The 72,089-nt window shown below is 39.9% G+C and overlaps 2 protein-coding genes and 1 pseudogene across 2 annotated transcripts; all 3 read right to left on the reverse strand.

The window, feature by feature from the left end:
- Window positions 1-5,487: 5,487 nt before the first annotated feature.
- Window positions 5,488-39,938, reverse strand: LOC115412026 (olfactory receptor 11A1-like; annotated as a pseudogene).
- Window positions 39,939-52,596: 12,658 nt separating this feature from the next.
- Window positions 52,597-58,574, reverse strand: LOC115412027 (olfactory receptor 2AT4-like). Its single transcript, XM_030124325.1, has 3 exons — window positions 57,657-58,574; window positions 54,729-54,922; window positions 52,597-52,717 (listed from the first exon to the last, which is right to left on the reverse strand). Exons 1-3 carry the CDS (start codon window positions 58,572-58,574, stop codon window positions 52,597-52,599), a joined length of 1,233 nt encoding a protein of 410 aa, XP_029980185.1.
- Window positions 58,575-67,842: 9,268 nt separating this feature from the next.
- On the reverse strand, window positions 67,843-68,781 carry LOC115412638 (olfactory receptor 6N2-like). The gene has a single exon (XM_030125238.1). The coding sequence runs from the start codon at window positions 68,767-68,769 to the stop codon at window positions 67,843-67,845; it is 927 nt and encodes a 308-aa protein (XP_029981098.1). The 5' UTR covers window positions 68,770-68,781.
- Between the last annotated feature and the right edge of the window lie 3,308 nt (window positions 68,782-72,089).

Below are 72,089 nucleotides of genomic sequence, written 5' to 3' on the forward strand. Positions count from 1 at the left end.
TCAGGGCCATCATCATATGTCACACCAGTGTGATGTAAAAATGCGGCAAACAGCATGAAAAATCTGCATCTAAATTTCTCCTGTGACAAATATACACACCAGTCTAGTGGAAGTCATCCATGTTGCAGTGTTCAATTCTTGTCAAAAAAAGTTGCTTCTGGCAATATTTTTGGATGACCTTGGTTAGTTTGAGGCCCTACTGAAGATGATCCCTCTGCACATACAGAGAGAAAACAACACTTTCTGCAAACCAAACAACCATGAGCATCAGCCTTATTTGTTTGAGCAACAGGGTAAGGACCTTGGAGCTAAAATGAAAATAATGAGGAAATATAAAGTGTAGTACAGTGAATGGGCACTGGATGCTCGTTTCCAAAAGTCTGAAAATATTAAATCCATTTTTTGGCCTCATTTGTTTTATGTGGACCCTCTAAGAAGTGTGTTGGTGGTCCATCTTTAAAGTATTCTTCTATTATTAAGGATTTCACCCATAAAGACCCAAATGTCCACTGGTGACTAAAACCATCTATTCTAAAATAGTTAATACCTGTTGATCTATTAATCCTATCAATACATGTAAATAATTGGTGTAAAATACAGTTTGTCATCTTTTCATGGTCATCAGATATGGCCCATTTGGACGTTCAGAAACACTGTCATTGATTCACCAGTAAAACCCATCGAGTTTGATCAATGACAGTGGATGGAAACACTTGTTTTTATATTCAGTTATTCATATCATTACTGTAAAAGTCACTTTTTCTTCAGTTTTCTGTTTCTGATATAATAACCCTCAACTATAATCTGTGCTTTTATGAACATCTACATGATCAGTGAATTAAATATAAGATAATATTAGATTTTCACTGAAAAAAATGCATAATACAGAGGATTATATTATAACACTGGAAAGTCTCAGAGTGAGCGTGTGTGTGTGTGTGTGTGTGTGTGTGTGTGTGTGTGTGTGTGTGTGTGTGCATGGTTCTGAGAAATTGAGACATTTTTTAACTGGCCAGTTTGGTACCTACAGTTGAGGAATAGTTCTATCTACACATTAAATATCTTTTTTCTTTAAAATTCCCTTTTTTAAAGTCCGGAGGGACTGATTTAGTTAACATTGCTAAGCAGTTGCCAGGTAAATGTAAGACTTTCTAAGACCTTTGTAAGACTGCTTAGAACAGAACTGAATGCCTATTTCATAGAATTTAGGGCAGTGTTTTTCAACCTTGGGGTCAGGATCCCACGTGGAATTCAAATGGGGTCGCCTGAAATTTCTTGTAACTGATAAAAATAAAAATGATAATATAAAAAATGATTAAAATATATATATATATATGGTGAGTTGAGAGAGACAATCCCAATCCATAAAAGACATGATAAACTGTGAAGCTGAAACTGAAGCACTGTGGTACTGTTTATCTTTCAAATGTTCATTGTGGTCGGTTTCAGATGCTGCAGCTCTGTTATAAAATGTCTGAGCCAGCAGTGGAAGCAGTGAGCCCCTCTGTAGTTTTCACAGTGTGTTGAAAACGGAAACGATATCATGATTTACCAAACAATTTTTATGTCATTACTTCTAAAATGTAGACTAAAATCTTTTCCCAAATGTCAGTTCTCCTCAGCATAAAAACTACCACATCTAGAACCTGTGGTTCCCCACAGGTCAACGGGCTAGTAGACATTAACCGCCAAATGTGACTATGGGAAGAACGCTATCAGCACTCGGATCAAGTTTGTCTTTTGGATGTCCCTGTTCATCATTTATTTTAAGCTTTTGCAGATTCCTAGAGCAGGACAATGATCTGATTATCTCTGCATTCCAACTTGGTGCAGTTCCTTGATGTAGCATTGTTAGGGACCAAGCAGTAAGACAACCAGGAGACAGGTCTATAGTTTCATGTGTGGGTTTTTATTTACCCAAAATCATTCAATAAATGATTACAAATGATAGTTTTAACAAGTACGTCTAAAAAAGAGGTCAACATAACAGAACTGTGCTCAAAAATAATAGCAACTAAGGCTGAGAACACAAGCTGAGGTATCAAACAAACTGACAACAACTGACCAATCAAAATGAGACAAAGGGGGAACATATATAGTGGCTTGGCCAAACCATTAAACAAACAAGGGGAAAACAAAATGGACACCAACTACATCTAAATACAACTGAAGCTCCGGTAACATTAAATCCCCCCCATGCCAACACAGCTCACAGTTCCTTCTGATGAGGTGGCTGCAGTTTATAATGCTGCTCCACCCTTAGCCACACCTTTTCCCCACATCAGGATGGTGCCAGCAGACTCCACACGGTAACTCAAACAAAAGAACCAAGGATTGATATAACAAAACAAATAATTTAATCATCACCCTACACTGTTAATATATGTGCACCTATATTACAATGTAAGATTAAAATAAAAAAAATACAAAATAAACTAAGCTGTGTATGTTAAATGACTGGCTGCAACTAAAGACCATGTGCTGCTAACCAAACTTATAGAAATAATAAAAACTAAGAGGTGATGGTGTGTTTGTTGAGATGATAGCCTCTGTGGCTGTGTCTATCACAAGCATGCTAACACACAAGGAGGCAGCACAGATCTCCTGCTCCTGCTTCATCCTTCCCCCACTTTCACAAAGTCTCTTTACAATTTAAACAAAATATTACAAAAGCAGTTGATGAGATGTTAACCAGGTTTGTTCTGTGTACTCAGTGGTTATCAGAGTTTTCATCACATGGTGGGATCATGTGCAATCGAATCATTGGTCCATTTTTCGTCAACAAGAGATCAATTACCGCAAATGTTTACCTTGACCTAGTTTAATTTTAATAATGAATGGTGATAAATCACTTAAGAAAGGTTAAATAAAGAGAAAAATGCATTTGGTAACTGCTTCAAAAGTAGCACTGGGTCTTTATGGGTTAAGGCTAATAGAGGGATTCGATACCTGTGTGATTGGAGCAAGTTTTTATTAAAGAAAACAAACTTTCGTACAGACAGCATGACTCTAGTTGTGTCTAATAGAACAATCAAATAACTTTGTTGAACAAATGTCTAATCTTCCACTTTCAGGAAGCTATTATTTAGTTTTAACTCATCGATTACCCCTCAGCTCCACCCTCATATCTAGATATGGTCACCTTAGGCTCCAAAGAACGAAAACATGGCAACAACCAAGATGCAAACAGCAGGCTTCGAACAGCAGTGAATAAAACAATAGGTAATACGCAAGCACAGTAGTTCCATCCATCCATATTGTGTACAGTTTATGGTTTAAACTGCCCTATGCTAATGCAAGGATATTATTATGCTTGGAGCGTTCAAGTAATATTATGCCTTGGAGATGCGTGACTCCAGGTCAAACTCAGACGTGATAGCACATGAGAGCCTTTTCATGTTTCCCAGAGATATCTTATTTCTGAAGGGTAGGTATAATAATAATAATAATACCAATTGGAATTAAGTATTCTATTCGTCAAACATATTTTTGTACATGTGAAAACCTGCTGCAGTTGATCTCCCCCTCTTCCACCTCCTCCTGCTGCTTAAAAATTAAGACAAAATCCTGTGATCAACGGAACTCCCATCAGTATCATTTAGAAATGTATCTAAAAAGACCAACATTTAAAGGTGGGGTCTGAGATGTTTTTCTGGAGCATTTTTTATTATATTCCTTAAAATCCCCTTCACATCCAGATTACAACTAATTAATTAAATGCTCTAACACAAAAATTAAAAAAAAAAGCTGTCACCTGTGGAATGGACAGGACTGAAAAAACACCATCCAATCATTTTGAGCGCCCACTCGAAATGATTGAACGGTGATATGTCTATCAAACTCAACTGTCATTCACCCCTCCCCCCTCTGCGTGTACCCCTCTTTGAGCATGAATCGTGCGTTCCCAGATGGAAGCGCTTGTACAGGAAACGAAGCCAGAACCTGGCTATATTAGTTATATTAGGATGGAAAGTTCACCGGCAAACTGTTTTGTCACTAAATAAATCAGTAGGAAATGTAACATTAGTCACATAGGTCTGAACTGCGACTGTTCTGGAAGAGCCGGGGGGTTAGAAGAAACTGAATGAGGTATGCATGGATAAGCGACACAGAGGCTCAGCCGGGGCCATAGTTGGGGTAGGAGCCCGAGGTGTACAGGACCGGAGCAGGGGACGGAGCCTCAGCCGGTGTCGGAGACGGTTCGGCCGGGCTGGACTGTAGATGGCGTCAGAGCCCAAGCCGGGGACGGAGCCAGAGCCTCAGCCGGCGAATTGTTGCTGTGCAGTGCTTGTGAACCCTCAGGAACAAGCATTGTGCGTACCAGTACTCTGGAGGCGTGGCTTCGGAGGGACGTCTGAAGAAAGGGGTTTGGACTTTTGAATTAAGTATTTTCAAAATCTAGCTTGCTCGAACCATTTTCCTAAGATCTCAGGGGCCGTTTACACGGAGTAGGATTCAGTCGACTCTGGGAAGATTTCATCGCGGATTAGCCTTCTGTTAACATGGAAACGGTGCCTAGAGTGCCTGAATCCGGAAACTTTTGATACCAGGGTCCAGGGTGGAACGTTATCGATACGCTCCGCATTTCAGCTCCGTGTTAACGCGAATCGGAGCGTTCCGGGGTAAAATATGACGTCACCGCATGCGCGCGCAGCCAAGAACCACCAGTTAACCCACCCCAGGCCAGTTGGTGGCGGTAATGCGCCTCCAAGCTGGTTTGCCAGCCTCTATGACACAATAAAGCTGCAGAAAAAGAAGGAACAACCACAACAACAATGGCCGGTTTCAGAACAACATACGTGCTGCTAACTGTGCTCAGTTTGCTGTCGCTTCTCCACCAAAAGTTAGACTTACTGCATCTACACTCTTACCAGTGGAGACACATTTCTTATATTCGCCAATGCCTGAGTCAATCCCTAACGTACCATCGAAGGAGGACAGTTAGGAGATCGCCAGCTACTGGTCTGGCATGGCCACTACAGCGTATTCAGCCGTCCTCGCGGACTCATGTTAACGCAGATCGTTATCATAGCGGCTTCGTCTTAACGCGGAATGATTTTATAACGCAAAGGAGAAACCTTTGCGGAATTAGATCCTAGTGTGGCCGTGTAAACGTACCCTCAGACCCCACCTTTAACACTGGGAGACATTCATTAGATGTGTACTTTGAGGTTTTGGCTTGTTTTCATTTTCTTAGTCCAAAAGAAGTCGTTTTTATGAATTCTGAGTTGAAACAGCATTTAATGAAAGCCAGTGGGCAGATGCACCACTGGCCAAAATGTGTGTGAATGCAAATTTTGTTCTTTTTTACCACTTATTTTGTTACCTCAGATAAAGTTTAGCAACAGTTTGATTCATACAGATTATCTCCCGGCGCATGCTTTCTAAGTCACAAATGAAATTTCTTGAAGCTAAATCAATTTCTGTCACTCTGCTGCCATTCAGCTGTCATTTCGTGACCCTACTCCACACTTTGACCACTTCAACTCAGACATCTGGCCGACTTGTGAAGGCGTACCGACCTTGAGCCTCATCCGTCATCGTCACCGCCACCGCCACCGCCACCGGTATCTAAGCCCCAGGGGAGTCACCCTTATAAATGAACCACTTAGGACTGTCAAGTTTATAGAATTGAAGTTGATGGTTTATTTTTATACAAATAATTTGTTTAACAATGTATTTCTTTTCTTTTCATATCACATCATGCAACTAGTGGAGTATAAGCCTAGCATCAGTTTACTTATGTACATACAGCACATCTAATAAAGAACAGTCATTTAGTGGCATTGAACAATGAAACAGTCACAAAGAAAAGGCTCTTTCTTTGCCCCTTAGGCTTTATGAACAAAAAATGCACTCTAAAATGGACTGAAAAAAAAAAGACTGGTAATGAGAAGTAATGATACAGGTACCACGTTAACCCTTTATTGGGCAAGTGACTATTTTTGGCAGTTTCCACATGCAATACAAGACAGTGACATGAACAGTTCCAGTGAGGACAGTGAGTCAACAGTCTCAGGTCCAATGTGGTCTACAGCACAGGTGTCAAACATGCAGCCCGGGGGCCAAAACCAGCCGGTCAAATCTGGCCCGTGGGATGAATTTGTGAAATGAAAATACACTGAAGATATTAACAAACAATGGTGTTAAAATCATTTTAGGTCAGATCAATTTAAAATGGGTCAGACCAGTAAAACACTATCATAATAACCTACAAATGAAGAAAACTGCACATTTCTCTTTGTTTTGGTGTAAAAAAGGTAAAATTACACAAAAAATGTTTACATTTACAGACTAGCCTTTTACAAAAAAAATGTCAATAACCTGAAATGTCTTAAGAGAAATAAATAGAATTTTACCAATATTCTGCCTGTTACTAAATGTTTTGTGTTTCTGTAGATCCACTGTGATCTGTAAGCTGTGATGCACATGTATAAATCATAAACTAAGGTGTAATATTGTTAAAATTGCACTTATTTTTCTTAAGAATTTTTGGGTTGTTCATATTTGTTCATGTTATGTTCAAGTACAGTTTGTAGATGTAAACATTTTCATTACAGAATTTGACTTTTTTCACTCAAAAACAGACAAAACTTTTGAGTTGGCATTATTTATAAGTTCTTATCCTATTATTTATATTATTTTAGTGGTCCGGCCCACTTTATAAAACATTAGTCTGTATGTGGCCCCTGAACTAAAATGAGTTTGACACCCCTGGTCTACAGGGTCTGCGTGAACAGTGAGTGTACCTGCTTTGTTAGGTACTATGAAGTAATGGTACTAATATAAGGAATGATGTTCAAAGGGATAATGTGGATGTGGACAAGGGTCTGGATCAGCACTGATGTTGGTCTAATGTTCTAAAAGTGATGTTCTACTATTATAAAAATATAAGTTTTTATTGTATTTTTTTTATATTTACTTCCTGGCTTTGCCACTTATGAGTAAGGAACTCATAACTTCACTGACCTTGATTTTTACCATGACAATAAACATTTTTGAAAAGCTTCACAAAAGCAATAGTCTTGTTATGTCCTCCAGTAATACAGTAAGGCTTAAAATTTGAATTTCAGAGTATTTATATGAGTGCCTTATAAAGATGCTGCTAAAACAACACTGGGCGATTCTCACACAGTGGAGAATAATGTGGAAATACAACTGAGATATGACATTTTTATTACTCTTTTCATACAAGTGAATGGAGATGATTATCATGATCATGCAAAAAATGAGGCAAGTCAAATAACTGTGATTATCTAATAACTGTGACAGGCTCAACAATTGCTTCCCATGATGATCAACTTGCTGCCAGGGTCTAAGCGCCAAAGTCAATTCTATCCAGTCAGCAAAATTTTTCCTTCTCTTTTATTCCACTTTAGGTTGCAGTAGTTTTGTCCTCTTTAGATTTTTTCCCCTTATCTGTGCACCTTGCTAGTAGGTGAAGTTGTACCAGAAACCCCTTGTCTACTTCCACAGTTAAACTTTTTCGCACATGCATGTTTTCTGCCTCTTCCTTTAGGTTCGTTTTTCTCCATTCTGCTTTCATGCCTCATCCTGGGGCAGTTAGAGCTTGTTATAAAGGATGTAAGTCTCCCAAACGTGGAGGTACATAAGCTGCTCGAGCTAAAGTTTCTCAACTTCTCTCAGCAACTTCCCATTCAGCGCAGAGTATCTGGATCTGTTCGGGAACCTTTTGACAGACCCCTTGGGCTCTTTTGGGACTGTCTAGGGTCTGAAGTTTTGAAAAGAGAAAAACATAAATTCCTATGGCCAGCGGAGCTTTCTTTCATTATCCTCCAAAGTTCACAGAGGCTGGAACTGAGTCTGAAGCAGCTCTTTCCTGGGGAATGGCTTCCCTTTGGACTTGGACCCCCTCACAGAGCTTGTCTTGGCTTGCACATACCTTGCTGCCCTGGAAACGGGAGCTTTTGACAACCTGGACTGTCATGTGAAGAAAGAATAAAGTGCCCATGTCATTGAGGCTGTCAAGTCCAGAGCTCTTAGCAGCATGGTTTACCCCAGAGGGGCCTGAGAGGATGGAGGCTCACTGTGATAATTAGAAGCTGGTCATTTGTATGACTGTATAATAACGGACTTGTCATTGTTAATCAGCACTTCTAATTTTTAAGTCTGTGACTCCTTCTGGAATATTTTTGGTCTATGTATATTATTATGAAAAGCAGACCTCTGTTTTGGGGAGCTTTCATTAATGGATTGCTATTATTTTTAATGAACAGCAGTTTGAGTTTTCTTTTCATAATGACATCATTACTGCAATCAACATAACTCTCAGGTCAACAAGTGCAGCTGCAGGACTATAAAATATTTCACAGCACAGGTTTGTTTTAATTAATGAGTGCAGAACAGTTTGGTGTGGTTTCCCAAAGGCTTTACATCCTTGCCTCGCTTTAGAGATGCCAGACAAAGGTCTTGATGATGCAAAGACAGGAGGAGGCAGCAGGTCACAAGGCACAGGTCCAATAGATGCCGACTATTTAATCAATCTGTTCCAAGGATTTTGGGAACACTGCACCAACACTCATCTCTAAAGGCCAAATTGCTTCATCAGCGGCACATCGGCACTAGAATTAAATCCTTGTTATTTCTTTTGGTGTCTCTGTCGGAGCTCTGGTCTTTTAATTACCTGAGAAAGATCAATATGCTTTTCTCAGACAATGCGCTTTCGAGGGATTTTAATGTGATTATTAGTGGAGTGTCAGGAGACACGGTCATCCCTTTATTGTCTGTGCAGGTCTTTTCCAGTGGTGTTGATATGTAACCCTGATTTTCATCATCAAGATATTTGAGACACAATAAACACAACATAAAAATCTGCCTGAAATTCAATAAATTAGAAACATTGTTTAATTTACATGTGCCATGTGAGTATTTGTCCAATCAACAGCCCAAGCTCACTATTTGCAACAGTTACAGATGCTGGAGATTTAACCCTTTATCAGGCAAGTGACTATTTTTGGTAATTTCTGAATACATTACAAGACAGTGACAGCCGCAGTTCCAGTGAGGACAGTGAGTCAACAATCTCAGGTCCAATGTGGTCTACAGGGTCTGTAAGGTCCACCTCTGCATGAACAGTGAGTGTACTCGTGTATTTTTTATATTTACTTCTTACATTTTTTTGTCTTTAAATTTTATTTGCCACTTATGGGTAAGGAACCAAATATGGTAACTTCATTGACCTTGATTTTCTACATAATAAAAAAAGTTTACAAATTGCACAAAAGTAATAAAGTCTTGTTAGGTCCACCAATAACACACTGAGGTTAAAATTTTGTACTTGACAGTATTTCTAGGAGTGCCCTTTAAAGGGTTCATGTCTTTATTCTGTGCATGAAGGATATTCAGTGTTGTGGCCTATGTTCATGTGTAACTATTAAATAAGGGTGTCACAGTACACAGACATCATGGTTTACATACTTCTGGTTTTGAGTTACATAAAGATGGTAGTTGTATAGAATGCCACCACTGAAGGCACTTTTCAAGTTAACCAAGGACAGTAAATAACAGGACCCAGATGGACACACACTGGAGACCTACAGCAGACACAACACACTGAACAACTGGAGGTGTGTGTAGTCTCTGACAGAGAGGACACACACTGAACCACCAGGTCAGACACTACAGAACACACTGAACCACGCCAAATAGCGGTCACTGGGGCATTAAAAGCAGCCCCTCCTTTGCAAATGCATTTAGCTAGGCCTATATATATATATATATATATATATATATATATATATATATATATATATATATATATAAAAGCCACAGAGTGTGGAATAAAAGTATAAAAGTTCCCACTTACCTGGTCCTTTCACGGCCTCCCTGAATATAGTCCAGTTTCTCCTTGACCTCCAATCTCCACGTTGCTGTCAACAACATGCAGCCTCAGACAAAAACACAGGCTCATTTCCAAGATTTATGTGGACAAGTGTTGCTTTTGTCAGCCTGTTTTAATTTCATTTTTAGTCTAGTCTTTGCGCCAAATTCTCTTTTCAGTCTTTATTAGTTTTAGTCACGTTCATAGTTTTTTCGTCTAGTCAAGTTTTAGTCGACTAAAACTCTGATCATTTTAGTCACATCTTAGACAGAATAATACATGACTATTTTCGTCTAGTTTTAGTCGAAAACTGATGACATTTTAGCTTGTTTTAGTCAATAAAAATTGTATTTTAGTCTCTTTTTAGTAATGCAATTCTATTTAATCTGGTCAATATAGTCTTGAAAAAAAAACAACATTTTCTTTTAGTTAAACCCATTTTAGTTCAAACACGGTCATCTTATCTTTCTTATGGACTCAGAAATATATTATATTCTGTCAGTTACCTTATCTGTATGAATATTCATGAGGGCAAGTCTGAGTCTTTGGTCCGCCACTGTATTGCACAAATAGCCTACGTCTTGAGAAGCTTTAATGGGGGGTGGGGGTATCTGTGTGGTAAAGCCCAGCTCGGACCGCATATTTCTGTCCAAACCCGAACCGCGCCTGACACAGTTGTGTCCAAACCCAGCCCAACCCGTCAGGTCCCATCTGGCTCGGTTAGGGTTGCAGTACTCTACCATGTGGATCCAGACTGGGAGCAGGTCTTTATGGACCCTGGACCTTTGGAGCATGAGACGGAAGCCAAACCATCCAGATTTCAGGTGCGAACCGAAGGAGGCGAACCACCTGGGTCCAAAATGTCTGGTAACCTGCGGACCTCCCAGTTTCAGACACACCTGCAGTAATGCAACTAAGATTATAGCGTCAATTAGTCTTGTTTCATTAATGAAAATGAAGAGACATCACAGATTTTGTTTTGTAAACTACATTTAGTCTTGTTTTTATTCGTCAACAATATTGCATTACACATTAATTGTAGTTATTGTCACATGACCACCATTTTCTTTACGTCTCGTCTTGTTTTTGTCACGTGATAAAGGTTCGTTGACAAAGATATTTTGTTATAATTTTCGTTGACAAAAACAAAACAAAATACAACACACTGTGGTGGATTATCATTATCTACGGGGCTGTTTATTGTCAGATACCAGGATTACTTTCATCATTAGGTGTTTGTTTTTGTAAATCAGTAACTTCAGTTAACTAAAGCGGGCTACACACATAAAGATAATCGGGCTGTTTTTGTCCTGATTTTCCCCGTTGGCTTGGTCTGACTTGGAGGAGTAGATTCTAGATTGGTGGTGGAACAGAATCATAATGTATATAGTGTGCTGTGTTGAGATTATCGGAGCACACCACACAGTACGATCAAAACTGTTTTTTTTATCTTCATATGTGGGGTGTGTAACAGATAACAAATCTCTTCAGATTTAAAAAAATCCTTGTGTGTGTACCCCGAGTTAGAGATGTTAGAATACTAGCTACATCCAGTGTACTTTTACCAGAATGTTTCCACTCTTATCTGTACTTACCTGATGTAGAGTGGTAATTACTTTTTTCGAATATCAAAAGAAAAAAAGAAAAATGAAAAACAGCAAGGGAAAAAAAGACATTTGAAAAGGAGAAGGATGAAGTCAACCTTTATAGCCCCCCATCCCTTTCTTTTTCTACTGATCACAAAGTCCCATGTCAGTTCCTCAAAGTACCTTAACAAATCTTACACATGTCAAAATAAATTCTAAACAATCCTGCACAAAATACAAAAAATATTATATGTATCAAAATAAACTCTGTTCATTTATAGCTGTGTTATGCATATAGATTATATATAGACTTCTGCAGCAGTGATGATTTACTGCTACTGCTAGACTGGAGTGATGTTCCACTTGTCTGAACGGCTGCCGTGTGACTGTGTCTGTCTGAATGAATGTATTTATTGCATTCATCATGGGACAAATACAAGTACAATTAACACCCCAACTATTAAAGCACAAAGGAACCAAGGCAGATCCCTTATTTCACACACTCCAAAAGTTCCAAAATTCTTATGTTAACTTTTTTTTTTTTTTTCACTTAAAAGTAAAAGAAAAATTTCTTTTAAGTCTGAAGCTGCCAAGAATGTTTGTCTTTAAATCCTTTTCCTTTTTATTTTTGTCATGAAGAGTGTTATTTGAACTGAAGTGTTTCATCCACAGACATTTGCCTCCAGCTCACCTTGAGATGATGTTTTGCTGTTATTTTCAATAGAACCCACTGAAGTTTGACAAAGCCCAGACTTTTACCAGTTAAATTAAAAACCACTTAAAGCGATACTGTACGATCTGGGATTTTTACACTTTTCTTTTGTACTTTTAAGCGTGTGTCAAACTAAAATGTAAAAGAAATCCAACAAAAATGTTTAATTCTCATATATTTCTGATAAAAGTCGGAGCAATGATTTTATTTGGACCGAATAAAATGATTGGCCGAGACTCCTGTCTGTCATCCATTACTGTGTCCTGCATCAGTTACCACTGTCTTTGAATCTGACTCTGTTGACCCATTTCACTCCAGCTCCTCCTACTGTCGAGGTGTGTGAATGGATAGGACACAAATGCACAGTGCTGAAGGGCAAAAAAAGGATTTATTAACAGAAACAACAACCAAAGAGAACAAACAGAAAAACCCAACTGCAGCAGTCAGACTCTGAATGAAGGATGGAGATAAAGTCTGGGTTATTGTAGGGGATGAGGCAGAAGCACCTCCAGAGTGAAATTGTGAGGTATGGACGGATAGGGGGGGGTTGTTGAATAATTCATTAGACCATTGCAGTGAAGACAATGGTCCAGCGCTGCAGCCACAGACCAGGGGTCTCATGTATAAAGCATGCATACACACAAAAACCTGGCGTACGCCTTTTTCCACGCTCATGTTCAGATGTATAAAGAGTGAAATGACTGTGGAAATGTGCGGTCCTCCAAGCCAACTCCATAGCTGGTGTATGCACGTTTCTAGTGCTTTGGAATCACTGGCAACACTTAGAGGTGATACTGGGAAACTGTTAATAATGTGAAAAAGGTCATTCCTCTGATTGCTAGGCACATCGGAGACACACAGATGAACAATGAACACACCGGCACGTCATCCTACTGTCAGAGCAGCACATCCACCACCAGAACCAGACCCTGGACCCATTAATGCCAATCCTGCCGTCCAAATAGGGTGTGATTCCAACCGTATGAAGAGACAAGGACATAGAATTCACTTGTTGATAAATGCATTTAATGTAATATTAATATCTGTTGGAACATTTAAATCGGTCCAGGCGCTCATTGATGCCACCGATTGCCCTCACGATGTCCTCTGGTGACTCGGGTGAGGACACGGCCGAGGACATCAGCAGCTGGCTGTTGGACCGGGTTAGGGTTAGGGATCCTACAGTCTGTGACAGGCTGAGACTGCATCTCACCGTCTTCTGTCTCAGTGTCTTTTGGGATAAAACTCAAGTCGAAGTCTTTGATGTCCTCTTTGATATCCTGACATGATTACACATGAACCTGTTAATACTGATTTTAATGCTTAATGATGACCATAAGTTTTCTTTTCCTGGCTCCTCACAACTGTTAGCTTGTCAGACACCTGTGTCCTTCAAAACATGAATGTTTCTCTCAGTCAGCTTCTCAATTCTGCATATTGTAAGCTACTTTATCTCTAAAAATAGCACAACTTACAGTTTGACCTTTTAGCCCATAGCAGAGCATGAGCTCTCTCAGTTCTGGAATTCAACAAAGAGTTACTTTCCCTAACTTCCCAGAATGACTCCAAGGTCTTACATTCTGTCCTGTGTCCATCTGACATTCTTTCTTTTACTTAGCAACAGCATCATACGTCATATTTTATATTAACCAATTCCATGTAAGCTTAGCACAGCCTCTATAAATTAGACTGATTTTCTGTATTAGGTAGAACTGACTTCTGACAGAGGGCGAAGCTTCGTTTATCAGTTTCTCACTTGTGCACAATAAAGGAAGGCCTGACTGACAACCAATCCATTCTCCACGAATTTCTTTGTCGTTTACGCCTCCACGACAATTTGGTGTCAGAAGTCAACAACCAAAAAAAAAAAAAAAAAAAAGAAAACTTATGGTCATCATTAAGCATTAAAATCAGTATTAACAAACCTTTATCTAGTTTGGCTGTGATCAGACTGTTGTATGACCCGTAAAATGCACTAATGTGTGACTTACACATATACTAAATGTATTTATTTACCTTGGGGGTGATCTGCGTCAGCCCTGTGAGAAAAGTGTCACCCACAATATCGTCGACTCTGCTCAAACGGGCTGAGTTCGTCTCTTTTCTTCTTCCGCCTGTTTTGGCCTCCACTTTGTGTCCATCTTGACGTCATCGTCTGATCATGCAGAGAGGGGAATCCCAGAGGGAATCCCACCTGCAGACCATGTTTATGCTGATTTGCATATTTAAATATGGGCGTGGAGAGGGAGGAATCAGGTACTCCAACATATGCGCTCAATTCCATGCTGATTGGGATGTACAAATGTATTTGGATTTGGGCGTACACAGTTTTATTCATCTGGATTTTTTTGTGCGTACAGATTTTTCTGGATTTGGGCGTACGCCAGGTTTCAATATGAAATCCACGCAAGTCTTTATACATGAGGCCCCAGACCCTTAAAGACAGGGTCTCCTAATGAAACAGGAGTGATGTCTGTGCAGCAGGTGGATGCTGGTGTGTCTGATTGCTGAGGTTGGGGTCTGCGGCCACACCGGAGCGGACCGTTACACCTCCACCTCTACCTCCACTTCCCACCGTGTGCGTCAGGGTCATGCAGGGGGAAGTGGGCAGGACTTTTCATGTTCGCATTTTTACTAAGTGCTGTGCGACATGCCAGATCAGTAGGTAAAGCTTTAATCTAATATTTTGTCTGACTAAACCATCACCGCTCCCACATTCATCAGAGAGCATCCTGTTGCAGAAGACCCCTGCCTTCCCTCCTGGCAGAGCCCACTCCAGTGACCTGAGGATTCCAGACTGACCGTGGCCTTGTTGGCTCATACTGACATCCTCTGGGAATCAAGAAGCAGTGCAGATGAACACGAATGGCTCCAGAACAGAACCACAGAATAGAAACATGACCAGCAGTGCTAACCCAGAGGCTCTGAAGAAGGCCGTTAATCCAATGGTGCAACTGGGTCAAATACCCTCTGACTATTGTGATTCATTGGAGGGATTTTGGATCAAATGTAACCAAACTGTTCACAATTCTACCTTGAAAAACTCAATCATAATGCATCGTATTTTATACCAATTTATTTTAATACCAAAGTCACTGTTGCTCTGTTATCATTTCCAAATGCGTAAGTCATCTAAATCAGTGGTTCTCAACTGGTCTGGCCTCTGGACCCACTATCACCCCTCAATAACAAGCCACGACCCAAACTGCAAAAAGCCAAATTTGTTCAATTTATTTAACAAAAACATGGTGTGTTTTGAACCTGAGATAATACAGAATATCACAGTATAAAAACACAGAAGACAAGTTTAATGATGAACCAAACTGACCAGCAGGTGGTGATGATAAATACTGAATATTTTCTTTAACACTAAATTGGGTACCTTTGAACCAAAACCAAAACATGTACTCAGTTTAAAATTAAAAGTGCATTCGGTCACTTATTCAAGAATTAAACACACTGAGGTTTTTGTCGTCAGTGTAGGTAAACCATATCTGATGGAGTCGTTGTCATAGCTGAGTTTTGCCGTAATCTGAATTGAATTTTTTTTTTTTTTTTTCCTATGCTGTGAAATGTCTGGTGTTAATTATCATTACAGCACATTACCGCCACCTATTGTTGGGGAGTGTGAATGGGCAGCACTCCATAAAGAGCACAAGATTGGTTTCTTAATACAGGGTGACACAAAAAAACGGGAACTTTTTAACAATCCAATAAAACCAAGAGTGATGGAAGAAAAATATTTTATTCATAGTAGTTGAAACCTTAAAACATGCCATTTAAAAAACAATGATGGAATTTTCATTTTTTAAAAATTACTTCCTGTAGATGGCGTCCTCCTGTACGAATGCATTCTTGAAATCTGCTGTTGAGATTCCTCATTGACCGCTGCAACATCTCAGCTGGGATACTGTGAATTTCATCCTGAATTCTCTGTTTTAACTCATCCAGAGTTCTTGGTCGAGTCGTGTACACTTTACTCTTGAGATAGCCCCACAAGAAAAAATCACAAACGGACAAATCTGGCGATCTAGGGGGCCAGGGAACATTACCGAATCTTGAGATCACACGGTTATCGAACAATTCTCGCACAGCCGCCAATGGTTACTAAAATGGGGGTGTGTTTACTTGCTCAAGGTCACTGTCTCGCAGTGCTGCCACTTGCTCGTCTGCCAATACACACTTCAAAAATTCACGTTTTTTTCGGTCACCCTGTATTATTTTTTGCCCAGACAAAAGGCCCATGACCCACTGAAAAGGGGTTTGCAACCCACCAGGTGAGAATCACTGATCTAAAACACCATGAATTTAATCACTTTATTTCCTGATATTATCAATGCAATCTCCGTTAATACATGCTTTTACACATTTGTTAACAGCTCATATTAATGCCATATTTTATAAATTTCATTCATTAAGTACCACAGATTTTGCGTTACATTTCTGTTGTGACCCGAATCTAAGAACACTGTATCAGAATCCACCGCCTCAGTTGTAAGACTCATTAATTTAATGACTTTATTTTAGGGAATTATGGATTTAGTTACCTCCGCCAAGGAAAGGCGGAGGTTATGTTTTCATTGGGGTTTGTGTGTTTGTCTGTTAGCAAGATAACTCAAAAAATTATGGGAGGATTTTGATGAAATTTTTAGGAAATGTTGATACTGGCAGTGATTAAATTTTGGTGGTGATCGGGGGGGGGTTGATCTGCCTTGGTGGAGGTCTGCGCTCTCTGAATGCTTTTCTAGTGTTACGGGTCCCAGGTATGGTACCACAATAACAAAATACAAATCTGTGAAATAAAGATATAGTTGAGCAGCAATCAAGACACGGAGCATTCAGTTCTTCATCCAGGTTGAGTCTGTATTCAAACATCAAAATAAAATATGCAATTCAAAATATGACTTTTAGTATCTCTGTCTCAGTTCTTAATAACTGTGAAATAAGTGCGATAAATGTCCATAAGTCCTTTCAGTCCATTTTCTTTTCACAGAACACATTCACATTAATAACATCACATTTTCACTATACTATACATGGTATTACATTTTATATAAATGAATCAGAGCTACTATAATGATATAGTGCAAATCACAGTAGTACTCGACTGTATTTAGAGCAGCAACATCTTATCTGCGATGATTCTGGACATACACACTTAACATAAATTGTTCACTAACAGAGAAATACAAAACCCTTTTAATATAGAACCATTTGCTATACCTAAATCTTAAAGAAAATAAATTTACTCCTTTTGACTTCATATTTCACACTAACACTCCTCAAAAATGAGCTAAACTTACCATTTTATTATCTATAACACACTTAACCCATTACAAGTTCTGCTGTAGGATGTATTACATGTGTGAGAGCCGAAACAATAATCAGTACGGAGTACATAAACATTAGTGACATGCCTGCGAGACCCGACGGAGGGAAAAACAACCCATACACCCGCGATGCGGCGTGCTCCCGCCACTAAGAGAGCGGCGCTACTTTGAAGTTTTTAAAGTTCACAAAAGTACTTAAATCAACACTGAAACACTTTCATAACTTCTGTCCACATGCAGTAAGGCTTTAAACAACCACGACTGGTTATTTTTACCGACTACTAACCTGTGAAATAAAGATATAGTTGAGCAGCAATCAAGACACGGAGCATTCAGTTCTTCATCCAGGTTGAGTCTGGTACGTGGGCGGAAGTTCCCACCTGAAACTACCTGGAGTGCAACCGCTCCCGTGACAAAGGTTCCACCTGGATGCTGCTTACATTTATCATGTTTTTTCCATAATACACATGAAATATAAAATGACATAGCTGTCAACTAATTTTTCAGAGCATTAGTAACCCCTGTAAACAAAGGAACTATTTTCCAGCTGCCTAAATTAAATACTATACAAAAAATGGTCGCACTATTTTTGGCATGTCACACTAGTTTACTATGTTCCCATTATATTTTTGTTTCCTACATGTATTTCAGATGTTTGACTTCTTAGTATGTATTCATGATGCAATTCTAACTTTTCTTTCCACTTCCAGTAGAATGCATCATGCACAGGACTGCAGCAGTAATACAAATCCAAAAACATCACCAAAAGGGTCTGTTTTACTGCCCAAAGTTCTTTTTCATACTTAAAAGAACACTTCGACTGTATTAAAATATGCACTTGAATATATTCAGTGTGTTACTTCTACTTTTACTCAAGGGAAGGTTCACTTTCATTCTTTCCCACTTCTTTACAGTGGTGCCTCTAAGCATGTCTAAGTTAATGTAGAGGTCAGTAGTGACCTCTTACAATACTTGTACACTGGATTTTGGCCACCCGATAAGCGACGATTTATCATGTGGATCTTCTTTTCCGCTGCGGGTCACACTGGACTGGACTGGGTTCAGGTTTCTCTCCTGTGCCTGGCTCTTTGTCCGCTGGAACAGGGTTATTGATGTCCTGTAGACTTTGTGTTTTGTCCTGCTGCTGTACTTTTGTCGAATGACCTGTCCTGCTTCTCTGCAAACTGTCAATGTCAGGTCCCTGTTGCCCGTCTACAGGTGCCCTTTACCGACCCGAGGCATTCTCAGCCTACGATTTGTTCATGTAATGTAATGTGGTTTGGATTATAAAACTGTTACCAAAGCTGTCAAGATTCCCTTCAGGACACCAAAAACCTCAGTTTCACTCTCTGTACTACTGTTGATCCACCAGGTCTGAGATATGCTGCAGTGTGTAACATGTTGAGCACATAAATAACTAAATCTAATAAATAATAAACTATCTAAATACATAAATAACATACTGGTTTAACTTTGAATTTGCAGTAATAACTGGCATTGCTCTTTCCAAATGTAAGCAACATGGGTGTGTGCATGAAGGAACAAATCAGTCCGAGCAGGTACAGGGTCTTTCTCATAACTTTTTAGTGAGCTCCAACACACAGTACAGTCCACTCCACTCCTCTTCTCCCTCCTTAATTCCCTCGTCTCCCAAACCAGCACCCCCATAGGCAGAATCCCTGATAACAGAACATGAACTTAAAGGTGTTTTCGTGGAAAAAACTGAAGCACTGTGGTACTGTTTATCTGTCAAATGTTCATTGTGATCAGTTTCAGATACTGCAGCTCTTTCATAATTCATAGTTTGAGTTATTATTTGTTCAGTATTAATTTGCACTGACTGTACATATCCTGATCAAGGAAAATAAAATTCTTACTTTGTGCAGTAATCTACACCTGGCTTTTCTGCCTCTGTCCATAATAATCTACATTATATAGACTAAATATCATCTAAAATTAACGTTTATTTGCAACATAGTATAGCAAACTATTACATGATCAAAAACAAATTAATTCTAGCAAAAAAATGTCTCAGTTTTGAATGTCTGGGGGAAAGAAATTTATGATGTTAAAGTGGGGTCACAAGCCAAAAAAGGTTGGGAACCACTGTCTTAGTGTAATTTTTGCATTTCACAAATTCACCCCGAGGGCCGGACTGGACCCTTTGGCGGGCCGGATTTGGCCCCCGGGCTGCATGTTTGACACCTGTGCTCTAGATGAACTAGGGGATGATTTGGAACCAGTCACAAGGAGGAGTAATTCAACACCTTCTATGACTAAACTCCTCGTAACGTTACATTTCCATGTGTCTGGATCATTCCAGTCACTGTTACCATTAGGGCTGGTGTATCTCAGAGCAGTGTTTCCAGCATACTGTCTCCATGACAACAACCAGTAGCGCATGCAAAATCCTCATTTAATTAGGGTGGTCTCCAAGACTTTACACCTGTTGTCATTTGCGCAGGTAATCTTACTTGATCACCCATGACACACAAATCAATAGCACATGCATTTTTTAGTCCGAGCAAGCACATTTGCGCCTGTTACTTGCGATCTTAGTAAATCAACCCCCATGTGGGTAATTTCGTGACTGCTTCCATTTTTTTGTTTCCAATTTCCTATATTCTAGGATCAGATCCTTTCAAAGAGGACTGAAATATTCTCAATTGAATTGAACTGAAACGAATTGAAAAATCTTTAACCCTTTCATGCATGAATTACGAGAACCTTAGTAAAGGTTTTTTTTCTAGAGTTTTTATTCCTCCTTACACATGAAAAACAAACAATGCGATCAATTTTTTTTCATGGAGTTACAAAAATGTCCATGCATTTAATTTTTGAAGTAAAGAAACGTGTGTTTAAAACCCAATATCAGAAAGTAAAGAAGAGGATTAGGGCCACTGGAAAAAAATACAATAAACTAAGGTCCAATATGTATTTCTTATTATTATTATGAGAAAAAAAAGTCAGAATTCCGAGATTAAAGTCAAAATTTGGAGTAAAAAGTTAGAATTCTGAGATTAACATCAAAATTCTGAGTTTAACGTCAGAATTCTGAGATTAAAGTCCAGTGGCCCTAATCCTGTTCGGTAAGACAGTAATGTGAAAACAATGAAATAAAAACATTTTTAATGCTGCAAATCTGATGTTTTCTCACATTTTAACATATTCTGGTCCTAGTTATTACTCATGTCATGGAAATAACATGCAAAAAAAAAAAAAAAAAACCTTTGTGTCTAACAAATAACAGGTGATTTACATTCAAATATGTTAGTGCAGATCAGGTTTATGAAGAACAGCAAAGTGACAGTAATGGTCTGAATGTCAGTGAATAGGATGGTGCGTAAACAGCTACTGTGTTGGCTGATGTGGAACTAAACCAACAAAACCTATGAATATACAAGAGAACAGCTGGAGAATAACTGTCCACTGTAGTGACCAGTATGCATGAAAGGGTTAATGTCCCCGAAGGCCAATTTGATTTGCAACAGAAGTGTACATATCACACATATCACCAAAACAATCAATCTCACATAATACAATAAATACAGTAAATAAGTCATCATAGTTAATGGTGCATTGTTCCCAACAAGCTCGCCTACAGGCTGTTTAAAAACTTAACGGCAGATGGGACAAATGATTTGAGATATCGGTTTGATTTGGCTCTGCAGGGGAAAGTGTACCCTGTCTTAGATGGAAGAAGCTGAAACTCTACATGAAGAGGATGGAGAGGGTTTACCAAAATGGCCTTTACCAACCAGTCAAAATGTGCTGTAGATCTTTAGTTACATGTGCAGACCCACAGACATTAATACTGATAGACAGACTGCAGTAATCTGTACGTACTGCATCAAGCAGGATTACTCATTTGGCCAGGGAACATCTGAAATAGCACACAGCAACTTTTCTGAACATGTGTTAATAAATACAATCAGAACCAGGTTTAATTACAGTAGAGAAGCACAAAATGAAAAATATTCACTTGCTTGTATGACCCAAAAGTGTCTGTTGTTTCAGAATAATGTAATTTAACATCTTAAACTACTATATAAATCTAAATATAGCTCAAATATCTGCAGGTAAATCACTAAACACCAACACTATCAGTTACTGAGCCTCTTGTGTGGTTGGTTTGCACTGAGGACCACATCTCAAATGGAACAATGGTGTCCTCCAGCAAACAAGAACAGAAATTCATCTTTTCTTTACCTTTCTCCAGTCCTGCCCTATAGAATAGAACTTGGACTAGAAAACAAACACACCCAGGATCATTCTTCATATAAGCAGACCTTATCCCAAACAGAATGAGGACACTGATATCACTGGGAGGGTGATGATTGGTGACAAGACGAAGTACATCAAATTTTACAGACTGTTCGCATTCTGTTCCAATTATTTCCTCTCTGTAGTTGTGGTTAAAAAGTCATATTCTAAGTAAAACTCCATATCAAGTAGTAAATAAATACTAAGGAACAGCACTGTTAACTCCACAAATGTAATAACTCTGACAAATGTAATAAACTACAAACGTAATAAAAAAAATTCCAGCTTTTAAAGGTGGGGTCTGAGATATTTTTCTGGAGCATTTGTTACTATATTCCTTAAAATCCCTTTCACACCCTGATTACAACTAATTAATTAAATGCTCTAACACAAAAAATTTTAAAAATCTGTCACCTGTGGAACAGGCAGGACTGAAAAAACACCATCCAATCATTTTGAGCGCCCACTCGAAATGATTGAACAGTGATATGTCTATCAAACTCAACTGACATTCACCCCTCCCCCCTTCCCCCCTCTGCACGTACCCCTCTTCGAGCATGAATCGTGCATTTCCAGATGGAAGCACTTGTACAGGAAGCGAAGCCAGAACCTGGCTATATTAGTTATATTAGTTATATTAGGATGGAAAGTTCACCAGCAAACAAACTGTTTTGTCACTAACATAAACCACTAGGAAATGTAACATTAGTCACATAGGTCTGAACTGGGGCTGTTCTGTAAGAGCGGGGGTGTTGGAGGAACCTGAATGAGGTATGCATGGATACGCGAGACGGAGTCTCAGCCGAGGCCATAGTTGGGGTAGGAGCCCGAGGTGTGCGGGACCAGAGCAGGGGACCAGAGCAGGGGACGGAGCCTCAGCCGGTGTCGGAGATGGTTTGGCCGGGCCGGACTGGACTGTAGACAGCGTCAGAGCCCAACCCGGGTACGGAGCAGAGCCTCAGCCGGTGAATTGTTGCTGTGCAGCGCTCGTGAACCCTCAGGAACAAGCATTGCGCGTGTCACTACTCTGAAGGTGTGGCTTCAGAGGGACGTCTGAAGAAAGGGGTTTGGACTTTTGAATTGAGTATTTTCAACATCTAGCTTGCTCGAACCATTTTTCTAAGATCTCAGACCCCACCTTTAACGTAATAATCCCACAAATGTAATAACTTTCACACAAATCTACCTCATTCGCCCAAGGTGTGCTCCTACCCTCTCCATTCTTATCATAATCATATCCAGACATTTTATTTGCATGGTTCAAACTCAGGCTGCTATTATACTTAATGAGAATAAATAATACCCAGTTCATACTGAAGCTTTTATAATAAACCTTTACAACATTTCTGTCCATTCTGTTTTGTTCCTCCACTTGTATTTGTAATTAAACAGCTATTAATCTGGAATTAATAGTGTTTTTCAAAGTTGGGGTCAGCACTGTGGTACTGTTTATCTTTCAAATGTTCATTGTGGTCAGTTTCAGATGCTGCAGTTCTTTCATAATTCATAGTTGGAGTTCTTGTCTGTTCAGTATTAACTGTCAGCCTTGTAAATCCAAGCTGGACTGAATGTACATATCCTGACCAAGGAAAATCAAATTCTCACTTTGTGCAGTAATCTACACCTGGCTTTTCTGCCTCTGTCCATAATAATATACATTATATAGACTTAATGTCGTCTAAAATTAACGTTTATTTGCAGCATAATATAGCAAACTATTACACGATAAAAAACTAATTTTAGCAAAAAAATGTCTGGGGTCACCATAAATTTGTGATGTTAAAATGGGATCACAAGCCAAAAAACGTTGGGAACCTCTGAATTAGTACCACGTGGTGTAACTGCAATATTTGATCATTCTAAAAAGGCAAGTATCCAAAACACAAGAATAAATGGGAAGAAAAAGAAAGATAAATGAATATACATGCATGCATTATCTAAATGTATGTGAGGTACTAATTTATTACATTTGTGAGAAGTTATTACAATTGTGGGAACTGAAATTTTTACCATCCCACAAAAGTAATAATTATTATATTTGTGAGAAATGAGGTAGTACATGTGTGGTAGGCAACTGTTATTACATTTATGGGATTATTATGTTAAAAGCTGCAAATTTTTATTACATTTGTAGGGTTACAAGCATTTTGGTACTAGTGTAATTAATTTGGGGAATTGTGTGGACTTCCTGAAACATCTAGGTGGCATAATAACCATTGAAGAAGATGTTTTCCTTAAAATAAGGAAGAAAACCATTTGAAAATGTACAATTAAAGCTCTAACATGTCGGTCTCTCAGACACCGTCCCTTGATGACTCGTCTCCGTCAGCTCACATGTGTTGACAGATGATGCCCTGTGTCTCCCAGCACCCATTTCTCTACTGGGATCGAGGCTCACCACAAAATGTCAGGTCAGGGCCTCCTGTGGTATACAGCCTGATTTTTGCATCAAGATGAGACAAAAAGTCTTCAGTCAATAAACAGAAAAGGTCAGACACAAATGTTTCTCTGCAAGACTGATGATACAAGAGCCTTGTAGGATATTTCACATCTGGCATTTGCTTTCTTGTATCTATGGAAGAAAATTAGTTCCGTTGTTCTGACACCCCTGGACGAGCTTCGCGTTGCGGAGGGGAGTAAATATATTTATTCCAAAGAAAAGGATTCAGACAAAGGCAGCATCCCTCAATATATAGATTTTAATAAAGTGCTTCACATAAGATAACTTATCACATGAAGGGGAAGGTAATCCATTTTAATTTCTAATATCTCCAACACCGTCACAGTTACATCAGTTTGTGCGTTTCATGCAAACTGGCAAATTATATCTGGATTTGTAGAAAATCTGCAAAAGAAAATGTAAAACCGTTCATGTTTCCATTTACTATTGTAATATGAAAATTAACCCTATAACGCCAAACGTATCATATTTGATACATGAGTTTTGAAGCCCTCTACATGATCAGGGTGATATGTTTTTCTTGCAAAATCTGATGTATACAATTAGATACATGCAATACACAGATAATCCACCAGGGGGGAGGAATTCATTCACCAGAAGCCTTTCCAGTGACACTACAAGACTGTCATCAATGAAGAAGGAGGCAGAACTTTGCTAATTTTGAAAATGAATTACCAATTTGTTAGATATGTTTGTCTTATATTATGTTTTTATTTGTTCAAAAATAATAATGTTTGAGCATCGAGACCCAATGTATTAAATATGATACAAAATTGAAACTCATACATAGAAATTCAATACTTGAAAAAAAATGTTTTTGTTGTTCAGAAGGACCAATAATGGCTCCAGTTTCAAAGAACTGGAATTTTCTGTCAATGATTTAATTATCCAGGCTTTACAGCAGGGGGCTCAAACTTATTTTCTTTCAGGGGCCACATTCAGCCCAGTTTGATCTCCAGTGGGCCGGATCAGTATAAGAATAGCATAATAACCTATAAATAATGACAACTCCAAATTTTTGTCTTGTTCATGTGTGAAAAACCCCATTAAATTATGAAAATACTTACTTTTATAAACAAAAAAGATGTGAATAACCTGAAAAAAAAAAGACATTTCCTTTGAAAAATAAGTGAAATTTTAACAATATTCTGCCTCAACTTATCATTTCTACATATTTATTATGGATCAGATCTACAAAGACACTAAACACTTAGTAACAGGTAGAAAATGGTTAAATTGTGCTTAATTTTCTTTAGACATTTCAGGTTGTTCATATTTGTTCAGGTTATTCACATTTTATTGGTACATGATAGTTCGCAAATGTTAATATTTTCATGATTTATTGTAATTTTTTGCACTAAAACAAAGAAAAATTTGAAGTTGTCATTATTTATAGGCATAGTGTAATATGATTTTTTTTCCACCTCAAACCAAAAAGAAAATATGAAGTCATTATTTTTTGTAGTTATTATGCTGTTATTATTTTCCTGTAGATCATATTTGTCTGCATGTGGAACCTGAACTAAAATGAGTTCCACAGCCTTGACTGTGGAATTTTTACACTTTGCAAATTCATCCCAGGGGCCGCATTGGAACCTTTGGCGGGCTGCATTTGGCCCCCGGGCCGCATGTTTGAGACCCCTGCTTTACAGGGTTAAGAGCTGTTTCTTTGTCATCACTCATTCATTCATTTTCTGGATTGTGTAGTTGTTGCAAGGGTTGTCGGAGCTGAAGTGTGCCAGAGTCTATTCCAGCTATCACTGGGTGAAGGCGGGGTGCACCCTGGAAGTGTTCATCACAGGTCTGACATATACAGACCAACAACCATTCACACCTATGGGCCATTTGGATCCACCGTTTGACCCATGAAGGTGCATGTCTTTGGGCGGTGGAAGTGGAAGACCCACACCAACAGACACTGGGATCCAATCCAGGACCTTCCTGCTGTGAGGCGACAGCTCTATGTTGATGTAGAGCTAGATGTTATATTTCATACAGTAACAACCTACATTAGCTGCTGAGTGAGGAGGTGATAGATGTTGGACAATAACCTGAGGCTGGTTGACGTCTTTGACCTCCAAACCAACATGAGCCACTGGTCTCATTCATGCTCTTTCAGACTTTTCCATGGTGTGTCAAAACCTCCGTCTAAAATGTGCATATACTGTATGTTATTATTTGTTTAACGGATTGGTAGTACTTTATCATCTTTTACAGATTCCTAATATGTAGATCCTGACATTTCACCTCTCCTTTTGTAGTGTCTCGACAATTCAGTCATTTATTAGTAGAAATATCTTTATTGGGGATTTTGGTACATACATTTACACACATCTACTCATTTACCCATACGAAAACTCAAATATTACATCTATCTATCTATCTATCTATCTATCTATCTATCTATCTATCTATCTATCTATCTATCTATCTATCTATGAATTAGATGTGTTTGAAAAAAGATGAATGAACAATATGAACAGGTTCTTCACTTTTCCTCCTAACTTAATCTTTTCCAGTCATAAATGTGTCATCTTTCTGTACATTTAAATGGAATGGTTGGTTGTTCTTTTGTGATAAATAATGCACAAAGAAAATGCGAAAATCAACAAGATACATCTATTTGAATGAAGTGGAGTTAGAATAAAAACTCAATTAGCCTTAATTTATTGGCCCCATAGTCAAAGCTTATCACAGACATAAATATACTAGCATATTGTGTGAAATAAGCCCAGTAACATGTCAACAAACTCTAAATACCGAACCACTTTTGGTATCTGTTCAACTACAGGACTCAGACTCATATCTGAAAAAGTTTGTCGACCATTGCACATCAGTGGCAGCTGCTCGTCTTTCAGACAGGGGAAGCTCATTGTCGGCTTACATAAAAAAAAAAAAAGTCAAGTTATTTAAACATAAATTCGGTTCTCCGTTCCTTTTTAAGAAAATGGTCAGTGACCTTATTGTACCAAATAAACAAGAAAACGTTGAAATTATGTTAGGTTGAAACAATGAAGTCCAATGAGTGTGTTTTATTTACAGTGCAAGAAATGAACAAGTAATTTCGTAGTGGTTTCTCTCTTGATTTCACAGCAGAATGTGCAACGGTATTAAACTGAATTCTGTCAAGTGAAGGAGTAGATCTCAAAATAGCTGTCAATCAAAAGGATTCAGCCTTTTGACTGATCCTCCAATCAGCACGTGGAAGCCCGGCATCCAGCCCAGCTGAGCTCCGCCCACAGCTCCATTCACCCCCAGAGACGCCGAGCGTCCGGGGACGGGACAACATCGTGGCATTTATCCAATTACCGTCCAGTTTTGAGGCAATGAAAAAAACTGTTCCACTCAGTACCATTGAAGTGCATGGACGCTGAGCGTCTACGGACAAATGCATTGAGCAGAGATCGAATGAGAAAACAGCACAATGGGAATGGATGAGAAGTGAACAACATCGAGTCCATTGATTTGTGATAAAGCTGATTCTGAACGAACTCATCTTTGAGATGAACGTGTTCTAACACATTTGTAGTCAATGAAATGTCAACACAACCGAACATATTTAACCATTTGATTTTCGTAATTTTAGGGGAAGCCAGGCTTCCCTTGCAGTCTATGAGAAATCGCCACTGTTGCAGATATATCCATATAATTTTTGTTATCTGCTGAAATGCAAATATCTGACATGTGCATTTACTCATAACTTTTCCTGCTCTGTATCTGCCATAGTTGTTATCATGTCAGGCTGGATACAGAGGGACACAGATGTATCTTCATCACACAAAGCAACAAACTGTCCATACAGATATACATAACGCAGAGTTCATGATGGAACTTTAACAATGTCACATAAAATGCTGTTTATGTGTTGATGAAGAGCAAAAATTGAAAGAAAATATTTGCAATACTGTGTTTTGTAAAATATCGACTGAGCATTGAGACCTGATGTATGTATGTAATATACAAAAACAAACCATACATATTATTAATAAGGCCGATTACTGTGAACATACTCTTCAATTGTTTATGAAATCCCATATTATGAAATTTAAGGATTTAGTTTACGAAAAAATAATGCAAATAATGTATAAAGCAAAATTAAAGTTACTCCCTGTCTGTGTACAAACGTTCTTCTCAACACATGAGTCTAAATGTGATTTGCGAGATGTTTGTAAATTTGTTGTACAAAAACCTTGAAAAGAGGCTAAAAGAAGATGTATATCTGTTGTTGTTAAACTACAGAATGAGGCCAGCATGGATTTAAGAATGTGTAGCTCATTTCTGGTTTTTGAAAAAAATGGTATGTAGGGCAATTTTTGAAGGTTACAATTGTTAAGATCTAATAATTAATAAGTAAATCCTTTACTCTCTACTCTACATTAAATGACCATTAATTTGGTTGGTTATGTTTTCTGTTTTTCTGTTTTCTGTTTTTTAGTTTCACTTCTTAATGTTTTTGCCTATTTGTTTGTTTGTTTGTATTTTTGTTTTTTCTTTTTATATTGAATGCTAGGCAGCTTAATTTGTTCTGTAGGACAGGTATTAATATCAGCATTCTGCTTCTGCCTGGTCCTTTTCAGTCACTATCCTGTTGGTAATGTTTGTAGTGTTGACAGTGGTTGTATTATGTAATGACTGAATAAAGAATGTCATCACCATCATCATTAAGTGTGAAGTGGGCTTAAATGTGCCTGCCTTTCTTTTTTTTTTTTTAACCCATAAAGACCCAAACAGCTACAACCAAAAGCATTTACTGATCTGAACTGATAATACCTGCTGATCCACTTATTCTGTCAATCCATGTAAATAATTGGTGTAAAGCACAGTTTGTCATCTTTTCATGGTCATCAGATATGACCCATTTGGATGTTCAGAGGCTCCATAGTTACCGTGGAAACTCCGTCATCTTCTACAGCATTGATTCACTAGTAAAATCCATGGAGTTGGATCAATGACAATGGATGGAGACACATGTTATATTTAGTTAATGATGTATTTTGCTGAAAAAGTCACTTTTTCTTCAGTTTTATCTTTTTTTTGATATAATAACCCTCAATTTCAATTTTCTAACCCTAACCCTTTCAGATTACACACTGCTACCTGAAGAGGTCACTTCCACAGAAAACACTGAAATACAAGGAGCTACCATGGCAAGAGACAAGTCCTACATCGGTACCTGGTCTCTTCACCAGTCCCGAACCGGCGGTCTCTTCACCAGGGCCAAGAGAAGAGACTGCAGCCGACCCCGGGAGAAGAGACCGCCGGTCTAGAACCGGGTGAAGAGATGGCGGCCCCGGCTCTCGATGGCTCTTACTGGGTGGTCAGACTAAGGCAGCGCCAGCATCGGTCTTCAAATTCTTCTCTGCTTTCATCCGTCTCCATGTTTCAAAATCATCTCCTATACATCTCCTTGTTTTGTTTCTCACTTTGTCACGATGTATTTGTGAATAATAAGAAGCCTTTTAGGTTTAGTAACGACAGACATTTATGATCTGAAATGTTCCAGCTGCAGCTCAATGGGAACTGGCAACCTGGATGCTGAAAGGCTTCTGACTCTGTGATTGGAAGACAGGTGATGGGCGGAGCCTCAGACCAAAACACACAATGTCAACATAAACATCATTTTGGGACAGACACTGAGCTTTTCAAATGCAACTAGAAGCACTCGGAGAGCGCAGACCTCCGCCAAGGCTGATCAGTGGCCCCCCCCCGTGGGCCCCCCCACCCCCGATCACCACCAAAATTTAATCATTTCTTCCTTATCCCATTTCCAACAAACCCTGAAAATTTCATCAAAATCTGTCCCTAACTTTTTGAGTTATGTTGCACAGTAACGGACAGACAAACAAACAAACCCTGGCAAAAACATAACCTCCTTGGCGGAGGTAAAAATATTCTGTCTGGACTACTACTGTCAGTGAGATCAGTATATGAAATGAACAGGATTCCTTAATGTCTGGTGACAGTCAAGGCCATTTTATAATTACTCAGAACATAATTCCTACATACTGCACCCTTAAGGCTCATTTACCTTCTCCCTATCTCCTGAAACTTTCATTGAGTGCGTATTATATATTATACTTATGTATAATAAGTCTGGTGATGATTTTTTTGCATGAAATTTACGGTGTGGTGGCAAGGATTAGTGGAAACCCTAGTAAAAGACGCTCATGCTGGATCTGGCAACCCCTAGTCTGGGAGGAGGCAGAGCGGATACCACGCTCTACAGTATTTTGAATGTGACTGCAGTACCAGTTTTGGCCACAATCCTAAATACGGCACCTTTAAGACCAATTAAGACAAATAAAAACATTCAAGATAATAAATATCTTGTCAAAACATATTAGTCTACATTGCACTTGTCCTCCTCCTCCTGAGCGTCTGTGGTGATCACTGTGGACCAGTGTGTCCTCCCTGTGTTTGTCTGTGTGTGTTTACAGTGGGTTCAATCTGGGGAGACGCCCTCCTCTAACACTGCTGCAGGATGAAACTGTTCACAGTACAGACAGTTATATTTACATCTGGATTTGGACCCAGGGAGGCAACCTGCCAACATGGAGCACCGTACCACAAGGCCAGATGTTCACAATCCCCTAACGAAGCATCTGGGGCTCTGGTACAGGCCAGAAGCTGGAGGTCTGAAGAGGAGGCTGAGGGATGGAGGACTTAGCTGGCCGACTGCCCAGCCAGTTAAATAGGCAAACGAAAACAAAGTCTACTGGGCCCATCATTGGCTAGTATGAACTACTGCATGTGGAAAAGAACGCAAACACGGGATGAAAACAAACCAAGGACACACAAAGTAAAATGGAAAACAACAGAGTGCTGGACATCAAGTCTTATTTCCAGCCAAGAAGATCATTACAGACTAAACAACATAAAAACAAAGTCGGTCTAGTTTGTTTTGTGGTTCCTGTCACTGCTCTGCTCTAGTGCTGTACAGTTCTGTCTGAGACTAAATAAACCACAGACACAGACACCTCTCAGCCTGTTTATGTTTGATGAAAACAACAAGCCATAAATGTAAGCACAAACACAAACCTTTAAATTATACCTTAACCCTAAAAAACCAAGAACCCTTTTTGAAGTGACTTCCCAAATAATTTTTCTTTACAACTAATCTTTTCCAAGGTATTATTATTGTAATATTATCCTACATTTTGCATTTGTCAGTGAAAATCATGAATTTTCTTATGTTTAAGTTACTGGTCATGTAAATGTTTGTAACAACACAAAGTAAATTCAAAGCTTAATGTCACACAGCAAAAGTTGGAGAGTTGAATCAACACCCACAGAGTTGATTTTAACTCTTTTTCAGAGTTTATATAGGTCCACACTTTACTGAGTAAAATTAACATTTTCATTGGAGTTAATTATTTAACACTATGTCAGATTTGCCTTTTTAACTCAGAAAGAGTTAACTTAACACTGACTGATTTAACTACCAACACTCACAAGAGTTCATAAATGGACTGAACTTATATAACACATTTTCTACACCTTCATGGTGTCCAAAGCACTTTACACACACACACACACACTTGGAGCGAGGATTTGAACCGCCGCCCCTTTGGTCATTGGACGACCCACTCTACCAACTGAGCCACAGCCATCCTTCGTAAGCTCACCGACCTGGGTTAAATTAACCCATTTGGATTTATTAATTACACTGTCAGAGTTTCTCCTTTAACTCAAACAGAGTTAAATTAACACCATGAAAGTAACAAAAATAACACTCATTTTACTTAATTTTCACTCTGAAAGTAGTGTTAATTTTAATCATAAAAGAAGTTAATCCATTAAAACTGACTTAAAATTCAATGTGAACAGGATTTTGGAAGATGATTGAAAGAAAGCTGATGCATTTTTTTTTAGAAAATGTACTTTTCCTCTTTTTTTCTCTGACAGTGACAGTCTGATAGAAACTGCACAGGTTCACCTGGTTTGAAATGCAGGGGCCAGGCAAATTAACTATGAAGAGACGCAAAACAACACTTCTCCTGAGTTCATTTCCACAGGCTTGACTAACTCTTTTCATTAACTCCAACTCTGAATGGCATTTAACTCACAGTGGGTTAAAACTACACTTTGAGAATGAAAATTGACTCTCAAATGTTTAACCCTGAAATTTCAACTGTCCAGTTTTTGCTGTGCAGGTTAACGTCACACCTGACAGAAGCCCCTGTGGTCCAAAAGTGTCTGCTTCATAACAGAGTAGGCAAATTTATGAATGGGGAAAGCGAAAGTAAGTCATAAAACCATGCTGATACGTATCTTTGCGCAATTTTCAGTGGTCATACGAAAATTTGGAATCTATTCTAGTGGGTATACGGCGTATACCTGCATATCACGTAGACTACACCACTGCCTGTGACCCCTTTGAGCACAAGTGCCAAACATCCGGCCTGGGGACCAAAACTGGCCCGCTAAAGGTTCCAATCCGGCCTGTGGGATGAATTTGCAAAGTGCAAGTTAGGGCATCAAACTCAAAAATAATATCATAATAACCTATAAATAATGACAACACCATTTTTTTCCTCTTTGATTTAGTGCAAAAAACATTAAATCAGGAAAAAATGTTTACATTAACAAACTATCCTTTAACAATAAAATGTGAACAACCTGAAATGTCTGAAGTAAATTAAGTGCAATTTTAACAATATTTTGTCTGTTACTGAATGTTTTGTGCCTTTGTAGATCGGATCTGTAATGCATATGTATAAATGATAAGTCAAGGCAGAATATTGATAAGATTGTACTTATATTTCTTAACAAATTTCTTTTTTTTTCTCCAGCTTATTCACATCCTTTTGTTTGGATAGTTTGTACAGGGTGGGGAAGTAAAATTTACAATATTTTGAGGCAGGGATTGAAAGACAGTGTATGACCAGTTAGTTTATTGAAAGTCATGAGAATGTATTTGCCACAAGAAAATGTACATAATAGAAAATGCTTTTATTCTATGTGTCCTCCTTCTTTCTCAATAACTGCCTTCACACACTTCCTGAAACTTGCGCAAGTGTTCCTCAAATATTCGGGTGACAACTTCTCCCATTCTTCTTTAATAGTATCTTCCAGACTTTCTCGTAATAGTTTTGCTCATAGTCATTCTCTTCTTTACATTCTAAACAGTCTTTATGGACACTCCAACTATTTTGAAATCTCCTTTGGTGTGACGAGTGCATTCAGCAAATCACACACTCTTTGACGTTTGCTTTCCTGATTACTCATATGGGCAAAAGTTTCTGAAAAGGTATGGATAATAGTGTTAGGTATGATTATGACATCAATATATGTTTGGTTTCAAAACAATTGACGTAGTGCCTGCTGAGAAAAAACAACTAAATGTTCATTGTAAATTTTGCTTCCCCACTCTGTAAATGTAAATATTGGCATAATTGGATGTTATTTTTTGCGCTAAAACAATCTGGAGTTGTCATTATTTATTGGCTATCATGTTATTATTTTACTGGTTCGACCCACTTCAGATTAAATTGGGCTGAATGTGGCCCCGGAAGAAAATGAGTTTGACACCCCTGCTATTGAGGATAAAGCGGGTTCAGATAATGAATGAATGAATACATTTAATCTGAAGTGTTCATTTTAGATTCACAAAAACAGTGAACTGTAAAAAAATCAGAATAAATGATGCCACAGTGATAGTATGGCCTTTAAAGTATAACAGCTGATCCCCAAGAACTGATTTTTTACTTTGTTACATACCTGTAATGCTTCTAAATGAGCAAATTGTAATTGCAACCACAAGCACAAACCCTATTTTCCAATCTATATATGTATTGTAAATCTATGTATTCCACCACTCTATACAATTAACTGGTATAAATTTCTAAACCTTTGGTAATGTGTAGTTTTGACCAGCAGAGGTCACCGTATACACACTGTTGTCTTCCATCCCTGTCAGCTGCTTTATATAGAAGGGGGAAAAATCCAACTAAATGCATCAATGTCAGTTAGGTATAAACAGCAACACATAAGTCAAATGACATTTACAAGCAATACGTGCACTGCAGTCTTCAACACAACTTACTGACAACTTAAGATGGAATTAACATACAACTTAAAAAAATAAAGCCACATATTTTCAATGTTTGTGTGAAAGCTTAAACGTTTAAAGGAATAAATAATGATGATGATAAATTAATTTACTTTTTTCACTCTAAAACATAGAGAAAAGTTTGGAGTTGACATTATTTATGTATTATCATGTAATTATTGTACTGGTTCGGCCCCCTTCAGATCAAATTTAGCTTAATTTGGCCCCTGAGTTTGACACCCCTGATATAGAACATTAATTCACCAGTAAAACCCATGAAGTTGGATCAGTGACAGTGGATGGAGACACTTGTTTATGTTCAGTTAATGATAGATTCTGCTTTTAAAGTCACTTTTTCTTCAGTTTTCTCTTTTCTGACATGATAACCCTCAACTTTAATCTGAGCTTTTATGAACATCTACATGATCTGTGAATTAAACACAGGAATTACATGATTTACACTGAAAAAATACAAAATACAGAGGATAATATTGCAGTAAATGGTGATAAATCACTTCAGAAAAGTTAAATGGAGAGAAAAATTCATTTGGGAACTGACACAAAAGTAGCAGTGGGTCTTTATGGGCAGAGGTGTCATGTAACAAAGTACAAATACTTTGTTACCTTGCTTCAGTAGAAATCTGGGGTCTTTATACTTTACTGGAGTAATTATTTTTCAGCTGTCTTTTTAATTCTACTCTTCGATTCTATTCTTACATTTTAAAAATAGTCGTTACTTCTATTTCATTTGGGCTCATCATCGTTAAAAAAAAAACAAACAAACAAAAAAAAAAACTATCCAGATAAATCGCTCCATCCAGATAGAGTGAATTTGATTGTGATTGGATGAGAAGTATAAACATATACCATTCTGACCCCTATTGGTTTGTAATCAATCCATCACACCTGACTTTTTGCACCATTCCAATACTTATATTCAACTAGTCGTCATATCTTCAGCTCCATAAACACATGTTAGTGCTCAGTAGGACACATATGTGGTTCTTTAACCCTTTCATGCATATTGGTCACTACAGTGCATAACTGTTCTCTTGTATATTCATGGAGTTTGTTGTTTTACTTGCATATTAGCCAACACAGTGGACGCTTATTGGTCCAAACACAGTAATGTCCTATCAGAGAGCGAACTTTAATTGATTGCCATTCCAACATTTATTTCAATATGAAGTAGCTCCTTGTTTTAGATAATCCCTTATGGTCCAACTAAAGCAAAAATGAATTTAAAAGTAAAACTGTGGGCCATGTAGCAACCCTAATCTGTCAAATTGTCTCTAAAATGTCCCGTCAGAGAGATTTGGAATACTGTGTTTTGACCCTTATGCACCATCCCATACACTGCAATTCATACCATTACTGTAACTTTCTTGTTCTTGATAAACCTCATCTGCATTAAAATATTTGAGTGTAAATAAATTGCTAATTGTTATTAGATTGTAATCAATAGTTGTTGTTTTTTTTCAAACAAGAAGTTGTTTTTTTTATTGCATATTATCTGAGTGAGTAATAATTAGTATTATAGTATGTTAAAAATGTGAGAAAACATCAGATTAGCAGCATTAAAAAAATTTTTTTTCATAGTTTCAGTCAGTAAATGCATGTTTTTTTGCTACAAGAATTAAACGCATGGTGTCCAGCTGAGTGGCTATTTTGGAACTCCATGAAAAATAGGTTCATAGAAAAAATTTCAATCACATTGTGTTTTTTTCATGCCTAAAGAGGAATAAAAACAGTCAGGAAAAATCTTGAATAAGGTTCTCATACTTCATGCATGAAAGGGTTAATACAGGGTGTCCCATAAGTCTCCATACATAGGAAAAATAAACGTTTCTTGACGTAAACCATTTTTATTTATATTATATGCTCTATATGACTGCCATTTTGTCGGGAACACATTTCAGTGCGTGTCTGCTGAAGAACTACAAAGAAGAAATATAAAGAAATACATGTTAGAACCATATATGTATGGAATGTATTATGTCTCCTATGAATGGAGACTTATGGGACACCCTGTACATTTGTATTGGACTAAATGGGTTCATTTTCAGTGGTCATATATGCAGCTGAAACAGGTAGACTAGTGCATCCAAAGGTTTGAACATTAACATTTTAACAGAACATTATAGTCATTATGGCCTTCAGAAACATGTTTTTTAGGAGGTGCGGTAGTGCACTATAGGCTCCTGTGGCACCACCTAAACTTTTGTCCTAATGGCATTTTTTTCTCCTTACATTTACTTTTGTACTTTAAGTAGTTTTGAAAACAGTACTTTTACACTTTTACTGGAGTAAAAAGCTTGAGTTGATACTTGAACTTCTACAGAAGTCTGTTTAAACCCTAGTATCTAGACTTCTACCTGAGGAATGAATGGGAATACTTTTGACACCTCTGTTTGTGGGTTAAGGAAACGAAGCTTTGATTCAGGAAAATTATCAACAAATATACATTTCTTAATCAACTGGAGTTGATTAATTGATTGTTTCAGCTCTACTCCAGAGAGGTCGGTACTGACTCTCACCCATGAACATAAATAACCTGATATATCTGTCAGGGTTTCGTCTTTCATAAAGGGAGTGATAGAGGGGATGGAAGACAGTGGTGTGTAGAGGGTGACCTCTGCTGGATAAACTTCCACATTTTCAAGTGTTCAGAAATTCAAACCAACATACAGCAATGAAGCACTCACTCTTCTACTGTCATGGGTCAGGAAATTGCATTTATATAAAGACTAACAAGTAATACACAGAGTTAATATAGTATTACTATGAATGTGTACAACATTATCATTATTGATAAAGTTCTGTCCTCTGACCATATTTCCATTTCTAAACAATAAAAATAAACAACAAATAGACAACAAATATATAAAATTCAGGATAAAAAGTCTTATTAAATTTTTGTCAGTGATTGTTTACATTACAAAGACCTTGAATCTTCTACTGCAGAGAAATATTTTCAGGGTGGATATGCATATTAGCGCAAGATAAGTAAAGATTTACTGTGATTATTTCAGGAAACTGATCATTTGTTGAACAAAATGTTCCCCTATACTTAAAGTCAAAATAAATCAAAACATTAAATATCACAGATCAGAGAAATCACAGATTTTAATAACATTTATTTACTTTATGTGAACAGAACAAATTCTTCAAGTGTGTATAAATTTCTTTCATTTTTAATCCATATATGACTGGATTGACAAGAGGATGATACAAAATCAGCTGTAAAAGCATAATTAAATATGCAGTTTTTGGAATATCAGCTTCCAGTCGAACTATTACAATGTGATATATAGATAAACACGGAAAAGTTGGTTAAAACCAGCAGATGGGGTAAACAGGTCTGTGCAGCTTTTTTCCGGATTTCTTTAGAGCTGCGATAGGTTATTATAACTATTCTAGTGTATGGAAAAAGTATGAATATCACAGGGAAAAATCCAAGATTTATCAAAAGTACATAACCAGATATTGTTAATGCTGGTGAAGTTACACAGTAAAGTTTGTGAAGTGAGTTATTACAAAAAATGGACGGCAAAGTAAATCTACATAACTTTTGGATAGTTACCAGTATCATTGATAAAGCAAACTCAGAAAAGGGAACAAGCCAAGCTAAAACCAGTAGGACTGTTACAGTAGTTTTTCTCATGATAGTTGGATATTGCAGAGGTTTACATATACAGTACAGGCCAAAAGTTTGGACACACCTTCTCATTCTTTGCATTTTCTTTATTTTCATGACTATTTACATTGTAGATTCTCACTGAAGGCATCAAAACTATGAATGAACACATGTGGAATTATGTACTTAACAAAAAAGTGTGAAATAACTGAAAACATCTCTTATATTCTAGTTTCTTCAAAGTAGCCACCCTTAGCTCTGATGACTGTTTTGCACACTCTTGGCATTCTCTTGATGAGCTTCCAGAGGTAGTCACCTGAAATGGTTTCCTAACAGTCTTGAAGAAGTTCCCAGAGATGCTTAGCACTTGTTGGTCCTTTTGCCTTCACTCTGCGGTCCAGCTCACCCCAAACCATCTCGATTGGGTTCAAGTCCAGTGACTGTGGAGGCCAGGTCATCTGGCGCAGCACTCCATCACTCTCCTTCTTGGTCAAATATCCCTCACACAGCCTGGAGGTGTGTTTGGGGTCATTGTCCTGTTGAAACATAAATGATGGTCCAACTAAACGCAAACTGGATGGAATGGCATGTCGCTGCAGGATGCTGTGGTAGCCATGCTGATTCAGGTTGCCTTCAATCTTGAATAAATCCCCAACAGCGTCACCAGCAAAGCACCCCCACACCATCACACCTCCCCCTCCATGCTTCACGGTGGGAACCAGGCATGTAGCATCCATCCGTTCACCTTTTCTGTGTCGCACAAAGACACGGCGGTTGGATCCAAAGATCTCAGATTTGGACTCATCAGACCAAAGCACAGATTTCCACTGGTCTAAGGTCCATTCCTTGGGTTTCTTGGCCCAAATAAATCTCTTCTGTTTGTTGCCTCTCCTTAGCAGTGGTTTCCTAGCAGCTATTTGACCATGAAGGCCTGATTCACGCAGTCTCCTCTTAACAGTTGTTGTAGAGATGTGTCTGCTGCTAGAGCTCTGTGTGGTATTCATCTGGTCTCTAATCTGAGCTGCTGTTAATTTGCGATTTCTGAGGCTGGTGACTCAGATGAACTTATCTTCAGCATCAGAGGTGACTCTTGGTCTTCCTTTCCTGGGGCGGTCCTCATGTGAGCCAGTTTCGTTGGAGCGCTTGATGGTTTTTGCGACTGCACTTGGGGACACATTCAAAGTTTTTGAAATTTTCTAGACTGACTGACCTTCATTTCTTAAAGTAATGATGGCCACTCGTTTGTCTTTACTTAGCTGATTGGTTCTCGCCATAATATGTATTCTAACAGTTGTCCAGTAGGGCTGTCAGCTGTGCATCAACCTGACTTCTGCACAACACAACTGATGGTCCCAACCCCATCAATAAGGCAAGAAATTCCACTAAGTAACCCTGACAAGGCACAGCTATGAAGTGAAAACCATTTCAGGTGACTACCTCTTGATGCTCATCAAGAGAATGCCAAGGGTGTGCAAGGCAGTCATCAGAGCTAAGGGTGGCTACTTTGAAGAGACTAGAATATAAGAGATGTTTTCAGTTATTTCACACTTTTTTGTTAAGTACATAATTCCACATGTGTTCATTCATAGTTTTGATGCCTTCAGTGAGAATCTACAATGTAAATAGTCATGAAAATAAAGAAAATGTGAAGAATGAGAAGGTGTGTCCAAACTTTTGGCCTGTACTGTAGACACATATATGTCATAGGCCATGGCTGACAACAGTAAGTATTCAGAACCTGCTAAAGCATAGAACACGAAATACTGAAACAGACAGGCTGAATAAGATATGACCTGCTTTTCAGATAAAACATCAATCAATAGTTTTGGGTAGACCACAGTGTTGTAAAGAACAGAATTCACCAACAAAGCTGCAATAAAAATGTACATAGGTTCATGGAGGTTTCTGTGAATACAGATCAGACAAATGATGGTAGAATTACTACAGATTATAAAAATGTATGTTATAAATATTACCACAAAATAAACATATTTATATTTCTGCACTTCCACATGTCCACCAAAAGTTATGTAAGTGACATTAAATTCTTTATCCATTTAAAAAGTTCAATATTTATATGCATAAAAACAACATATGATATAGAAAGACTTCAGAGTGTCACATAGAAAAAAAGCTAACACTTGTAGCATTCTGTATAATACATCACCTGACCTGGAAATGCACACTGTATATGCCATCTCCATGAGAAAGTAACATTTGAGTCAGTGACATCTTTTATTAAAGTTTCTTAAACCTCCATGGATCTCATTCAACTTTCCCTTCAGGAGTTGAGGGTTGTTTACTCATCTGTAAATGACTCCATAGATCAAACTTTAGAAAACAATCAAGATGGTTTGTGAGTAAAGCTTGAAATCATGACATCTGTCCGCACTAAAAAAAGCAAAATAACATTATTACATGTAGATGTTTGTTTGTTAATAATTTTGTTTATAAAGCTTTTCAAAATGAGAAAAAAGTCTCTCAATATACTCACTGTATACTGTATATGACTTTGCTTAAAGCTATACTGTACGATCTGGCATTTTTACACTTTTCTTTTGTAATCTTAAAATGCTCCTACTAAGTATGTGTCAAACTAAAATGTCAATGAAATCCACCAGGTTTTGAAACTCAAACATGTTTAATTCTCCTATATTTCTGATAAAAGTCTGACTAATCATTTTATTCAGTCTTCTTGTCCATCAGTTATCTGTTACCGCCGCCTCGCATCAGATACTGGTGTCTCTGAATCTGATGTTTCACTGGTGCTGCTGCTCCTGTCATGGGTTGTGAATGGATAAGGCTCAAATGCACAGCGCTGACAGGAAAAAACTGATTTCTTAACAGAAACAAACATAATGTGCTCGCATTTGAAAACCTGCGGCCTCACTTATGTTGATTTGGAATATGTCAAATATGAGACTGAGAATTAATACTGAAATTGGTTTGAGCAATAGATGCAAAAAGGAATCCAAGATTTATCTAAAACAGTCCATACAGTGGTAAAGAATGAATGTAAAAGAACCATAAGTAGAAGAGAAATAAATATACAATGAGAAATAATTTCAGCTGTTTAGAAACTTGTTTAAGAGATCATGTGAGTTGGTGTCAGGACTTTTAATAGTGAATAAGAAATAAATGTGAATGACAGAATCCACAAAGTGGGATAAGTGGAAGAAAGATTTGTCATATTGAGGCTTGATTATGATTTCAGAGAAAACATGTCAAGGAAGTGTAAAAGAACCGAAGGGCTGGCAGCTCAAATCCCGCTCTGTCCATGTGCTGTTGTGTCCTTGGGCAAGACACTTCATCCTCCTTACCTCCAGTGCTGCTACTCACACTGGTGTATGAATGTGTATGAATGTTCGGTGGTGGTCAGAGGGGCCGTAGGTGTGGACTGGCAGCCACGTTTCCATCAGTCTGCCCCAGGACAGCTGTGGATACAGATGGAGTTTACCACCACCAGAGGGAGAATGTGAGAGTGAATGAAAAATGGATCCACTGTATGCACTTTGAGTATGCATTCATAGAAAAGCGCTATATAAATCTAATCCATTATTATTATTATTATTATTATTATTATTATTATTAATAAAAGGTGCATTTCAAGTTTATTATACAGATATTTTTATTTATCCATGTGTGACGTAGGCTGGCCGTTTAGCGGTTGGAGGTAAGTGAAACGAGGAAGGAGATGAGGCAGAGGCAGGAGATGGTGTGGTCCACACTTTTTTTTTTTACATTTTCAATAATTCTTTTTCCAGACAAAAGTGCAGGTGCTAACAAAGTGTGAATGCTAACAAAATGCACGTGCATATGGCGGTTGAAGCAGCAGTGTCTTCTCCAGCAGCAGAACCACAACTGATGACAAATGGGCGCCTTTTATACTGTTCTACTAACTGGATAAAACCACTACAACTCCACAGGGGAGTTACAAATATACATCAATTGTTAAAACTAATCTAAAACCTCCATAACTAAAACCCACAACCATAACCTATCTAAAACCCAAGCTATATACCTAAAAACTCTAAACCTAGACACCAAAGATTAATAAAAACCCATAAACCAATAAAATACACTTCCTGGCTCCCCCACACATTTCCCTGCCTTGGTCCAGGCTGGAACCTTCTTAAGGGCCGTTGTTCATGCAGAGACTCTTTTCGCTGACGGACCTGGACACAAGGACAGGGTAAGTACAAACACTAAACACCATTCACTAAACACTTTAAAATCCACTATCACACAGACACCAAACCAAGTTAAACTTAAATACTGCACATTTACATTGCACTGTATCTGTGACCTAATTTATGTCTCCCCTTTCCTCCAGGGCCAAGCAATCATCAATTAAAATACAAGTGCCACTGGATGTAAAACTGAAGAGGAAAGACAATAAAATCAATAAACTACTTTTAAAACCAATCATGTGCAATTATTTTGTTTGTGCAAATATGTTTGTTTAAAGTGCTGTGCTGTCAAACTACATGTGCAAGTTAAAGTGCTTAAGTGAAAAAAGGTGCCTGTATTTATACTTAACAGTGACAGACAGCCGTTTGTCACACTATGCATTTATTTTATTTTATTTTTGTCTGTAATTTGGCACCCCCTCCAGCAGATGAAGCCCTGTGCTGCCTATACCCACAGCTAGGCCAGACTCTAACATTGCATTATTAACATTCGTGTTAATATTAGGGTCATTTTCACAGGCTTGAGCTAAATATTGGTGAAAGTTATTGTTGTTTAGTTCCATTTCTCTCACCCATTCTTCCGCTTTATCATATCTCTACTGTCAAGCTGCAGTGAAGCTGGACAGGAAGTGGAGGCTGCAGTGTTTGTTTTTCTAAATGATGGTTGACAGGCATTTTCATTCATTCCTCTTTTTTTCGTAACCATGCTATGCACTGTCATGTCCAACTAGGGACCGCATTGAGCCCAGTCCAAGTACACACATGTCCACAGAGTGACTCCAGCCAACTGTGTGGGGGCCTGCCCCTAGTGGCCTGACTTATCACTGCATGCCAACGTTTTTGGGACAGACAGACGGACGACAAACTGATAACAATACTCTACGGCCAGTGCGACCGAGGGTACCAACCGAGAGCAGTAAGAGTCTGGTAAATGAAGGATGGAGATAAAGTCCAGGAGTAGGGCATACTTGACTCCGCAAACATGTCCACACAAAGCTCAATTTTTACGACTGCGCGAACTCCAAGTACACGCACATGGAGTCACACAGTGCATGTAAGATGTATGTAAGATGATAAATGTATCAGCTATGAAACCTCAAATGTCAACGGACAGTGTGTGTGGATTCTGCGTCGCTTACAGCACAGCACAGCGCAGTCCGTTATTGTATGCACTCCACAGACCAGGGGCCTCATGTATAAAGCATGCGGACGCACAAAAACCTGGCAAACGCCCTTTTCCACGCTCACGTTCAGATGTATAAGAAGTGAAATGACCATGGAAATGTGCGGTCCTTCACGCCAACTCCATAGCTGGCGTACGAACGTTTCTAGTGCTTTGGAACCTCCGGCGACACTTAGAGATGACACTGGGAAACTGTTAGTAATGTGAAAAAGGTCATACCTCCGATTGATGTGCACATCAGAGACACACGGATGAATAATGAACACACCGGCACGTCATCCTACTGCCAGAGCAGCACATCCCCCACCAGAACCAGAACCAACCAGACCAACCCTGGACCCATCAATGCCAATCCTGCCCGGGAGGACATTCAGCAACAACCATATAAAGAGACAAGGACACAAAATTCACTGGTTGATAAATGCATTTAATGTAGTGTTAATGTCTGTGAGAACATTTGTTAGTCAGTCCAGGCGCTCACTGATGCCGCCTATTGTCCTCACGATGTTCTCTGGTGACTTGGGTCAGTACAGACCCATGTCGGTCAGATGGGCATCAGCAACTGGCTGTTGGACCGGAGGATCGGCTGACACTGGGGAGTCAACAGGGAGCCTCTGTGACAGGAGGATGATACTGCGTCGCACCGTCTGGCACCGTCATTGTTGGAAAATAATAAATTGAGTGATTAAAAATGAGTCAAAATCTAAAAAGACTAATGAGCAACATATTAAGACAAACACATAAATACAATCCAAACAGCATTAAAATCTGCCTCTATCTTAATTGGACAATGGACCTCTTTTCGTCATTGATTTTGAAAGTGGAACTTTTTTTTTTTTAATTTACATTTATGTATTATTTAAGGGCAGGTTCACCGACAAAATTAAACACCAAATTTAGCAGTGTTTACTTTCTTTTCTAGTGTTAAATGGATGGGTGTTGTTTTAACACTCTTGCAGTGTTAAGGGGTTCTGTAAAAATGTTTGATTTAAAGCATCACACAGAAGTTTCCCCTGAATTGTTTTGTCAAACCCTGTGGAGAAACCATCACAACGACTGACAACAGCCATAACTACAGGTGATGATGTGTGCATCAGTGGCGACCTGTGCATTTGGTACATGGGCCTTCAGTGGGAACTTACTCGACTTAATCCACCTCTTAATACCCCCACTATGACATCACAGAAACCACAAAATAACAAGGCGTGGCTTTATATAGAGAGACATTAAAAGCACACAAAATTTAAATAAAAAACATCATATGCCGCGTTTCCACTACATGGAACCAGCTTGGCTCAACTCTGGTATCGACTTTACAGTACCTGGACATTATAGCGATGCGGTGCGTTACTTCCGTGTTGTCTGCTCAGAGAGTTGCAGATAAACTCACTCTCTCGTCACTGTCTCGTCAAACTCACTGCATCTCCTCGGCTGACCATGGTGTAGTTGTACGGGCTGTTATGTGGATTAACCTACCGCTACATTTACTGCTAACTTCCGCATCTGTTTTTTGTAAAACAGCGGGTCACAGAGATGACTCTCTGACCAATCAGTGGTCTGCAGTGTTTACATGTCACATTTTAGTATCTGTTCCCCAGTCTTGGAACCTCAGTGGAGGTGTTTCCAAAAAACTAGTACCGGGTACCAGATTCCAGGACCTTTTTGTGGAATGGAAATGCAAAAAGGCCGAGTCAAGTCGAGTTGAGCCCAGCCGGCATCATATAGTGGAAACGCGGCATTAGTCTCATCGATGCTCATTATTTATTCAAAATCCAACTTCCATTGTTTGTGCAGAAAAACTTCCTTCACTGTCATAGAGGTGATCTGTGTACTTCAGGTTCATCAATTAGTGCTTTTTTATGTCCATGGAGGCCAAGGCTGAGTCTCCTCTGTCCAGTTGTATTCTTGACATAAGTTTCTATTCCCTTGAAGACAGAGAATGTCTAGCTCAGCTAGCTAGCATCAAGGTTGGCTGACCTCTTCTCACAATGTCCAGCTTTTCTGGAAAAGTTTGCCTTGAAAATGTTTTTTTAAGTATGCCCAAAACCAAATAATTTTCCTCTTCTATGTCAGCCATTGTGGGTATAAAAAGTCTACCTCAAATGTATTAATAGTTCATTTCAATTCAGTTAAATGAGCTTTATTGGAAAGAAACAAAAATAATATTCCAAAAGCTATATGAAAAAAGTTTTGTTCTTACCATCAAATCAGAGGAAGGATAAATGGTGATGACGTTGGGGACCAGCTAGCTGGAATCTGACCGTTTAAAGAAACCGTCCTGATGCTATACAGTTGAAGTTCCATGAGCCTTCACTACTCAATCTGAAGGCCCAGGGCAGATTAGATTAACCCTGGCAACACACATAGACTGAAATGTGATTGGACAAAATATTTTACATCCAAGTACTGGAAGCAGTGCAGCTGAGAGAAACGCTAAGAAATTAAGAGAATAGTCTATTGGGAATAAATTAATACAAATATATGGGTCAGATATTAGAATTTAGGTTGTAAATATAGGTCAATGTTTCTGATGGTGTTTACACCAGCAAAGAAGGCCTTGCTGGTCCTGACGGCCCACCACTGGTGTGGACCATATGCAGCACACCAAGTGCTTGACTGTGCTACAAAAACAGAATGAAACTGGGTTGATAACCACCATTACATGTGTTAGAAACAGCACACGGATGTGTGATGTATGTGATAAATGTGTGTGGGCCTGAACTGTTGTGTGTGTACACTGCCATCTGCTGGTCAGCTGGAAGGAAGGAGAGATAGAAGTGTGAACAAGTGTCAGCTCAGTGATGGGTCTGTGGAAGTGGCTCCATCACATTATCCTCCTCCACCCTGATGTTGTCCAGATATCAGGAGTGAAAGGTCTTTGACAGGTCTTTGGTCTTTTTGGCCAGGTGCCAAACTTCAAAATGAAATGGCTGAAGGGACAGATACCAACGGGTGGGGAGGCTGCAACTTCCAGAACAAGACCCAGTAGTCATCACCCTAGCAGACATCCAAACAGGAGAGCTGGACAGCACCAGGGCCCAACATGATTCACACCTACTGGCTTAAGGAACTGACTGCACTCCATTAACACCTAGCAGACAAAGACACAGACAAACCAGCTGTATAAAAATACAATAAATTATATACGTGTGTGTGTGTGTGTGTGTGTGTGTATAAATATATACATGTATAGAAATAGATAGATAGATAGATAGATAGATAGATAGATAGATAGATAGATAGATAGATAGATAGATAGATAGATAGATAGATAGATAGATAGATAGATAGATAGATAGATAGATCTTTTTTGTTTCTTTTTTCCACTGACCATGTACCAAAGAGAAGACAGAGTAAATTTTAATACACTTAAAAAATATACTATAAAGAAATTTTTTCAGGATGAGTGAATATTGTTTCTTGCTTATATTAGTGACTTACTGTAGGATAAGAAAAGATTTACAACTGTTATTTCTGTAAACAAATTGCTCATTTGTTGAGCACAATACCCTGTACTGAAAGTCAAATTTAATCCTAACATTATCTGTCATAGATCAGAGAAAGCACATCCCATAATCACAGGTTTTAATAACATAAATTCACTTTATGTGAACAAAGCAAATTCTTCAAATGTGTATAAATTTCTTTCATTTTCAGTCCGTACATCACTGGATTGAAGAGAGGATGATACAGAGACATCTGTAAAGTCATGATTAAATATGCAGTTTTGTGAATATCAGATTCTAGTCGAACTATTAGAGTACTATGTGCAGATAACAAAAAAAGTTGATTAATACCAGCAGATGGGGTAAACAGGTCTGTGTAGCTTTTTTCCGGACTTCTTTAGAGCCTCGATAGGTTATTATAAATATTCTAGTGTATGTAAAAAGTATGAATATCACAGGGAAAATTGCAATTTATCAAAAGAACAAACCCATACAATGTTAATGCTTGTGATTTTACACAGTAAAGTTTGTGAAGTGAGTTATTACAAAAAAATGATTGCAAAGAAAATGTACAGAACTTTTATTATTATTATTATTAATAATAATAATAATAATAATAATAATAATAATAATAATAATAATAATGGATTGGATTTATGTAGCGCTTTTCTAGACACCCAAAGCGCTTTACATTATTGACCCATTATTCATTCGCTCTCACATTCTCCCTCTGGTGGTGGTAAACTACATCTGTATCCACAGCTGCCCTGGGGCAGACTGACAGAAGCACGGCTGCCATTTTGTGCCTACGGCCCCTCCGACCACCACCAAACATTCATACACCAGTGTGAGTGGCACTGAAGGCAAGGAGGGTGACTAGGACTGACTAGGACAGAGCGGGATTCGAACCGCTAACCCTTTGGTTATTGGACGACTCGCTCTACCACCTGAGCCATGGCCGACCCTTTTGATAATCAATCAGTATCGCTGAGACAGAAAGCTCACAAACAGGACTCAGCCAAGCTAAAACCAGTAGGACTGTTACAGTAGTTTTTCTCATGATAGTTGGATATTGCAGAGGTTTACATATAGACACATATCTGTCATAGGCCATAGCTGACAACGGTAAGTATTCAGAACCTGCTAAAGCATAGAACATGAAATACTGAAACAGACAGGCTGAGTAAGATATGACCTGCTTTTCAGATAAAAAGTCAACCAACAGTTTTGGGTAGACCACAGTGCTGAAAAGGATAGAATTCAACAACAAAGCTGCAATAAAAATGTACATAGGTTCATGGAGGTTTAGATGAATACAGATCAGACAAATGATGGTGGAATTACTACAGATTATGAGAATGTATGTTATAAATACTATCATAAAATAAACATTTATATTTCTGCACTTCCATATGCCCAGCAAAGGTTATATATGTGACATTAAATTCTATATCCATTTAAAAAGTTCAATATTAAGATGCATAAAAACAACATAGGATATGGGAAAAACATGAAAGTGTCACTTAGAAAAATGTTAATTTTTATAGTATTCTGTATAATACATCACCTGACCTGGAAATGCACACTATATGTGTCATCTCCATGAGAAAGTAACACTTGAGTCAGTGAAATAGTTTTATCAAGGTTTCTTCAGCCTCCATGGATCTCATTAAACTTTCTCTCAGGAGGCAAGAGTTGTTAACTCATCTGGAACGTACTCATCAAACTTTGTGTGTTCTTGCTCAACATGATTATGTCACAACTCAGCTGACTTTGGACATTTTGAATAACATGGTCATTGCACACTGATACAAAGAAAAGTTAATGCACACAAGTTTGCTGCATGTACATATCGGGTGTCCCAAAAAATTTTACGTAATTTAATCACCTAGTAATTTGTTTAAAATTTGCTTGATCTTTTTGAGCAACAATTTGCACGATTTGGCAGAGGGGGGCAGGCGTGTGCTTTCCGGTCAGTGTGTGTGTGGGCTCAGCCGCACGTGTGCAGTTCTGCTGGGGGGGGGGGGGGGGGGGTTGCACATGCGTGCGTTTTGACGTTTTGGCGTTTTGTTTGGTAACCGCGTGGTCAGTTTCCGTCTTACTTATAATACTATGGGGGTATGCGACAGTGCAGCCCCCCTGCAGAAGTGAAAGTGAAACTTTACGCTCATATATCTTTTCCCTAACCCCTGAACCTTTGCAAACTTTCATTTGAGGGGGCAGAACATTTGTCCTGGACTATTATTATATTATACATATGTATAATAAGTCTAATGCAATGGTGATGATTCTTTTTGTATGAATTGTTTGGAGTGGCGGCATGGATTTTTTTAACGTTACCAGTGGAAATGCTGCTTGGAGGGTCACAGGGTTAAAAGAGGACAAATACAAGATGAAGACATTACACCAACAGAGTAAAGAGAAAACAATGGTGAAATGTTCACCCTGATGTCTCTGATTTTATCCACAAAGAAATGAAGTAATTCATTGCTGTCTGCTTTACAGTACACAGGAATTTGGGGGACAGCAGGTGAGACCAGAGAGATGATTGTGTTAAATAAGACTGTAGGATTGTTCTTATTTGATGAACTGATTTAAGAGAAATACTGGGTCCTCGCATTCCTCAACATTTCATTTGGAGTGGCTTTAAGTTCCTTTAGTGTAGAGTCTTGGAACCTAAAGTCTAGGAACCTCTAGTAGTGTTGGCTTCCACAGATGTTCTACCTTTCAACAGTTAATAATAATAATAATGGATTAGATTTATATAGCGCTTTTCTATGAATGCATACTCAAAGCGCGCACAGTGGATCCATTATTCATTCGCTCTCACATTCTCCCTCTGGGGGTGGTAAACTACATCTGTATCCACAGCTGCCCTGGGATACCCTGCTAATTTGTGCCTACGCCTCTGATCACCACCAAACATTCATACACCAGTGTGAGTAACGGCACTGGAGGCAAGGAAGGTGAAGTGTGTTGCCCAAGGACACAACAGCACATGGCTGGGACAGAGTGGGATTCGAACCGCCAACCTTTTGGTTATTGGATGACCCACTCTACCATCTGAGCCATGGCCACCCCAACAGTTTCCCCTGAAAGAATGGATGGTCATTTTTCCAGGGCTGTGGCAGTTTTGCTGGGGCACATCTAGATTTCACCACTGACACTGTATCTAAGGGTACGTTTACACGGCAACACTCCGCAAAGATTTCTTCTTTGCGTTATAAAATCATTCCGCGTTAAGACGAAGCCGCTATGATAACGAATTGCGTTAACATGAGTCCGCGAGGACGGCTGAATACGCTGTAGTGGCCATGTCAGACCAGTAGCTGGCGATGTAGAGCTGTAGTGAAACAGTGGCGGTAAAACACGCGCCTGTGCACAAACGATTTCCGGTTTAGACAGCCTTTAAATGAGGAGAAGAAGAAGAAGAGGCGGACAACACTATTTACAAACAACAATGGCGAGTGGTCGTACAAAGACACAGGACTTCTTTGTCTGGACAGATGAGCTGAGCACAGTTAGCAGCACGTATGTTGTTCTGAAACCGGCCATTGTTGTTGTCGTTGTTCCTTCTTTTTCTGCAGCTTTATTGTGTCATAGAGGCTGGCAAACCAGCTTGGAGGCGCATTACCGCCACCAACTGGCCTGGAGTGGGTTAACTGGCGGTTCTTGGCTGCGCGCGCATGCGGTGACGTCATATTTTACCCCGGAACGTTCCGATTCGTGTTAACACTATGCGGAGCATATCGATAACATTCCACCCTGGACCCTGGTATCAAAAGTTTCCGGATTCAGGCACTCTAGGCACCGTTTCCATGTTAACAGAAGGCTAATCCGCGATGAAATCTTCCCGGAGTCAACTGAATCCTACGCCGTGTAAACGGCCCCTAAAACATTCATGCAATGGCAGTGCAAAAGCACGGCAGGCCCGGCCGCAGCAGCCCCCCCAGGCAGCCAAGCCTGAGCAGTCGCCTGAGGCCATGCGCAAAAGAGTGGCCGGCATTGTCGCCACCAAGTATTTTTGCTCAATTATGGGGACAAAAATTGGAATTTCAGGCCTCTTTGTGAAAGCCAGTCAATCAAACTTCGTTCTGTGTTTTTTTAAAGCCACACACCACACCCCTTTAGATTTATAATAAAAATAACAACAAAGATTTTAAACAATTAAAGATTTATTATAAAAATAGAATTATTATTATTATTAATAATAATAATAATAATAATAGAACAAGAAAAAATAAACTATTTGAACTATTTACAAAACATTTCACTTAATGTGTCTTTTTTCAGCCAGCCACAGCTCCAAAGTGAGTTTGTTCCCCTCAGCTGAGGACGGACATGAGCACCTGCCTGTACTCATTCCCCACGTTGGTAACCCAGGCAGCACTGCCCGCTAGCTTTTTGGTGAACTGTAACACGACAGCACACAACATTTAGACTTACTGCACGCCAAACCCAACATTAGTTACACTGGGGTAACAGAACACTGAAAACTTACCTTCTTGGTTGAATTCATCTTCACGGTGTCACCAAAAATCGACGTGACCCTAGCCTTGGTCTCGTCCAGCCTTGTTAAGGCTTCACGGATGTAGACTGAGATCACCCAGTGCAAGCTGGGCACCGGGTGCATGGTGGGAAGCAGCACCACCTGCGGTGCCCGGAGCTTGCAGAACACGGAAAGGTAAAACATCGACTGCACCATCCACTCCTTGGTGAAGCAGCACACCAAGCATGGAGGCGAGACACACTGTTGCCCAGAATGCGCTCCTTTAGCAGCCCAATCAGTGCTGTATCACAGGCCAGCCTAGAGAGGAAAATCAGAGGTTAGTATAGGAAAACAACAAACAAATGCACTGCAGCATCACTGTGTTAAAAGTTATGAATGTAACTTACTTGTATATGAGAACAGCTGGGAATTCCTCAGGGTGTGCAGTGTCCAACCGCTCTAAGATGCACTGCGACCAGCCAGCCACCTTCATGCAACAGGAGCCGCATTCCAGGTACTCCATACCCACAGCTGGAAGAAAGGGTGGGTTGTGAGGGGGGGCTACATGTAGAAGGGTTGGGTGCCTGGTGGATATCACCACAGGCGGAGTTCAGTGATAAGGACAACCTCACTGTTGGCTGTCTTCCAGAACAGTGCCCTGCCCCCCCACTCATGCTGCTCCTTGGGCAGCATCAATCTCCAGGCACGTAGTAGCAGCTGAAACATGCAACAGTGGCAGACTGTTAGTGTACTGAATTCAATGCAAAATAGAAATGCGCGCACGCACACACACACACACACATGCACACACACACACACACACACACACACACACACACATATCAATAAGCATACCTATGCGCCAGACACAGGAGGCCTGACTGGATCTGTGGGCGGGGAAAGAGTGGAGGTGACACACTCCAGTGGCTGCTCAGCAATGGAGGCGGTGGGGACCATGGCTGGCTTCCCTGTATGAGTCTTTCATTCATTCATTTTCTGAGTCACCTATCCCAGCTACTTATGGGTGAAGTCAGGGTACACCCTGGACATGTTGCCAGTTCATCGCGGGCCTGACATATAAAATCAAACAATCACTCTTGATTAGCCTACCGGTGCATGTGTTTGGATGGTGAGAGGAAGCTGGAGTACCCGGAGAGAACCCACGCAGCCAAAGGGAGAACATGCAACCTCCACAAAGAAAGTTCCCACCCCCACCCCCATCAACTTCCAACCCCCAACGACCTTCTTGCTTTGAGGCATGAGTGCTATCCACTGCACCACCGTGTCGCCCCATACGAGTCTGAAAGTACATAGTAAAGTTATACATTACACAGGCGCCACACACATATACACACCATGTAGTTGGATATTCACAGTAATACGTACTTACCTTGAGAACCATGAGACTCATAGATGTGGGAGGCTGTGTGCTGGCTGGGCTTCCACATCCTGGGCCAGCACACACCTCTTCAAGTCATCCAGCCTGGACCCTGCTCCCACTGACTGCTCCCTGATCCACTGCACATAGCTGCAAAGATAATAACAACACACATGGTTATTACACACCCATGCACACACGTGCACACACACGCACACACACTGTACTTAGGTTTGACTCTCATGGTCCTTCACCCCATACAGGGACTTGAAGGTCTTGTGGCCATGCTGACCAAACCCCACCAGCTTGGCATCCAGGTCCCTCAAAGTCTGGCTGCCCTCACAGATCCCTGTCCATCGCTGTCACCCAGGGCCGGACTGAGACTCATTTTCAGCCCTGGAGTTTCATACCTCAGACCGGCCCACTTTGGATCATCATTATTAAAATCATGTAATTCTAACCTTACATGTTAGGTCTACACACTGTTCTGCAAAGCCTGAGACAAACAGAGCAGTAGAGAGACTGATTTTTGTCACAGTAAGTCAGCCACTTGCGGTTTGTTCCAACTTTGCTATTGAAAACTTTTGGTACAGTGATATTAGGGGTTTGACGAGGATGATAAGAAAAAAATGTATGTGTATCCTGTGACTGAGGGCGAGCAAAGCAATCAAAGCTAACAACAGACTCATCTTCATCTGTCTCCTTTGTGCCTAGTGGTTCAGGGTTGTGCTGCTGAGCTGCTCCTCTGTCATCAGTAGACTCTGCTCTCCCTTTCACACTTCCTCCAGTTTCCCTAGACTCACCTGCACCTGTATCACAATAAAAAATAATATCTACAGACATTTTGACTTACTTAACCAATTAAGATATTTACATTGGCAAAATATGCAGGCTTATTTAATATTACTTTATGCTATTGCCTTTCAGTTGTGGGCTTTGTGTATTTACTGTCTCACTTTTAATGATAAAAAATAAAATAGGTCAGGACTATCATTTGGGTATAGAAAGTGGTTTTACTGGAACTAATGCTTGTTCACACAGTCTGTTCCAACAGCTCACCTTTTCCTTCCATCCTGACAGGAACAATCCCCTCATCACTACTGGCTCCTGGCTCTGCTTCTGACACTAAAGCACATTTTAAAAATGCTCATAATTCTCAGCACAAATCTTCTATTTTGCAAAGCCTTGGTGTCAGTTTCATTCATGTAGTGCTGAATCCTGGAGCATCTCAGAGCCCCTTTCATACTGAACAGGCCTACACCATACTCTTCATTGGAGCCTATTTATTCTAATCCTCTTCCCTCTATGAGCAGTCCTACCTGCCCACTCTGGACTTGTGGGCTCATGGCTGGTGTCTGCTGCTGGATCTGCTTTCTGACTCTGAGGAGCTACAAGACAAAGTTTCCCAGTTCTGTGGCGTCGCATCATACTATTATTTAAACTGCATAATGTTATGTTACATGTCATAATACCACAATTCGTTGACTTGATAATTAACTAGCTGGAAAGGTGGTTTACCCGGTTCATCGTCCTCATTAGTTGTTTCCAACCGGAGGTCATTTTTGTGAAAAAGTTGCAGATTTTGTCACATTTGGCTGCGTTTGCTTCCAGAGCTTTCCTCTTTTTAATTCTTGCCTTCTCCGCGCCACCTTTGCTCTTTCTATTATCCATGTTTCAAACAGCAAACACAGCTGAGCATCGACAGCCTACAGAGCACAGATCATATATGCTCCACAGCTACAGTACAGAGCTACTAACTGTATGCAAGGACATATTACGCCAAGGTGCGTCTGCAAAAAAAAGGAAGAAAAACAACAGCTTGCTAGTAGAGGGGGTGGCGGCCCAGGAACAGCAGTTGCGGCTTACGTGATCAACCCAGTGCTATGACTGAACACCCCCCCAACCCCAAAAAATAAATAAATAAATAAAATATTAAATATATATTTAAAGTGAACTCCGGCCCTCGCGACCTAAATATTATACCGGCCCACCGGGAACTGTCCCGGTCCTCCTGATTAGCCAGTCCGGGCCTGCTGTCACCATTAGCGGAAACAGCCTGGCGTAGGAAACATGGGCACCCTTGTTCCTCATGAGGGGTGTCTGCATCGTGTCCCCACTCTCTCTCTCCTTATTGTGGGATGCAGTCCTGATACATGCATACCCCACATCGTTGCTGAGCCGCCACTGGAAAGACTGCCCGTACTGACGGCACTGGCCAAACTGGAGCTGGCTCTTGGCCAGCACCACCTGACGGTCCTTCGGGTCACCTCCCCTCTCGACGACAGGGGCCCTCGCCTCCATCTGTACCCTGTCAGGCCTCTGGATTTGCCAGGCGGTGACGTTCTGACGGTACTGCTGTGACAATGCCAACGCTACCAGAAAGGGCCTAAGGGTCAGGTCGGACCACGAGGGCTCAAATTAAAAATGTGGGCAAAATGCCATTCTACAGCACATCAGAAAGAAGACAAGAAGGGGAAAAATGTTTATTAGTGAACAAAAGACATACTGAGCTGATCACACTGCTTATAGGCCAACGTCGCTAAAATTCCCAGTGGAAATACAAACCCCTTTTTCCTCTCCACAAATACATTCAGCCTTTCGGCCTTACTAACGCGTTCAGAGTTTAATTCAAACTTCAAAATCATTAACCAAGTGCTACCTATTGTTTTTATTGAAATTTTGAAGTCTGTTTTCATATGAAATGTCTGTAAATTCTCACCATGTTTTAAAATGAAATTCCCTGTTGTATTCATCATTTTCACCCTATATTTAAAAGTCTTTACTGCATTAAAGTGTGTTTTAAAATGAACATGTCTGCTGTATCTATCAGAGACAAATTATGTTAATGACCAGGACATGCACAGATTTTAAGCAATTAAAGATTCATTATAAAAAGAGAATACTAAAAAATAATAAAAATAGAACAAGAAAAAAACCCACAACTTTTTACAGAGATAAACTATTAACAAAACACTTCACTTAATGCCTCTTTTTTTCAGCCAGACACAGCTGATCACACTGCTTATAGCCTTACACTGTCAACATTCCCTGTGGAGATGTGAAAATAACCCATTACAATGTGCCAGTTTGAACGAATGAGAGTCATGTGTCCATTCATTCACTATCAGGCGCCTCATTTGCATTTCTAAAGCATACTTACTATTAAGAAACAATACTCGAGCAAAAACATCTCTGAGGTTTTACAACATTCACCAGCAGTTCCAATTATCACTTATCATTACACATTTACAATGCACTTATTAGGTGTAAATAAATGCTTTAGATGTGTTTAAAACTGAACCTGGAATATTTCTAAACAGCCATCTAGGAAAAACATGTCAGGACCCTCACCACCTTACCTAGCTGGTCTGGTTATGATTTCAGTGCATTTTAAGAGACTTCCAGGTATTTTTTACTCGTGGTGGTAATCGCTACTTCATTCATTACATGTGTATGGTATGGTACCAAAGTGTGTTCCAACACTACTTTTATGCAGACAGAGGGGGGTGGAAGTAATTCAGAAACATTGGGACACCTGCAGGAATTGGTAGCACCAACTTTCGAGGCTTGATCAACCTCCATTGCTGCAGAACTGCTTTAAGTTGTTAATCTATTTTTTGTTCACCTTTTTGTATAATTCTGAAATGTACATTATTTTTCATTTTTGTTTAACCTTACCTTTTTTTTTTTTTTTTACCTCTGGCAGTTCACCGCTAACCTTTGTACCATTTCGAGCTGTTCATTGGACTTGAACTGCTTGAATTTCAATACAAAACTGGAAAAATTGGGGTGTTCTAAAATATAATAGGCCGCAGAGAGTTTGTCAGACGACCCCCAAACACTGAATTCGAGTCACAGTACACTCTGAAGACCGTGAAGCATGGTGGTGCAAGCATCATGATGTGGGGCTGTTTTTCTTACTATGGTGTCGGGCCTATTTATTGCATACCAGGGATCATGGATCAATTTGCTTATATCAAAATACTTGAAGAGGTCATGCTGCCTTATGCTGAAGAGGAAATGCCCTTGAAATGGGTATTTCAACAAGACAACGACCCCAAACAAACCAGTAAGCGAGCAGCATCTTGGTTCCAGACCAACAAAATTAAGGTTATGGAGTGGCCAGCCCAGTCCCCTGACCTTAATCCAATAGAAAACGTGTGGGGTGACATCAAAAATGCTGTTTCTGAGGCAAAACCAAGAAATGCAGAGGAATTGTGGAAGGTTGTCAAATCATCCTGGGCTGGAATACCTGTTTACAGGTGCCAGAAGTTGGTCGACTCCATGTAGCACAGATGTGAAGCAGTTCTCAAAAACAGGTTATACAACTAAATATTAGTTTAGTGATTCACAGGAATGCTAAATCTTAATGTTTTTTTTTTTTCAGTTTATTGAGTAAATATTTGAGTTTGTAATGAAAAATGCACACACTGCTATTTTTTGAACAGCCCAATATCATTTTTTCCTTCATTTTCTGTAAAGTTATTAAAAATATTGATACATTTTTCTTCATGTTTTGATGTAAAATATAATATGCAGTGTTCTCAATGAACGGAAATAAAAATATAAAAGGATTTTGAGCTTTTCTCATGTTTAACAACACTGCTATTATTTTGAACACAACTGTGTATATATATATATATATATATATATATATATATATATATATATATATATATATAAAATTAGGAGAAAAACAAACAGTTTTGTTTACACTCAGAACACATACAGAATCTGAACCAAAACTGTGGCCCAATAACTAAGGTACGTGGGATACCTGTACTGTTGCACCCCTAAAAATAAATAAATAAATAAATAAATAAATATCATCACTAACCATCTATCAAAGACACAAGAAAGAGCAGGTTAGAAGACACTGAGTCTACCTCCTTTGCATATTGTTTGATGTTCATGTTTGTGACTTATTGTTGAATTAGACAAATTTTCATGCTGTTATTTCTTTCAGCAAATGGGTCATTTGTGAACACAGTGTTACCCTGTACTGACATCAAATACAATCCTAACATTAAATATCACAGGTCACAGAAATCACATTCCACAATTTTAGGTTTTAATGACACTGATTTACTTTAAGTGAACAGAACAAATTTTTAAAATGTGCATAAATGTCTTTCATTATTAGTCCATATATGACTGGATTGAAAAGAGGAGGATACAAAACAAGCTGTAAAGTTGTAATCAAATATGCAGTTTTTGGAACATCAGCTTCCAGCCGAACTATTATAATATTATATGTAGATAACAAGGAAAAGTTAATTAAAACCAGCAGATGGGGTAAACAGGTCTGTGCAGCTTTTTTTCTGACTTCTTTAGAGCTACGATATGTTATTATAAATATTTTGGCGTATGTAAAAAGTATGAATATCACAGGTAAAATTGAAAGATTTGTCAAAAGAGCAAAGCCATATATTGTTAATGTTCGTGAAGCTACACAGTAAAGTTTGTGAATTGAGTTACTACAAAAAACGGTCTGCAAAGTAAATGTGCAGAACTTTTGCCTATCAATCAGTATTGCTGAGATGCCTAGCTGAATAATAGGAACAAGCCAAGCATAAACCAGTAGAAGTGTTACAGTAGTTTTTCTCATGATAGTTGGATATTGCAGAGGTTTACATATAGACACATATCTGTCATAGGCCATGGCTGACAACAGTAAGTATTCAGAACTTGCAAAAGCATAGAACATGAAATACTGAAACAGACAGGCTGAATAAGATATGACCTGCTTTTCAGATAAAAAGTCAATCAATAGTTTTGGGTAGACCACAGTGCTCAGAAGGATAGAATTCAACAACAAAGCTGCAATAAAAATGTACATAGGTTCATGGAGGTTTCGGTGAATCCAGATCAGACAAATGATGGTGGAATTGCTACAGATTATAAGAATATATGTTATAAATACTATCATAAAATAAACATATTTATATTTCTGCACTTCCATATGCCCAGCAAAGGTTATATATGTGACATTAAATTCTTTATCCATTTAAAAAGTTCAATATTACGATGCATAAAAACAACATATTACATACAAAGACTTCACACAGTGTCACTTAGAAAAACGCTAATGATTGTGTAATTCTATATAATACATCACCTGACCTGGAAATACACACTATATGTGTTATCTCCATGAGAAAGTAACATATGAGTCAGTGAAATGCTTTTATCAAGGTTTCTTCAACCTCCATGGATCTCATTAAACTTTCTCTCAGGAGGCAAGAGTTGTTAACTCATCTGGAACGTACTCATCAAACTTTGCGTGTTCTTGCTCAACAAGATTATGTCACAACTCAGCTGACTTTGGACATTTTGAGTAACATGGTCATTGCACACTGATACAAAGAAAAGTTAATGCACACAAATTTGCTGCATGTACAGCAAGCTACATCAGCCTAGGTAGACATAGCTAGCCCAAGTAGCTTACACCGAAGTGTAAGTAAGTGTAGTAAGAAACGATAAACCTAATGGAACCTTCAACTTTACAGACAATCATAGACACCATGCTAAGATGGAAAGCACATCCACAACAATAGTGGAATGATATTATCCCTGGCCTCATCAACAACATGTTCATAAGGAACTTTCAAGTGTTGCGTGAGTTCTTCAGTTACATCTGTTGTCCATTTCTGAGAAACAGTAAGTGATATGCAGTTTTTCAACAAAAAAATCGATATCAATTTCAGTCAATATTGCTGGATGTGACGTAGGACACTGCATACCCACTGCAACTTTGGCTGATGAAACCTCTGTCAGATACAGGCCGACTGACCCAGGAGCAACACAACTACATTGCCTGACTAAGCAGGGCTGTTAGACCAATTGTAGAGTAAACAGTTTAGAAACTAAAAGGTAGATGGAGGTGTCTCCTTAAGAAGAATGACTGCCAATTACCAAGAGGATGGTTCTAGCATGTTGTGTATTGGGTCATTCCATGCCAAATCACTCAGATTTCAGAAAGTGCCCCACATGACCCCCTCTGAAAATTCTGAAAAAAATCACACTTGTTCACCTACCAGATAAACAAACACATCCAAAATTTTAATGTCATATCTGTAATAGTTTAGGAGATACAGCCCTTTGAAAATTAATGTTTGTTGTTTTTTTTTTTTTTAATTTTGCAAATTTGCTTTTCGGCCAAATTTGAGGAGCCATATGTCCTTAGGTATTCAAGCCACACTGCTGAAACTTACTGTCTGAGGTGAAATCCCCCTGAAAAGGCCACATTTTGCATCAAAGTAATTGTAGGTGCCTTCATGTTTGGTCCATGAGGCCTTGAATTCAAGCGAAAAGGCTAATTCTTCCAAATGTCCTCTCTCTTCAGGCTTGCACTGTGCCATAGTGAATGAATGTAGAGACCTACTTTTTTTTGTATGGATTCTTAAGGTCAAGATGCAACAATATACTGCAAAACGACTACATTTCAATGAAAAGTGTTGCTGTGAGGCAATCAATAAAATGGATCAATTTCAAGTTTTCACAAAAATGCTCTCTATTTGAGCACCCAAATTACCATGTGGCCAGTTAATGAAAATTTTTGAAATTTTTACCATGTCTTCATACATGTTTTAAGATGTTGTGCACAAAATTTTAGCTTTGGGATAGAACTGGTTAAAAACAGAACCAGTTCTATTATTTGTACATACTGTATATGCTATATTTTCTGTGCAGAGATGGAAATATAAAAGACAGTTAATGCAAACACACCTGTTTGTGTCATGTCGGCTGTTGGACTTTGTCTGTCTTTTCTGTTTTGTTTGTCATTTCCTGTTTTATTTTGTTAAGTTTCCCTCATGTGTCATGTCTGGTGTCTTTACTTCCTTTCCCTGATTGTGTCCACCTGTGCTGATTACCTGGCTCCTCCCGGATTGTCTCCACCTGTGTCCAATTGTCTTCCCGCCCTCCTGTGTATTTAAACCCTGTGTCTTCCCCTGTTCAGTTGCCAGTTTGTGCTCTACAACTCGTTTGTGTTCACTTACCAGCGTTTCTTGGATCCTGTTCGTTTGTCTGCCATGTTTGACCTGTTTTCGTCCCTCGACCACCGATTCAGCCTGATCCTATCCTGCCTGCCTGTTCCCGACCTGGTTCGTTTACCCGACTTCGTCTCTGCCTGCTCCCTTTATACCTCAGCCTCCAGTGTTCACCTGTGTTTCGACCTCCGCCTGGATTACTACCGTGAGTTAGCCTGTCCCCCATGTACCGTTGCTTGTATGATTGTCTTTCCGTGTTTGACCTGGCTTGTTTATTGACCACCCTCTGTCTGTCCCTAGTGGGGATTCCGTGGGGGTTTTCCCGGCTCGGCCGAGTCGGTCGTCTGTCAATCCCACCCGCAGCCCAGACGTTTACCCCCGGAACCGGAGGCCTCACAGAAGTCAAATATTCTCTGTGTAGTGTCATTTCCTCTGTGAAAGTGTTTAATAAAAACACTAAATCTTATTGGGAATTCGTGGTCTTGCTTTTGGGTTCTGCCTTTGTACTCAGCCTATTACAGTACAAACTGGCCAATACTATGAACCCAGCAGACCTAGACCAGGTCCGGGAAGCAATCCGCCTTCAGGGGCAACGCATGGGGGGACATGAGCAGCTCCTGCAGTCCCTTATGGACCAAATGTCTCAGCTGTCCTCCCAGATTTCCCAGCTCACTGGTAATCAGGCGTCTGCCCAGAGTCCACCGAGCAAACCTGAACCTTCAGATCCTCCTGTGAGGGCCTCGGAGGAACCTAACATCCCTCCTCCCTCTAAATACTCTGGTAATCCGGACACATGTTGTAGTTTTTGTACCCAGATACGCTTAATTTTTGATTCCCAACCCAGACGCTTTTCTTGTGAGTCTGCTAAGATCGCTTATATAGCAAGTTTGTTGGAAGGACCTCCTTTAAGTTTTTTCAATTCCCTTATGGAGCAGAATTCCCCCCTAGCTCGGTCGGCGTCTAGTCTGCTGACGGAACTTAAAAGAATATATGATCATCCTGTTCGCGGTCAGCAGGCTGCACTGAGGCTCATGAGGCTGAGGCAGGGAGACCGCTCGATCAGACAATATGTGAGTGAGTTTCGTTCTCTGGCAGTAGAGTCGGGTTGGAATGAGGCAGGATTAATAACTGCTTTTCAGTCAGGACTGAACCGCACCATTGGGCGTGAGATGGCGCTCCGTCGGGAGCTACACACACTGGATGACGTCATCTCTGCTGCTATTCTGGTCTCGGACCAATGGGGCATCTGGCAGTCGGAACCGTCTGGGATCCATCCAGCTGATCGTGACAAGAAGGTTGTAGATCCTCCTTTACCCGTACCGGAATCTGGCCAAGCCTCGAGGGAGGAGCTGATGCAATTAGGCCGCACACGTCTGTCCGCAGAGGAGCATCGCTGTCGTCTGACGACCGGACTGTGTCTATACTGTGGTCAAGAGGGACATCGGGTCGCCAGCTGTCCGCTGAGGCCCAAGACTCCGGCAGGTGAGGGCTCTCTTTTGAGCCGGACAGTATGTATGCTAAACTCTCCTCGGGTGCAGCCATTGGTCTGTCTGTCCTCTGATTCTGTGTCCCTACAGCACCCCGTCCTGATAGACTCCGGCTCGGACGCTAATCTTATGGATGAGAGACTGGCTAAGCGGCTCAGACTGACTCTGGTGCCAGTACAGCGTCCTCTGGAGGCACGGGCCATAGACAATCACATCATCTGTCGTGTGGTGCTGCGCACTCAACCAGTCTCTCTCAGATTCAATGATGGCCATTCAGAAGAGTTATGTTTTCATATTTATCACTCAGACTCCCAACCTCTTATTCTGGGTCATCCGTGGCTTACCATACACAACCCACGGGTCGATTGGAAGACAGGAGAGATTCTGTCTTGGGGTGAGGGCTGTGACACCCACAGGGTAGAGACCCGTACCCAGGATTCCTCGTCCGTTCCTGTCCAGCCAGTGGTGGCTTCAGTGGAGACCGTGAAGGAACCTGAGACTGATTTTCCTGCTCTGAATAAGGTACCTGAGTGTTATCATGATCTCAAGGAAGTTTTTAATAAGGCCCGTGCAACTTCTTTGCCTCCTCACAGACCTTATGATTGTGCAATAGACCTGCGCCCTGGTACCAGCCCCCCTAAGGGACGGTTGTATTCCCTGTCTGGCCCGGAAACCACTGCCATGAAGAAATACATCGATGAGTCATTGGCGGCTGGTTTAATTAGACCCTCGTCGTCCCCAGCAGGAGCTGTTTTTTTCTTCGTGGACAAAAAGGATAAGAGTCTCCGCCCCTGTATAGACTACCGTGGCTTAAATGATATAACTATCCGTAATAGATACCCATTACCACTCATGTCATCGGCTTTTGAACTTTTACATGGCGCCAAGGTGTTTACTAAGTTAGACCTCCGCAACGCCTATCATCTGGTCAGGATCAGGGAAGGTGATGAGTGGAAGACAGCATTTAACACTCCCAGTGGCCATTACGAGTACTTAGTTATGCCGTTTGGTCTCACAAACGCCCCCGCTGTCTTCCAGGCGCTAGTGAACGATGTACTACGTGACATGCTCAATGTCTTTGTGTTTGTCTATTTAGATGACATACTGATTTTTTCCCAGGATGAGATGTCACATGTCCAACACGTCCGTCAGGTACTTCAGAGACTCCTACAAAATCAGTTATTTGTGAAAGCAGAGAAATGTGAGTTCCACCGCCCGTCTGTGTCTTTTCTGGGGTTCATCATTGCTGAGGGATGTGTGCAGATGGACCCGGACAAAGTCAGTGCTGTGAGGGATTGGCCAACCCCTAGCTGTCGGAAGGATGTGCAGAGATTCCTTGGTTTTGCCAATTTTTACAGGAAGTTTATTTGGGGGTTTAGCAGTGTGGCTGCCCCCCTGCATGCCCTAACCTCTCCTAAGTCTGTTTTTAGATGGGGTTCTGAAGCTGAAACCGCTTTCAAGAGGTTAAAGGACATCTTCACTTCGGCCCCTGTCCTGTCGGTCCCGGATCCAGCTCTCCAGTTCATCGTTGAAGTGGATGCCTCCAACCTGGGGGTTGGAGCGGTCATCTCGCAGCGGTCACCTAAAGATAACAGACTCCACCCTTGTGCATTCCTGTCCAGAAGACTAACTAAAGCGGAGAGCCACTATGACATCGGCAACAGGGAGCTGTTAGCCATCAAGGTCGCGCTGGAAGAATGGCGACATTGGCTGGAGGGAACCGAGGTGCCATTTCTGATATGGACTGATCACAAAAACCTGGAGTACCTGCGGACTGCCAAACGCTTCAACTCTCGTCAGGCCAGGTGGGCGTTATTTTTCACTCGTTTTAATTTCTCTCTTTCCTACCGGCCCAGCTCTAAAAACGTGAAGCCTGATGCCCTGTCCAGACTGTTTACTCCTGATGAAGTGAGTACTGAACCTGAAGCTATTTTGCCTAAGTCCTGTGTGGTGGGGGCGGTGCATTGGGAGATTGAAAAGACCGTGTGTGATGCTTTAAAGGACTGTGTCATCCCGGATGGCGTCCCGCCAGACCGTCTGTTTGTTCCCCCTAACCTCCGCCCACAGGTCATTCACTGGGCTCATTCATCTAAGCTGTCCTGTCACCCGGGAGTCCAGCGGACCATGTTCGTCATTAAGCAACGCTTCTGGTGGCCGGCCATGGAAAAGTTGGTGACGGAATACGTCGCATCCTGTCCCGTCTGTGCCGCATGCAAGACTTCCAATAAGCCCCCGGTTGGTCAGTTACTTCCACTTTCCGTTCCTAGTAGACCCTGGTCGGATATTTCACTGGATTTTGTAACTGGACTACCCCCGTCTGAAGGTAATACTACTGTCCTTACTATTGTGGACCGTTTTTCTAAGATGGCACATTTTGTCCCGTTACCTAAGCTCCCCTCTGCTAAGGAGACCGCAGAGGTGGTTCTGTGTCATGTTTGTCGTTTGCATGGGTTCCCTAAGGATATTGTGTCTGATAGGGGCCCTCAGTTTGTCGCTCGTTTTTGGCGTGCTTTTTGCTCCCTCATTGGGGCTTCTGTCAGTTTGTCCTCGGGCTACCACCCTCAATCTAATGGTCAGACTGAGCGGCTCAATCAGGTGTTGGAGACCGGCCTTAGAGTTTTGGCCTCTCACAACCCCTCGTCCTGGAGCCGCCAGCTGATCTGGGTGGAATACGCCCACAATTCTTTACCCTGTGCCTCCTCTGGTCTGTCTCCGTTTCATGTAGTTTTTGGTTATCAACCCCCTTTGTTCCCAGCTCTGGAAAAGGACGTCAGCTTACCGTCGGCCCTGGCATTAATAAGGAGGTGCAAGAGGACCTGGATTCGTGCCAGACGGGCTCTGTTAAAGGCGTCCGGGACCTATAAGGCAGCGGCGGACCGGCACAGGACTCCGGCTCCGGTCTACCAGCGTGACCAGCGTGTGTGGCTGTCTACCCGTCATCTTCCTCTGAGGGTGGAGAGCCGTAAACTGGCACCCAGGTTCGTGGGCCCTTTCCCTATATCAAAGGTTATTAATCCTGTTTCTGTACGACTCAAATTACCCAGGACTATGAGAATCCACCCATCATTCCACGTCAGTCAAGTCAAGCCCGCAAAGGAGAGTCCACTGGTCCCTCCCACCCAGCCACCGCCTCCACCCCGGATCATCGATGGGGACCCAGCCTACACGGTGCGCCGGCTCATGGCGGCTCGCCGTCGAGGGAGAGGGTTCCAATACCTGGTGGACTGGGAAGGATACGGCCCTGAAGAGCGTTCCTGGGTGCCCGCCTCCTACATATTGGACCCGGACCTGATTCCGTCCCCTAGAGGGGGGGGTGCTGTCATGTCAGCTGTTGGACTTTGTCTGTCTTTTCTGTTTTGTTTGTCATTTCCTGTTTTATTTTGTTAAGTTTCCCTCATGTGTCATGTCTGGTGTCTTTACTTCCTTTCCCTGATTGTGTCCACCTGTGCTGATTACCTGGCTCCTCCCGGATTGTCTCCACCTGTGTCCAATTGTCTTCCCGCCCTCTTGTGTATTTAAACCCTCAGTCTTCCCCTGTTTAGTTGCCAGTTTGTGCTCTACAACTCGTTTGTGTTCACTTACCAGCGTTTCTTGGATCCTGTTCGTTTGTCTGCCATGTTTGACCTGTTTTCGTCCCTCGACCACCGATTCAGCCTGATCCTATCCTGCCTGCCTGTTCCCGACCTGGTTCGTTTACCCGACTTCGTCTCTTCCTGCTCCCTTTATACCTCAGCCTCCAACGTTCACCTGTGTTTCGACCTCCGCCTGGATTACTACCGTGAGTTAGCCTGTCCCCCATGTACCGTTGCTTGTATGATTGTCTTTCCGTGTTTGACCTGGCTTGTTTATTGACCACCCTCTGTCTGTCCCTAGTGGGGATTCCGTGGGGGTTTTCCCGGCTCGGCCGAGTCGGTCGTCTGTCAATCCCACCCGCAGCCCAGACGTTTACCCCCGGAACCGGAGGCCTCACAGAAGTCAAATATTCTCTGTGTAGTGTCATTTCCTCTGTGAAAGTGTTTAATAAAAACACTAAATCTTATTGGGAATTCGTGGTCTTGCTTTTGGGTTCTGCCTTTGTACTCAGCCTATTACAGTTTGTACTCTTTTATTCCCTCACCCAATGAGAATCGATAAGAGAATCGATAAGGTATCGAATTGATAAGCAATATCGATAATGGAATCGGAATCGTTAAATTCTTAACGATTCCCATCCCTATCCAGGGCTGTCAAATTCTGGACTGTCCGGCCTAAAGCTGGACGGATGGCCACCCTTTGTTTACAGCTGGGCGGCTGTAACTGGCTGGGGGTGTGTTTGTGTAGTAGTGCCGTAAACCATGCTGTTTCTCGCAAGATGAGATCTAGGCCACCAGGAGAGAAGCAGAGAAGTTGCAAGTGGCATATTCGACCCTAGTGGGGAAGGGGAGGGCTTCCATTCTCCCCCTACCATGACATTTAACCATCACAATTACTTTGAAGCTGTTTAACTGAGGTTAAAATGCTACATCATTCCAGTTTAATGGAGTGATGTTTTGCTTTTATAAATGAATGATGCATTTTAAAACATTTCCCTGTGGTCTACATAAAGTGTAAATGCTATGCTAGGGTCTGAATTCATTAATTCAACTCCACAGGTCCCTATGTCTGAGTAATGGCACTAGAAAGGTCGTTTTGAGCGCTGGCCCTTTAAATGCAAATGAGCCACTTCATGCCCCACCCCCTCCAGGCTGTTGACCGTGCTTTCTGTCCCATTCAGCCACTTGTGTTTGTTAATACAATCAACGAATGAACATTTTAGGTCAGGGGTGGGCAATCCTGGTCCTTGAGGGCCGGTATCCTGCATGTTTTAGATGTTTCCCTCTTCCAACACACCTGGTTCACATGATAAGCCTATCATCAAGATCTGCAGAAGCCTGATAATGACCTTCAGGTGTGCTGGAAGAGGGAAACATCTAAAACGTGCAGGATACCAGCCCTCAAGGACCAGGATTGCCCACCCCTGTTTTAGGTAATCAGCTCGAAGTTTGGATATATTTTCAGTATGAACTACAACTGCTGCTGCTGACAAACAATTATGGCGTACTCTGAGAAATGTTCATCAGCAGTCTTGACCTTATATGTGCAAATGTCATAATCTAACTAGTTATAGATGTAACATATTCATGTCTGTGATGTGTCAGGAAATGGCATTTAAATATAGAGGGATGATGAAAGTGTTGTTTCTTGGTTTTTTTTTTTAAAACATGTAGGCGTATGTGTATGTAATAATATATAGTGATTATATAGTATTAGTATGGATTAATACCTGCAGTCTGTAAATAATATAGTTATGATTACAGGGAAACCTCAGGCCAGATGGTTGGTGGTAATAGATCATTAAAAGATGTGGGCAATGCAAGGAAAATGTATGTGCATGTACGTAGACAGAGGAGTGAGGCCTGTGGATTAACAATACGTTGTCTTCCCTCTGACCATATCTCCATTTCTAAACAATAAAATTACAAATGCAAAACAATTGAGAAGAAATTTTTGTCTTTATTATATTTTTTATTATTGACCATCTATCATCAATGAGAAGAAAAAACAATAAAAAAACACCTTGAATTTTCCACCAGGGCATATTGTTTGATGCTCATGATAGTTCCTTATTGTAGAATACGAAAAGTTTTACTGCTGTTATTTCTTTCAGCAAATTGATCATTTGATGATCACAATCTTACCCTGTACTGAAATCAAATCCAAACATTAAATATCACAGATCAGAAAAAAAAACCTGCCGTAACTATAGACTTTAATAACATTAATTTACTTTATGTGAACAGAACAAATTCTTCAAATGTGTGTAAATTTCTTTCATTTTTAGTCCATATATGACTGGATTGACAAGAGGATGATATAAAACAAGCTGTAAAGTCATAATCAAATATGCAGTTTTTGGAATATCAGATTCCAGTCGAACTACTACAATATTATATGTAATCAGGAATGAAAAGTTAATTAAAACCAGCAGATGGGGTAAACAGGTCTGTGCAGCTTTTTTTCTGACTTCTTTAGAGCTACGATATGTTATTATAAATATTTTGGCGTATGTAAAAAGTATGAATATCACAGGGAAAAATGCAAGATTTATTAAAACAGCAATGCCATACAGTGTTAATGTACGTGAAGCTACACAGTAAAGTTTGTGAACTGAGTTGCTACAAAAAATGGACTGCAAAGTGAATTTACAGAACTTCTGCCTATCAATCAGTATCACTGAAACACAAAGCTCACAAAGAGGAACAAACCAAGCTAAAACCAGTAGGACTGTTACAGTAGTTTTTCTCATGATAGTTGGATATTGCAGAGGTTTACATATAGACACATATCTGTCATAGGCCATGGCTGACAACAGTAAGTATTCAGAACCTGCTAAAACGTAGAACATGAGGAACTGAAACAGACAGGCTGAATAAGATATGACCTGCTTTTCAGATAAAAAGTCAATCAATAGTTTTGGGTAGACCACAGTGCTGAAAAGGATAGAATTCAACAACAAAGCTGCAATAAAAATGTACATAGGTTCATGGAGGTTTCGGTGAATCCAGATCAGACAAATGATGGTGGAATTACTACAGATTATAAGAATGTATGTTATAAATACTATCATAAAATAAACATATTTATATTTCTGCAATTCCACATGCCCACCAAAAGTTATATATGTGACATTAAATTCTATATCCATTTAAAAAATTCAATATAAAGATGCATAAAAACAACATATGATATAGAAAGACTTCAGAGTGTCACACAAATGCTAATGCTTGTGTAATTCTGTATAATACATCACCTGACCTGGAACTACACACTGTATGTGTCATCTCCATGAGAAAGTAACACTTGAGTCAGTGAAATGCTTTTATCAAGGTTTCTTCAACCTCCATGGATCTCATTAAACTTTCTCTCAGGAGGCAAGAGTTGTTAACTCATCTGGAACGTACTCATCAAACTTTGTGTGTTCTTGCTCAACATGATTATGTCACAACTCAGCTGACTTTGGACATTTTGAGTAACATGGTCATTGCACACTGATAGAAATAGAAGTTAATGCACATAAGTTTGCTGCATGTACAGCAAGCTACATCAGCCTAGGTATGTATGATGTAGCTAGCCAAGCTAAAGGCCTACATGGTGAAGAGGGTGGGACCAAGGATCAATCTCTGTGGGACACCTTTATGCCACATTTCCACTCTGTGGTACCGACTTGACTCGACTCGGATACCAGGTACTATTCCTGGAGACTGTTTCCATTAGGCCTGTAATGGTACACGTACCAAACCGAACTGTTTCGGTACACACCTGTTCGGTTCGGTACACAGCTGTACCGAAACGGCACAGTATGATGAGAAAAAGAAAAAGGAATGAAAGATGTCAATCGACGCAGAACTTTAAATCCGTGCAAGTTTCACACGGACTTAATAAAGGACGCACACATTGACCCGAAATATGAAATAGCAGTTGATATAAGGTTAAAAAAAAACCCAACAAATATGATGTGAACCTGGAAGGAAGAGACTGGAGACCCTCCACCATCATTACAGTCCAGTTTGGATCAGTTCAGGTTCAGGTGAAAGACAACAACGAGGAAAGAGACGTTAATAAGATGGACGTTGTTTGGCCCCTATGAGCTACGGTAGTTCTAAAACACTGACACTAGCTCTGTCTGTCTGTCTGTCTGAATATCACACACGCTGTATAATAGAGGAATAAATAGAACGTTGTTAAGTTAGTTATGGACCGCACCCCCAGGTATATAACTGCGTGCCCCCCCTACCCCCTGGCTCTGACAAAAAAAAAAAAAAAAAAAAAAATCCCCCGTGCACACAGGCACACACAAATACACACAGTGTCCTAAACAGTTTGTTCTCTGTCCTAAAATAAATAATGTGGTTCATTGTGTTGTCAATGTTTCTCTTCAGTTTGTTTCAACAGAATACCAGTTTACCCTCTTGTTAATGTTGCACTTCATGTGGATTTTTTTTTGTTATTTTTCTGCAGATTGTGAACTGACAGAACTGTGATTAGATTTTTCTTGTTTGTTCAAAACTACCTTTGAGGGAAAAGTGCAATACTAATGTTTAAAATACATTTAGTAATATTATTAATTTATTTTATTTTCTATTTGATTTGTAGCAGCAGAATTATATTATTCCTGTTTTTCTATATTCTATTGTCTCCAAAAATTGGGGGAAAAATGTAAAAAAAAATTCATAAATGCATTAATAGACATTTTGAGGGGTTTTCTTTCTTACTGTACCGAACCGAAAAAAACTGAACCGTGGCTTTGAAAACCAAAAACGTACCGAACTGAAAATTTTGTGTACCGTTACAGGCCTAGTTTCCATTACAGGATACTGCCAACTTTAGAGTACTTGGATGTCATAGCGGCGCTGTGTGTAACTTCCATAACGTTTGACAGACTGCATTGTGCTCTGTACAATCAGTACGTTTTCTATTTGAAGCTTCATATAAACACAAGAGGACATAAAGTATTTAAGACTGTTTTTATATCACCTTAAGGACGGATGAACAGAGTTTTTTCCACAGCAGTATGTAGCCCCCCCACCCCCCTAAATTTTTTCTGGATCTCCCACTACCTAACAATAGAGCACCTCTGTTGGGAAGAAAAATGCAATTTTAATTTCAAATTATTTTAATTTCAATTTATTGCTCTGCACAAAGGTAAATATGGTTTCACTTTATCATATTTTTTACCTTATGAATCTTTGTCTGATTTACATTTGAATGAAACATTTTGTTAAAGGGAAGTGTTTTCTGTTATTTTACAAACATATACCTGAACTTACACCCAATATAAAGACATTGAAAGAGTTAGCTGCTGTTTAACTTATTCAAATTCTTCCTCCATGGAAAAAGTGGGCTGATTGAGCATGAAACTCCCAGACTGGAAAAGGGGCCCACTCCGCCCCCGGTGGTAGTACTCTTTCATCAGTACAAATATAATTACAGGGGAACTGCTGGGCCAGATGGGTGGTGGTAATTTGTCATCAACACCTTAACTGAGATGAAGGAGACCTGGGCAATGCACGGAAAATGTATGTGCACGTATGCAGAGACAGAGGAGTGAGGCATGTAGAGCAGGGCTCACCAACCCTGGTCCTCCAGAGCTACTATCCTGCATGTTTTAGGTGTATCCCTCTTCCAACACACCTGATTCAAATGATAAACCTATCAGCAAGCTCTGCAGAAACCTGAAAATGACCATCAAGTGTGCTGGAAGAGGGAAACATCTAAAACATGCAGGACCAGGATTGGTGACCCCTGCTGTAGAGGATTAAAGATGAATAAAAGTTGAACACTTTCACTTCAGAGTCTGGCATGTGACACTGCATTAGTCACATATGTTTTCTGTTTCATTTTGTGCTTTTTTACCTCAAGGTTCTGCTGCTTGGCTGATGACAATTTTTCCATGTTGAAGCAATAAAGCAACACATGCATAAAATTAAGAAAATTGTGTTTTTCTTATATTTTTATCATTGACAGTCTATAAAAAACAAAGAGAACCAAGCTAAAATCTAATCTTCCACCACTGCATAGAAATATGTTGAGGATAAGTGTAGAAAATGCATAGTTTGCCCCTTGTCCTAGGCCAGTGTTTTTCAACCTTGGGGTTGGGACCCCACATGGGGTCACCTGGAATTCAAATGTAAATGTAAATTCAAATTTCTAGTAACTGATAAAAAAAAACAAAAAAAACAACAAAACTTACAAATAAAAAATGTATGGTGAGTTGAGAGAGACAATCCCAATCCATAAAAGACATGACAAACTGTGAAGCTGAAACTGAAGCACTGTGGGACTGTTTATCTTTCAAATGTTCATTGTGGTCGGTTTCAGATGCTGCAGCTCTTTCATAATTCATAGTTGGAGTTATTGTTTGTTCAGTATTAATTGTCAGCCTTGTGAATGCAAACTGGACTGACTGTACATATCCTGACCAAGGGAAATAAAATTCTCACTTTGTGCAGTAATCTACACCTGGCT

This window comes from Sphaeramia orbicularis, chromosome 21, assembly GCF_902148855.1.
Source record: "Sphaeramia orbicularis chromosome 21, fSphaOr1.1, whole genome shotgun sequence".
NCBI lineage: Eukaryota > Metazoa > Chordata > Actinopteri > Kurtiformes > Apogonidae > Sphaeramia > Sphaeramia orbicularis.

Bases quoted from the DNA above. Each gene is read 5' to 3' on its own strand.
- LOC115412027 (XM_030124325.1), bottom strand. From the start codon at position 58,574: ATGGATAAAGAATTTAATGTCACATATATAACCTTTGCTGGGCATATG. The intron at 54,923-57,656 runs GTAAATCAGTGT...GCATTGTCACAG, and splicing joins ATTTGTTCTGTTCACTTAAA to CAGTACCGTCAGAACGTCAC. The intron at 52,718-54,728 runs GTATGCATGTAT...TTATCTTTGCAG, and splicing joins CGGCTCAGCAACGATGTGGG to CTATGTGCAGTGGATCAGGG.
- LOC115412638 (XM_030125238.1), bottom strand. From the start codon at position 68,769: ATGGATATAGAATTTAATGTCACATATATAACTTTTGGTGGGCATGTG.